Source organism: Coregonus clupeaformis, chromosome 23, assembly GCF_020615455.1.
Source record: "Coregonus clupeaformis isolate EN_2021a chromosome 23, ASM2061545v1, whole genome shotgun sequence".
Classification (NCBI taxonomy): domain Eukaryota; kingdom Metazoa; phylum Chordata; class Actinopteri; order Salmoniformes; family Salmonidae; genus Coregonus; species Coregonus clupeaformis.
The window spans coordinates 25,726,663-25,798,751 of record NC_059214.1 but is presented as its reverse complement, the minus strand read 5'-3'; the positions used below and the strand labels follow the sequence as shown (position 1 = coordinate 25,798,751).

Sequence of the window (72,089 nt, the reverse complement as noted above, 5' to 3'; positions counted from 1 at the left end):
AGCAATTAGGGTTAAGTGCCTTGCTCAAGGGCACATTTACGTCATTTAGCAGACGCTCTTATCCAGAGCGACTCACCAATTGGTGCGTTCACCCTATAGCCAGTGGGATAACCACTTTACAATTTTTTTTTTTTGGGGGTAGAAGGATTACTTTATCCTATCCCAGGTATTCCTTAAAGAGGTGGGGTTTCAAATGCCTCCGGAAGGTGGTGAGTGACTCCGCTGTCCTGGCGTCGTGAGGGAGCTTGTTCCACCATTGGGGTGCCAGAGCAGCGAACAGTTTTGACTGGGCTGAGCGGGAACTATGCTTCCGCAGAGGAAGGGAGCCAGCAGGCCAGAGGTGGATGAACGCAATGCCCTCGTTTGGGTGTAGGGACTGATCAGAGCCCGAAGGTACAGAGGTGCCGTTCCCCTCACTGCTCCATAGGCAAGCACCATGGTCTTGTAGCGGATGCGAGCTTCAACTGGAAGCCAGTGGAGTGTGCGGAGGAGGGGGGTGACGTGAGAGAACTTGGGAAGGTTGAACACCAGACGGGCTGCGGCATTCTGGATGAGTTGTAGGGGTTTAATGGCACAGGCAGGGAGGCCAGCCAACAGCGAGTTGCAGTAGTCCAGACGGGAGATGACAAGTGCCTGGATTAGGACCTGTGCCGCTTCCTGTGTAAGGCAGGGTCGTACTCTCCGAATGTTGTAGAGCATGAACCTGCAGGAGCGGGTCACCGCCTTGATGTTGGCGGAGAACGACAGGGTGTTGTCCAGGGTCACGCCTAGGCTCTTCGCACTCTGGGAGGAGGACACAGCGGAGTTGTCAACCGTGATGGCGAGGTCATGGAACGGGCAGTCCTTCCCCGGGAGGAAGAGCAGCTCCGTCTTGCCAGGGTTCAGCTTGAGGTGGTGATCCGTCATCCATACTGATATGTCTGCCAGACATGCAGAGATGCGATTCGCCACCTGGTTATCAGAAGGGGGGAAAGGAGAAGATTAGTTGTGTATCGTCAGCGTAGCAATGATAGGAGAGGCCATGTGAGGATATGACAGAGCCAAGTGACTTGGTGTATAGGGAGAAAAGGAGAGGGCCTAGGACTGAGCCCTGGGGGACACCAGTGGTGAGAGCACGTGGTGCGGAGACAGCTTCTCGCCACGCCACTTGGTAGGAGCGACCGGTCAGGTAGGACGCAATCCAGGAGTGAGCCGCGCCGGAGATGCCCAGCTCGGAGAGGGTGGAGAGGGAGGATCTGATGGTTCACAGTATCAAAGGCAGCAGACAGGTCTAGAAGGACAAGAGCAGAGGAGAGAGAGTTAGCTTTAGCAGTGCGGAGAGCCTCCGTGACACAGAGAAGAGTAGTCTCAGTTGAATGACCAGTCCTGAAACCTGACTGGTTTGGATCAAGAAGGTCATTCTGAGAGAGATAGCAAGAGAGTTGGCTAAAGACGGCACGCTCAATAGTTTTGGAAAGAAAAGAAAGAAGGTATGGAATGTAAGCTACCATGCCATAGCTTACATTCCATATGAAGTGTGACTGGCTCACCTGTGGATGTACGGAGAAAATGCCCTATTTTTTTCCTTTTTATTTGTTGGCTTCCCCCATGTGGGGGTTCGTGCTCTCTGATTGGTTGAAAGTCACGTTGTTGGCCACTGACGAGCATTGTGATTCTACAAGTAGAATCGGTAGGTTCATCACTACCAAGTCGACACGCTTTTGTTCTAGCAAGAGAAGGAATGGCCTCCCACTGTGATAAGTACCTATCAGCAGTCTATCGGCAGTGAGATTCTTGGTGTTTTTCATGCTTTAGCTGGCGTGCCTGCTGGCAAGGTTGGTAGACTTTAGAAAAGCAAGCAATAACTAAATGTACTGAATAAGACTCACATTCCTTTCAATCTTTTACCCAGATTTTAGAAGAGATGCAAAGAAGCCTATTTAGTTTCTTTTAAAAAATAATCACCAGTCAGAAGGATACAGACAGCTCAAGAAGCATGCTTAGATATGCGGAAAAATAAACATACATTAATTTTTGTCATAGAATTAAGCATAATGAATATGGCTCTAGATTGCAGGAAAAAGCTGTTTCGGGTGTTAGAAAAATAGACCCCTCCGGACCACCCCCCAGCCATCCTCACGTACTTGCTGCCCCCTCAGATTGTGCGGTTGCATGACGCCCCTGGGGGAGATAATCAGAAAAAGTTCATAAACAAGCATTTGGGCTTCTCTCCAGAATTGTGGGATGTATCAAATCAAATACATTTTTATTTGTCACATGTGCCGAATACAACAGGTGTAGACCTTACAGTGAAATGCTTACTTACAAGCCCTTGACCAACAATGCATTTTTAAGAAAAATAAGTGTTAAGTAAAAAATAAGAAAAATAAATACAAAATAAAAAATAATTAAAGAGCAGCAGTAAAATAACAGTAGTGAGGCTATATACAGGGGGTACCGGTACAGAGTCAATGTGCGGGGGCACAGGTTAGTCGAGGTAATTGAGGTAATATGTACATGTAGGTAGAGTTAAAGTGACTATAAATAGATAATAAAAAGAGAGTGGCAGCAGCATAAAAAAGGGGGTAGCCATTTGATTAGCTGTTCAGGGTCTTATGGCTTGCAGGAAGAAGCTGTTAAGAAGCCTTTTGGACCTAGACTTGGTGCTCCGGTACCGCTTGCCGTGCGGTAGCAGAGAGAACAGTCTATGACTAGGGTAGCTGGAGTCTTTGACAATCTTTAGTACCTTCCTCTGACACCGCCTGGTTTAGAGGTCCTGGATGGCAGGAAGCTTGGTCCCAGTGATGTACTGGGCCGTACGCACTACCCTCTGTAGTGCCTTGCGGTTTGAGGCCGCGCAGTTGCCATACCAGGCGGTGATGCAACCAGTCAAGATGCTCTGGATGGTGCAGCTGTAGAACTCTATGAGGATCTGAGGACCCATGCCAAATCTTTTCAGGCACCACACGGCCAGGTCTCTGACCTCCTCCCTATAGGCTGTCTCATCGTTGTCGGTGACCAGGCCTACCACTGTTATGTCGTCTTCAAACTTAATGATGGTGTTGGAGTCGTGCCTGGCCATGCAGTCATGGGTGAACAGGGAGTACAGGAGGGGACTGAGCACACACCCCTGAGGGGCCCCCGTGTTGAGGATCAGCGTGGCAGATGTGTTGTTACCTACCCTTACCACCTGGGGGTGGCCCATCAGGAAGTCCAGGATCCAGTTGCAGAGGGAGGTGTTTAGTCTCAGGGTCCTTAGCTTAGTGATGAGCTTTGAGGGCACTATGGTGTTGAACGCTGAGCTGTAGTCAATGAATAGCATTCTCACGTCGGTGTTCCTTTTGTCCAGGTGGGAAAGGGCAGTGTGGAGTGCAATAGAGATTGCATCATCTGTGGATCTGTTGGGACGATATGCAAATTGGAGTGGGTCTAGGGTTTCTGGGATAATGGTGTTGATGTGCGCCATGACCAGCCTTTCACAGCACTTCATGGCTACAGACGTGAGTGCTACGGGTCTGTAGTCATTTAGGCAGGTTACATTAGTGTTCTTGGGCAAGGGACTATGGTGGTCTGCTTGAAACATGTTGGTATTAAAGACTCAGTCAGGGAGAGGTTGAAAATATCAGTGAAGACACTTGCAAGTTGGTCAGCGCATGCTCGGAGTACGCATGCTCGGAGTACACGTCCTGGTAATCCGTCTGGCCCTGCAGCCTTGTGAATGTTGACCTGTTTAAAGGTTTTACTCAAATCGGCTACGGAGAGCGTGATCACACAGTCGTCCGGAACAGCTGATGCTCTCTTGCATGCTTCAGTGTTGCTTGCCTCGAAGTGAGCATAGAAGTAATTTAGCTCGTCTGGTAGGCTTGTGTCACTGGGCAGCTCGAGGCTGTGCTTCCCTTTGTAGTCTGTAATAGTTTGCAAGCCCTGCCACATCCGATGAACGTCGGAGCCGGTGTTGTGCGATTCAATCTTAGTCCTGTATTGACACTTTGCCTGATGGTTCGTCGGAGGGCATAGAGGGATTTCTTATAAGTGTCCGGGTTAGAGTCCCGCTCCTTGAAAGCACCAACTCTACCCTTTAGCGCAGTGCGGATGTTGCCTGTAATCCATGGCTTCTGGTTGGGGTATGTACGTATGGTCACTGTGGGGACGAAGTCATCGATGAAGCCAGTGACTGATGTAGTGTACTCCTCAATGCCATCGGAAGAATCCCGGAACATATTCCAGTCTGTGCTAGCAAAACAGTCCTGTAGCTTAGCATCTGCGTCATCTGACCACTTTTTTATTGACTGAGTCACTGGTGCTTCCTGCTTTAGTTTAGACTTGTAAGCAGGAATCAGGAGGATTGAATTATGCTCAGATTTGCCAAATGGAGGGCGAGGCAGAGCTTTGTTCTCGTCTCTGTGTGTGGAGTAAAGGTGGTCTAGAGTTTATTTTCCTCTGGTTGCACATTTAACATGCTGGTAGAAATGAGGTCAAACAGATTTAAGTTTCCCTGCATTAAAGTCCCCGGCCACTAGGAGCGCTGCCTCTGGATGAGCGTTTTTCTGTTTGCTTATGGCCTTATACATCTCATTGAGTGAAGTCTTAGTGCCAGCATCGGTTTGTGGTGATAAATAGACAGCTACGAAAAATATAGATGAAAACTCTCTTGGTAAATTGTGTGGTCTACAGCTTGTCATGAGATACTCTACCTCAGGCGAGCAAAACCTAGAGACTTCCTTAATATTACATTTCGTGCACCAGCTGTTGTTTACAAATATACACAGACCGCCACCCCTTGTCTTACCGGAGGCGGCTGTTCTATCTTGCCAATGCAGCGTAAACCCTGCCAGCTGTATGTTATCCATGTTGTCTTTCAGCCACGACTAGGTGAAACATAATATTTTACAGTTTTTAATGTACTGTTGGTAGGATATTCGTGATCGTAGCTTGTCTATTTTGTCATCCAATGATTGTACGTTGGCTAATAGGACTGATGGTAGAGGCAGATTACCCACTCGGCGTCGGATCCTTACAAGGCACCCCGACCTACGTCCCCGATATCTCTGTCTCTTTCTCCTGCGAATGATGGGTCCTCTGTAGCTCAGCTGGTAGAGCACGGCGCTTGTAACGCCAAGGTAGTGGGTTCAATCCCCCGGGACCACCCATACACACAAAAAAAAAAAATGTATGCACGCATGACTGTAAGTCGCTTTGGATAAAAGCGTCTGCTAAATGGCATATTATTATTATTATTATGGGGATGTGGGCCTTGTCGGGTGTCTGAAGTAAATCCTTCGCGTCCGACTCGTTAAAGAAAAAATCTTTGTCCAGTACAAGGTGAGTAATCGCTGTCCTGATATCCAGAAGCTCTTTTAGGTCATAAGAGACAGTGGCAGAAACATTATGTACAAAATAAGTTACAAATAACGCGAAGAAACACACACAATATCACAATTGGTTAGGAGCCCGTAAAACAGCAGCCATCTCCTCCGGTGCCATTATGTCCCAATATCAAGTCATTATACATTCTGGCAAATATCAAATATATTATTGGCACCCTTGCAATCTTCACAATTTCTTCCAAAATAAGTTGAATTCGATTTTTTTTAATATGGTGTTCACACGTGTATTTGTTTGATTTACAACTGCACAGGACCAAAACAATATAAATGAAAATTGTGATTTTTCACTTCAAAGTCAAGAAATGGTTGGAGGCAAGTAATTCTAATTTATTGTGTAATGTATCTCACCTGTGGTAATTTGCAGGTGCTTACAGAGTAAAAATAGCCATTTAACCAGTTTTGAAAAGAGAAAACAGAACATTCTGCTCCATTGCACTCCATTGTAAAGTGAAAGGGTGCCAATATATTTGACCGCAACAGTACGTATCAACTGTCTTTGTATAACGAGGTTGGTATGAGCCTTCAAACAATTATTTCTTTCCTAAATGGAAACAAATCTATATCCTTTAAGGATGCACTATGAAGCCTGTTACGCCAATTATCTCAGAGGGCTGTTTTTCTTTTGTCAGATTGGAATTGTTTCTCTCCACATCTTCAAGGTATATTCTGAGAGGTGCTTGTTACCATGGGGAGAACTCAATTGAAAATGCCTTCAGGGAAGGTTATTGTTCTAGAAGCCACAATAATTATTTGATGCATCATATTTCAAAGGAACAGCTATAGTGGCTTGCGAAAGTATTCACCCCCCTTGGCGTTGTTCCTATTTTGTTGCCTTACAACCAGGAATTAAAATTAATTTTGGGGGGGGGTTTGTATCATTTGATTTACACAACATGCCTACTACTTTGAAGATGCAAAATATTTTTTATTGTGCAACAAACAAGAAATAAGACAGAAAAACAGAAAACTTGAGCGTGCATAACTATTCACCCCCCACAAAGCCAATACTTTGTAGAGCCACCTTTTGCAGCAGTTACTGCTGCAAGTCTCTTGGGGTATGTCTCTACAAGTTTGGCACATCTAGCCACTGGGATTTTTTGCTTTTTGTCCATTCGTCAAGGCAAAACTGCTCCAGCTCCTTCAAGTTGGATGGGTTCCGCTGGTGTACAGCAATCTTTAAGTCACACCACATATTTTCAATTAGATTGAGGTCTGGGCTTTGACTAGGCCATTCCAAGACATTTAAATGTTTCCCCTTAAACCACTCAAGTATTGCTTTAGCAGTATGCTTAGGGTCATTGTCCTGCTGGAAGATGAACCTCTGTCCCAGTCTCAAATCTCTGGAAGACTGAAACAGGTTTCCCTCAAGAATTTCCCTGTATTTAGCGCCATCCATCATTCCTTCAATTCTGACCAGTTTCACAGTCACTGTAGGGATGGTGTTCTCGGGGTGATGAGAGGTGTTGGGTTTGCGCCAGACATAGCATTTTCCTTGATGGCCAAAAAGTCTCATCTGACCAGAGTACCTTCTTGCATATGTTTGGGGAGTCTCCCACATGCCTTTTGGTGAACACCAAACGTGTTTGCTTATTTTGTTCTTTAAGTAATGGCTTTTTTATGGCAACTCTTCCGTAAAGCCCAGCTCTGTAAAGTGTACAGCTTAAAATTGTCCTATGGGCAGATACTCCAATCTCCGCTGTGGAGCTTTGCAGCTCCTTCAGGGTTATCGTTGGTCTCTTTGTTAACTCTCTGATTAATGCCCTCCTTGCCTGGTCCGTGAGTTTTGTTGGGCGGCCCTCTCTAGGCAGGTTTGTTGTGGTGCCATATTCTTTCAATTTTTTAATAATGGATTTAATGGTGCTCCGTGGGATGTTTAAAGTTTCAGATATTTTTTTATAACCCAACCCTGATCTGTACTTCTCCACAACTTTGTCCCTGACCTGTTTGGAGAGCTCCTTGGTCTTCATGGTGCCGCTTGCTTGGTGGTGCCCCTTTCTTAGTGGTGTTGCAGACTCTGGGGCCTTTCAGAACAGGTGTATATATACTGAGATCATGTCACAAATCATGTGACACTTAGATTGCACACAGGTGGACTTTATTTAACTAATTCTGTGACTTCTGAAGGTAATTGGTTGCACCAGATCTTATTTAGGGGCTTCATAGCAAAGGTGGTGAATACATATGCACTCACGACGTTTCCGTTTTTTATGTTTTGGAATGTTTTGAAACAAGTTCTTTTTTTCATTTCACTTCACCAATTTGGACTATTTTGTGTATGTCCATTACATGAAATCCAAATAAAAATCTATTTAAATTGCAGGTTGTAATGCAACAAAATAGGAAAAACACCAAGGGGGATGAATACTTTCGTGGTCAAAAGTTTTGAGAATGACACAAGTATTGGTCTTCACAAAGTTTGCTGCTTCAGTGTTTTTAGATATTTTTGTCAGATGTTACTATGGTATACTGAAGTATAATTACAAGCATTCCATAAGTGTCAAAGGCTTTTATTGACAATTACATTAAGTTTATGCAAAGAGTCAATATTTGCAGCGTTGACCCTTCTTTTTCAAGACCTCTGCAATCCGCCCTGGCATGCTGTCAATTAACTTCTGGGCCACATCCTGACTGATGGCAGCCCATTCTTGCATAATCAATGCTTGGAGTTTGTCAGAATTTGTGGGTTTTTGTTTGTCCACCCGCCTCTTGAGGATTGACCACAAGTTCTCAATGGTGAGTGGTGCACTGCGATGCAGTGCTAGCTGTGCCACTAGAGATCCTGGTTCGAATCCAGGCTCTGTCGTAGCCGGCCGCAACCGGGAGACCCATGGGGCGGCGCACAATTGGCCCAGCGTCGTCCAGGGTAGGGGAGGGAATGGCCGGCAGGGATGTAGCTCAGTTGGTAGAGCATGGTGTTTGCAACGCCAGGGTTGTGGGTTCGATTCCCACGGGGGGGCAGTATGAAAAATAAAAAAATAATGTATGCACTCAATAATGTAAGTCGCTCTGGATAAGAGCGTCTGCTAAATGACAAAAAAATTAAAATGGATTAAGGTCTGGGGAGTTTCCTGGCCATGGACCCCACATTTTGATGTTTTTTCCCCCGAGCCACTTAGTTATCACTTTTGCCTTATGGCAAGGTGCTCCATCATGCTGGAAAAGGCATTGTTCGTCACCAAACTGTTCGATGGTTGGGAGAAGTTGCTCTCAGAGGATGTGTTGGTACCATTCTTTATTCATGGCTGTGTTCTTAGGCAAAATTGTGAGTGAGCCCACTCCCTTGGCTGAGAAGCAACCCCACACATGAATGGTCTCAGGATGCTTTACTGTTGGCATGACACAGGACTGATGGTAGGGCTCACCTTGTCTTCTCCGGACAAGCTTTTTTCCGGATGCCCCAAATAATCAGAAAGGGGATTTATCAGAGAAAATGACTTTACCCCAGTCCTCAGCAGTCCAATCCCTGTACATTTTGCAGAATATCAGTCTGTCCCTGATGTTTTTCCTGGAGAGAAGTGGCTTCCTCGCTGCCCTTCTTGACACCAGGCCATCCTCCAAATGTCTTCGCCTCACACCTGAGATGCACTCACACCTGTCTGCTGCCATTCCTGAGCAGGCTCTGCACTGGTGGTGCCCCGATCCCGCAGCTGAATCAACTTTAGGAGACGGTCCTGGCGCTTGCTGGACTTTCTTGGGCGCCCTGAAGCCTTCTTCACAATAATTGAACCTCTCTCCTTGAAGCTCTTGATGATCCGATACATGGTTGATTTAGGTGCAATCTTACTAGCAGCAATATCCTTGCCTGTGAAGCCCTTTTTGTGCAAAGCAATGATGACAGCATGTGTTTCCTTGCAGGTAACCATGGTTAACAGAGGAAGAATAATGATTTCAAGCACCACCCTCCTTTTAAAGCTTCCAGTCTGTTATTCTATCTCAATCAGCATGACAGAGTGATCTACAGTCTTGTCCTCGTCAACACTCTCACCTGTGTTAACGAGAGAATCACTGACATGATGTCAGCTGGTCCTTTTGTGGCAGGGCTGAAATGCAGTGGAAATGTTTTTTGGGGATTAAGTTCATTTTCATGGCAAAGAGGGACTGCAATTAATTGCAATTCATCTGATCACTCTTCATAACATTCTGGAGTATATGCAAATTGCCATCATAAAAACTGAGGCAGCAGACTTTGTGAAAATTAATATCTGTGTCATTCTCAAAACTTTTGACCACAACTGTACACGTTGATGGGAAAATTATCCAAACATCGGCACAGACGTCAGTTCAACGTCAATTTTTTATATACATTTGGTTGAGTTGTCAACTAATGTGATTTCAACGTGAAATCAATATAAAATGTCACAATGTCATTGGATTTACGTTAAAAGTTGGGTGAAAAAGAGACAATATTTCCTTCCGTTGATTACTTTTTGCAAATCCAATCAGTTTTCTATGTTGATTCAATGTCATCACATTGATCTTTTTGTTGTTGAAATGACATGGAAACAATGTTGATTCAACCAGTTTTTGCCCAGTGGGAATACTCTCATGGGCAAAAACAACAACATATTCCCCTGGAGGGAATTGTTTATGTCAACACACTAGCATCTATTGACATAATTGTGAAACGTGGCAAAGAAAAATTTCTCTGAATGTGCTGCTGTGGTAAATCTCATATAGGAACATGTTTGGGATAAATAACTACTCTGATAAACATGTTTTTTTTTTACACATTTTGTTTACTGGATGTACCTGTAAGATGGCTCTTGCTCTGAAGGGAGTGCCAGTTACCATTGGCAGAGGGGGGATGAGTTATGGAGAAGTTTCCACCTGAGAAGCAAAAGATAAGAGATTAGATGTTGGGCACTGGCAGTTGAGCAGTCAATGCTTATTTCTTACTGTAAATGTTACGTATTAGAGCACCCTCAACAGGCCAGAGAAAGAAGTACAGCCTGCCTATACATGGAGGTTGCCTGAAATTGAAGGTCAAGTTGGAATTCTATGGACTTCAATGTATGGAAATGACTCATAGATAATGGTGTTTCAAAATGCAATTGCAGCCATTCTGAAATAATGAACCAATTAACCTCAACAGTTTCCACATTGTGTCAAAGCAAACCAAATAATTGGATGCATGCCAGTTGAAAATAGTTTTGAATTGATTCCTATTTTGCTTGTATGATCTTTATTCATTAATCTTCTGATAATGAGTTCAATTGTCACATGGCTTGAGTATTTTGTTTAATGTGTACTCTCTGTTTTTCTCTCCTGGTATATCAAGCCTATTTCCTATCTTAATTACTTTTACCAATACTTTGGAGGTCATCAATGAAATCTAATCCAGGGCCCATCAAATCAGGAATTAAACCCAGACACAGACTATTGATTCAGTTAATCCCAACAGAATCTCCAGAGCTAATATTCTGGGTTTTATTCTTAGCTGATTGATGTGTGTTAATACTGCAATCCTATCAGCCATGGAGAGATATATTGTGTTATCTGCTAAATTGCCTGTGGCTTTTACAGCCCTCTATTTTCTAATTGCCCGGAATAGCAAACCCATTCCAGTGACTATCTGGTATATGACTAGCTGGTATATAAACCATCTTTCCATCTGAATATTATTGACTTTTGAAAAATGACCCATGACTGAAAGACATAGATCTTTAACATCTCTCCAAATACCTTTTGTATTCTCATACATTTCATGTCAACACAGTTTTACCCTGTGGGTGTTCTGACGAACTGGTGACAACCATTAATGTCACACTCCTATCCAGTATAATGGATGACACATGTTCCTCCTTCATGAATACATCCATGTGGGGTTCTTCATTCCCCAGCGCAAGCTAGACCAGTCATTTCCTCGTCATGCCTCACGGATCCCAAATGAGCCTATCAAAATAATTACAACAGGTATGGGCCTAAAGAGAGCTGTTGAGTGAAAGGTTAGATAAGACATCACTCAGTCAAAAACACATCTGCTGCTCTGAAGGGATTTTCTCCCACAGCATGTAAAAACACTGAACCGATAACTGGTTGCCTTTCAAAAGAAATGTCCAGAAGGAGAGTATTTTCCAACTTTCTGTTAGAACTAGATATGTTTTTTTTCTCCAATTTGTGTAATCTCTCTAGATGCATAGAGACAGGGGCCTACAGTTCTGTTGTACAGTATCAGACAGTCACTGAAGCATCAGAACTTTGCACTACTGAGCTTCAATTCAAACGTGTGCAAATGCAGCTGTCATTAGTAATACGAAACCAGTACCTGGTTATTTAGCATAAAGATAAAGCATGCATATAGGAGCAACAGCACTTACTATAAAAGAGCCCACCAAGTCCTCAAAGGGACATCAGAATGGTCACAGCGTTTTGGAATCTCTTTACAAGCTCTTTCTTAGTTGAATCCCTAAAAAAGAAATCATAGCAACAGCGACTGCTAGGCTACTCCATCCATCAATGTGTAAAATGTGCTGAGATGTTAGTCTTGAGCTTCAACAGCCTGCTCTGACTGCCTCCCTCATATGTGTGTTCCAGAGTGTTAAATGTCAGTCAGTGTGAGATGAGAGAGCTTACTCATTTGAAATAAAAAGTGATCAACTGGCTAAAAAGGGAATGTATTGGAATATTTAGAAGTACTTCGTGGCATGCTGTTATAGGCCCTACTACAGTATATATTTACAGTGACTTGCGAAAGTATTCACCCCCTTGGCATTTTTCCTATTTTGTTGCCTTACAACCTGGAATTAAAATTGATTTTTTGGGGGGTTGTATCATTTGATTTACACAACATGCCTACCACTTTGAAGATGCAAAATATTTTTTCTTGTGAAACAAACAAGACACAAGACAAAAAAACTGAAAACTTGAGCGTGCATAACTATTCAATACTTTGTAGAGCCACCTTTTGTAGCAATTACAGCTGCAAGTCTCTTGGGGTATGTCTCTATAAGCTTGGCACATCTAGCCACTGGGATCTTTGCCCATTCTTCAAGGTAAAACTGCTCCAGCTCCTTCAAGTTGGATGGGTTCCGCTGGTGTACAGAAATCTTTAAGTCACACCACAGATTCTCAATTGGATTGAGGTCTGGGCTTTGACTAGGCCATTCCAAGACATTTAAAATGTTTCCCCTTAAACCACTCGAGTGTTGCTTTAGCTGTATGCTTAGGGTCATTGTCCTGCTGGAAGGTGAACCTCCGTCCCAGTCTCAAATCTCTGGAAGACTGAAACAGGTTTCCCTCAAGAATTTCCCTGTATTTAGCGCCATCCATCATTCCTTCAATTCTGACCAGTTTCCCAGTCCCTGCCGATGAAAAACATCCCCACAGCATGATGCTGCCATCACCATGCTTCACTGTTGGGGATGGTGTTCTCGGGTTTGCGCCAGACATAGCGTTTTCCTTGATGGCCAAAAAGCTCATCTGACCAGAGTACCTTCTTGCATATGTTTGGGGAGTCTCCCACATGCCTTTTGGCAAACACCAAACGTGTTTGCTTATTTTTTTCTTTAAGCAATGGCTTTTTTCTGGCCACTCTTCCGTAAAGCCCAGCTCTGTGGAGTGTACGGCTTAGAGTGGTCCTATGGACAGATACTCCAATCTCCGCTGTGGAGCTTTGCAGTTTGCAGCTCCTTCAGGGTTATCTTTGGTCTCTTTGTTAACTCTCTGATTAATGCCCTCCTTGCCTGGTTCGTGAGTTTTGTTGGGCGGCCCTCTCTAGGCAGGTTTGTTGTGGTGCCATTTTCTTTTCATTTTTTAACAATGGATTTAATGGTGCTCCGTGGGATGTTTAAAGTTTCAGATATTTTTTTACAACCCAACCCTGATCTGTACTTCTCCACAACTTTGTCCCTGGCCTGTTTGGAGAGCTCCTTGGTCTTCATGGTGCCGCTTGCTTGGTGGTGCCCCTTGCTTAGTTGTGTTGCAGACTCTGGGGCCTTTCAGAACAGGTGTATATATACTGAGATCATGTCACAGATCATGTGACACTTAGATTGCACACAGGTGGACTTTATTTAACTCATTATGTGACTTCTGAAGGTACTTGGTTGCACCAGATCTTATTTAGGAGCTTCATAGCAAAGGGGGTGAATACATATGCACGCACCACTTTTCCGTGATTTATTTTTTGGAATTCTTTGAAACAAGTTATTTTTTTCATTTCACTTCACCAATTTGGACTATTTTGTGTATGTTCATTACATGAAATCCAAATCGAAATCCATTTAAATTACAGTTTGTAATGCAACAAAATAGGAAAAACGCCAAGGGGGATGAATACTTTTGCAAGGCACTGTATATATCATATATGAGCAGTCAGGAATATGTTTAATATCAAGCAATTATTCCTTTATTTTTTGGGAAGATTCTTTAACAGTAACAGATTGTAAAGCATCTGTCGGGATGCACCTAGTTTAATGACAGCCAATTTACAAACACAATATTTGTATCACTCCACTGAGCTGCATAAAGGTAAAAAAGCATCTTGCTGCTGCGATTCACGCTTTAACGGTGACATTCAGCAAAGGCCAATAAAGTGTAATTGTGTGAACAGAGAGACGTAATAAGCGGAGCATTTTCACCACCCACTCTCTTTGCAAGCAGGTTGCCTGGTGTTCAGCTGAGAAGTCTCAAATGGAAATTATACTGAGCTACAACAACAATGTAGCCTACTGTTCATATGTATTCACAGCATATATTTAAACAGTAAATATAACAACAGCATGAGTTGTTTTAAACTATATCTGTTTAATTAATTAATGTGACCAAAATAGCACAGTACATCCACGTCACTTTGTCTCTGCTCAGTCCGAGGGAGAACATGGTGAGTGAATGCAGGTGAATGGATGTAATCTCCTATCAGGTTCAGATCCTCCGTGAGTTGTCAACAGGTGGAGCAAAACTAGAGACCAGTAGATTGAATGAGTCAAAACTAAATATAACTCAAACCCATACAAACTGCACAAAACAGGCTACATTACATTATACTCACACTGCCAGTTTCCTGTGTTGGGAGGGCTCCTCATATCCACACCTAGTCTTTACCAAGACATTTGAGAACACTAAAGCCCTCATTTGTGTATTTCAATTGTATGCTGCATATTTTCAGGGCAGAGTATTCAATTATATAGTGAGGAAAGGTTGATTTTATGATCAGGGGTCTTGGGCTGTTATAAGGCACAATCAATAAAACAAAATGATCACATAACTGAAACAGAATTATGAATAATAAAACACAAGGTTAATAATGTCAGTACTTATTATTTCTTAGCTTGTCTCAGTATACAGCTAGTAAAATGTGCATCTGGTTGGTTGGCTCTTTGGTCTGGAAGCTAGCAAGATTGAAAATGACACTATGGTTCTGCCAAATATTAGGTTTACAAAGGCTAACAGATGACAGTCAATTCCCAGCTATCACATAACGTTCTGAGAACCATATGTTTCTTAGAGCTTGGTGAGAGTGTGGTTGCCCTATGGTTATTTTGCATACTACCTTCCCACAACATTCTGGGAATGGTGCAGGATACCCAGCTAGCACATAACATTCTGAAAACCATATCGTTTCGTAGGTGGGAATTACAGTACATCAGCATAATGTTTTCTGCAGGTTTCCTCATGGTTCTATTTAAAGTCATGTTCTCAGAACATTAAGAAAACTTTCCATAAAAAACACAAGAAAACATTAGTAAGGTTCAAAGAAAGTTCTAAGAATGCTATTTAAAAACATATACATTTTGTTCTCAGTGTCAACAACTCTCTCTATCCTCTATCTTGTTAAGTGTGTTCAGGAGTGTTGGTCACGCCCACTAATTGGCCACATCTGCACTTAATGAGTGCTTGTTTCCTTTGAAATGAGGTCTGTTTGAATAGACTAAAATGAACAGCTTTGTATGAGTTTTTGAAAAAACATGGCACGCTAGCTCCATCCTGGTGGTGCAGTGGACTAATTCAATGGATAGACAACAGAAGATCATAGGTTTGAATCGCACTGACACAAAATACATGTGTTTCCATGATTAAAACCTAAGAAAATGAATTTCCATCAGTGGAGGCTCCTCAGAGGAGGAAGGGGAGGACCATCCTCCTCAGTGAATTTCATAAAAATAGTGGAACATTAAAAAACGTATCCTTTTTAGATAAAACTATACTAAATATATTCACCAAATAATTGAAATAAAACACACTGCTTTGCAATGAAGGTCTACAGTAGCCTCAACAGCACTCTGTAGGGTAGCACCATGGTGTAGCCGGAAGACAGCTAGTTTCTGTCTTCCATTGACTTCAATATAAAACCTAGGAGGCTCATGAATCTAGTACTGAAAGCATAAGCTACAGCTAGCTAGCACTGCAGTGCATAGAATGTGGTGAGTAGTTGACTCAAATTAATTTCTTAAAAATGAAGGAGAAGCAAGAGAGAGCGAGCTAGCTAGCTATATTTCATAGTATTTTTTTTCACTTTCACTTAGCTAGCTACTTAGCTAGCGAATGCAGCTAGCTAGTTTAGCCTACTCAGAAACCCGGCTCAAACAGAGAAGGATGCCATGTTAGCTAGCTGGCTATGGTTATCCAACACTGGAACTTTTCCAAGTCAAGGTAAGCTTTTGGTTTTATTCAATTATTGCCACCGGGGCCCGCCAGTGTAACTGCTAAACTGTTTGCTGACTGTACACTGTACTAAATGAATGTAGTGGATTTACTAACGATTTAGTTCTTGTAGCTATGTTGACTATAACGTTAGCTAATATGGTGACAACGATGTAGACTGTGTGTAGCGGTTAGCGGTTATGATATGAAGGTTTGGCTTTGAAAGGTTTTTTAGCCTGGTCACAGACAGCTGATGTGTTGTGTACTGAAGTACACAAGCGAAGGGAAAAAGTGAGAGGAGGAGAGCACATCTACCCAGATGTAAGAAAGAATTAACGAGCAAAGTGATCATGCTGTTTGTATGTGGCTGCTATGAAAGTGAACTGTGTTTGCATGTGATCGGGGGTGTAGTCATTCCACCTAATCTGTTGAAAAACGTTTCTTAAACAGAAGCAAACAGAACGAAACTGGGATAAACATATTTGTATTTGTTTGCAACTGTTGGACTAATGATTACACCCTGGATCAGCTAAATGCAGGCAAGAGCGTGCAAGGCGTTATTGAATGTATCACTGTCTGTCACCTTGATTATTCAAATGTTTCTCTTGACCTGTGCATTTATGTTGTAAACTTAAATTCATAGGCTAGGTTGTAGCAACCTCATGATGGGTTATGGGGAATATTTAGTATCATGTAACCTAAACCTATCGATGTTACATTTAGCTGGGTGAATGGAATATGAATGAAAGTCATCCAATATGCTGTAATAGAAATAAGGCCATGCTCATAAAAAAAAGTATTGTCCTCCCTCATCTTAAACGGCATCGACCTCCACTGATTTCCATGTGTCCTATCTGTGCTTGGAGTTCAAAACAGTTAACCTAAGCTAGCTGTGTTATTAAAAGTCTTATTGAAACATGTTCTCAGAACATTATTTAATTACCTTCAAATAACCTATAATTTCCATTGTCAGAACGTTGATAAAAACCTCCCAGGCTACATTTTCACTTCCATTCTCAGAACGTGTTAAAAAACATTCTGTTTTACCAGTCAGGGAACTTATAGGGAAATCTTAAAATGTTCCTACATAATATTCATCATCCCCAGAACCACCCCAACTCAACATATGTGAAAATTGCACTTTCCAATGACATCATCAACCAATTAGTAGACATTGCCTACTCATAATTGGTAAGAAATCACACAATGATGTCATTGGAAACACTTATCTTCCTCTATCTTTTTTTACTACAAAACATAGAAAACACACAATTTTCACATATGTTGATGTTGGGGTGGTGCTGGAGATGATAAATATGAAGTTGAAATTTTTTTAAATTTCCCTTTAAGGCTTTTTTTCTAGATCCAATGGGAAGCCAAAAACGTACATTTCCCCAAAAAAAATTCTAAGGAACCAAATGTGCTAGCTGGGTTTCCTCTCACAGAAAGCTGCTGCAGACTGAATGTTAAAGTTGGATGAGCTCCTATAGGGACCTATGGACCGCTGGTCAGGAGTGGACATGACATCTCTCACAAAGAGGCTTATAGGTCCACAGTGAAGACTTATGCTCCTTAGAGTGACACCCTGTCAGGTTAATTGTCCATGAGGTTGCTCTGAGATGAGAGAGCACTGACCCCCAGCGTGACTCCTGGCTTTAATGGCAACATCTTCTGCTGTGGAGGAGGGCCAGTGTCAAGGTTATGGGCTTAATCTGGACAGGCCAGTCACAGGTTGATTATTCTCTCTCTTTCTCTCTCTCTCTCTCTCTCTCTCTCTCTCTCTCTCTCTCTCTCTCTCTCTCTCTCTCTCTCTCTCTCTCTCTCTCTCTCTTCTCTCTCTCTCTCTCTCTCTCTCTCTCTCTCTCTCTCTCCCCCCCCCCTCTCTCTCTCTCTCTCTCTCCCCCTCTTCTCTCCTCTCTCTCTCTCCTCTCTCTCTCTCTCTCTCTCTCTCTCTCTCTCTCTCTCTCTCTCTCTCTCTCATAATGACCATTACTCCATAACATCGTGACCCCTCTGACACAGAGGGAGGAGACCAGCCTTTCAATTAACTTCCAACTCTTCAGTAGCTGAAATGACAAGCAAGTTCATTTCACGGTGTGGCTGATTATGGTTGTGGGGGACAGGGTGAGGGGGTCAGCTTTGGCATCATGCAGCAGTTTTGTTTCAGTTTACTTCATATCAAACTCTTGATATCTGTTATAAGCCTTCTTCATTACTTGCACATTGTGAATAATATTGTTCTCAGATGCAAACGGCTTAATCTTCCAGGCTGAGTTAGAATGGAAAGGAAAAATATTACTGTCCTTTATATGTTTAGAAATTATATATACATTTATATATATTAGATGTACAGTATGTAACATGTTTGAACCAAATGTTCTAGGCCCATTCAAAGCAACAAACATTTTGGAATTGGTGAACCTTAAATAAAAACACTGAAAACCAAATTCAACACATACCTTCTGAGTACAGTCTACCACACCCCAAACATTTGTTCTCAACAGACTGGTCCTCAGAACAGTTGCCCTCAAATAAATACGTTGAGGGAGTTTAATTAACGGCCGTGAACGGGCAAAAGTGGTGAGAGCGCGCCCCTCTCAAATCAGAACGGGGCACCCGGCTCAAGCCCAGGAGGCAGCCCGGTTCCAAAACTAATGTGATCAATGTTATCCCGGTTCATTCGGGAAGGCCCGGGGCATTAATCGAATGTCCTCATTAGCACAGCAACAACTCCACACAATCTACAGTCGTGGTCAAAAGTTTTGAGAATGACACAAGTATTGGTCTTCACAAAGTTCGCTGCTTCAGTGTTATGAGATATTTTTGTCAGATGTTAATATGGTATACTGAAGTATAATTACAAGCATTCCATAAGTGTCAAAGGCTTTTATTGACAATTACATTACGTTTATGCAAAGAGTCAATATTTGCAGTGTTGACCCTTCTTTTTCAAGACCTCTGCAATCCACCCTGGCATGCTGTCAATTAACTTCTGGGCCACATCCTGACTGATGGCAGCCCATTCTTGCATAATCAATGCTTGGAGTTTGTCAGAATTTGTGGGTTTTTGTTTGTCCACCCGCCTCTTGAGGATCGACCACAAGTTCTCAATGGAATTAAGGTCTGGGGAGTTTCCTGGCCATGGACCCCAAATTTTGATGTTTTGTTCCCTGAGCCACTTAGTTATCACTTTTGCCTTATGGCAAGGTGCTCCATCATGCTGGAAAACGCTTTGGGAGACGGTCCTGGCGCTTACTGGACTTTATTGGGCGCCCTGACGCCTTCTTCACAACAATTGAACCTCTCTCCTTGAAGTTCTTGATGATCCGATAAATGGTTGATTTAGGTACAATCTTACTAGCAGCAATATCCTTGCCTGTGAAGCCCTTTTTGTGCAAAGCAATGGTGACAGCACGTGTTTCCTTGCAGGTAACCATGGTTAACAGAGGAAGAACAATGATTTCAAGCACCACCCTCCTTTTAAAGCTTCCAGTCTGTTATTCTAACTCAATCAGCATGACAGAGTGATCTCCAGCCTTGTCCTCGTCAACACTCTCACCTGTGTTTAAGAGAGAATCACTGACATGATGGCAGCTGGTCCTTTTGTGGCAGGGCTGAAATGCAGTGGAAATGTTTTTTGGGTATTAAGTTCATTTTCATGGCAAAGAGGGACTTTGCAATTAATTGCAATTCATCTGATCACTCTTCATGACATTCTGGAGTATATGCAAATTGCCATCATCAAAACTGAGGCACTAGACTTTGTGAAAATTAGTATTTGTGTCATTCTCAAAACGTTTGACCAGGACTGTATATGCACATATGACCTTCAGGTACAAAGCTCTCATCTGAACGGGAGTTTGAGGGATGCTTTTATACATTCTACAGGTTAGCCACTAATAGGCGATATGCACAGGCGAGCATGACGTATTTCCGGTTAAATCTCAGGATGGATGTAAACTTCCGGTTAACGTAGAATGCTGTGCTACCGTATGCTAGCGTTGAATGCTTGTCGTCAAAAACATCCGAAACGGTTAATTTTTGTTGTTGTTGTTGTTTATCTTAATGTTTATGTTAATGTTTTTACTTGTAATACTTCGTCTTGACTTATAACACGATGACAGCTCTTCCAGCTCACCACTGTAGCCCTTGTAAAGTGTAGATCTGGAATAACAATATCAGGAAAAGTAAAGGGTTCACTAGGAAATACACCAGAATCTAACAGCGATTAATAACATTTATTTCGCAACACATTGTAGTCTGCCTATTTAATTGGACTCTGCATACCTAATTCCTCTTGCTGGAGTAGCATCTGGTTTGGGCTTCACTACAACCATGACATCCACAGGTCCTGGCTTCACTCCCTATTTATTTATGAGATGGTATTAGGAGAGATGCTAGTATGCATGTGACACAACTGTCTGGTATTGAAATGATACAAACCATTGTTCGTGGTTTATGCCACTTCTGCTATGTTTCACTGCACGAAAGTACAGGACAGACGACAGACATGCCACATTCAGAATAATGGGCAGTCTGATATAGTAATGCAACCAAATGATTACATATCCCACACCCAGCCACACAGGAACAGTAGCTTTTAACAAGCACAACTGGCTGTGAATCACGCAATGTTATCTGAAATACACAGAAGCATAATTTAATGGGTTTTGAAAGACGAGGGTCTACAGCAGCAGGAGCAAAACGTGTTCTTTCTACTTTTTACTGGTGTAAGCAACTTATCTACTGTCTCCTGTCACTTTTGTGCTTTCTGCATCACTTTCCTACTGTCTTGCACCACTTGGCTATACTGTCTCCCACCACTTACCTATTGTCTTGTGCCATTTACCTACCCTCAAACAGTATTGGCAGAGCAGTAGGTGAGTGGTGCAACATTGTAGCCTAGTACCAATAACAACAGTAGAGTGAAGGTTTTGCTCCTAATTCCTCTTGAAAAGTAGAAACATCAAGTACAAAAGCAAGGAAGTTGGGCCATATGTTTATAAAGAACTGAGTAAAGATCACAGGACAGTTTTGAGTCGAACATCAGCAGTTTGAAGAATAGCTGAGTGGAATATGTTACTGTCATTGCAGTCATCAAGTCAGGAAAAAGTAGTAATCTCATTATTGTTGACATTTCAAACCAAACTCCAATTTGGTTACAACAGACCCAACAACAAAGCATGGCAATTCCCACTCAGCTACCATGGTCTGTATTAGGCTGCCACTGTTCAGCTATCATGAAAACCCCTAAAGTTCTAAAGTGTTCTCTTAGCAATGGCAATCAAAGCTGTGGTAACATTAAACGAGTAAAACATGTGTTGAACGGAACCTTGAACAAGTTCAACAGAACTTTGAACGTGTCACTTAATCTAGTCCTACTCTCAGCTGGTGTGGTGGCTTTAGTTTCTTCATTGAGCGGTAGCAGTGGGCTCTCACAGAGATCTCATTTGTAGCCCTGTTTTTACCTGATACTTTCATAAAAGTACAAACACATGAAGTGAGAGGTATTTACACATGATTCAACTTTATTTAAAGCATGATTAACCTGAAGCAGGACGGAGTCATGACTTAAAACACCAAAGCAAGGCTTCTAGCTCAGGCTAGCTAGCGTTAGCATATTACCTTCAAATTTGCAAAGAAAAGAAGAAACGTAAAATGTGAAGCCTTTATCCAGTTTGCTACGTGGTGTCCTACTGGATGTCTGGACGACCCTCCATATATCATTAACAGATACTTTAGGCAACTCCAGCAAACACCTTGTAAACTTCATCTCTGACATCATAACGGTCTACTGTCACTGTCTAATGTTTTTTTCCGGTAACCGGAAATGTCCAAGCATCCTTACGCCAATGCGGAAGTGATGCGTGCATAGAGCCTATTACAGTGCCACAGGAAACACTGACGAAAACCTTGGTCCTCCCCATGCACATGTATTTTTGTCTGAACTATCCTTAGAATTGCCATTGCTGGCGTCAATCTGTAGATACATGCTACCACTCATGGATTGGGCTATAACGACATCTAGTGTGCAGAAATGATTCTGCATTTTGCTGTTATTCCTTTTTTTGCAACCGTGTTATATCAGGCCATTTTTGTCCTTCGTAGGTTCCCGTCATTAACCCCACGTAAGAGCGCATGTGCACATTGAAAGGTGAAGCGGATAGATAGCAAGCGAGCTAACGTTAGGTCAAGGATAAACACAGATAATAACTATTGATATTTTCAACGTATTTGATTGATTTATGCTTGCAAGAAGGGGATATTCTTCAACGTATTCATTTAAGGTAATATCTTACATTTATGTTGTCAGAACCTAACAACTAATATAAATCGGCTAGCTGTGTGGCAGTAAATTTGTTTTTACTTTCGATATTCGGAGTTCGCTCGTCAATAGCTCTCCGACGGAAGGTCCTAGGATGATGATAGTGATATATCGAGAATCAGATGATGGTAGGGGGCAAGGTACACCCGTTGTTGTTGTTGTTTTTTTAATCGATGGTTGAACACCTTCCTTAACAGAGCAGAAAAGGAGGCATTATGCTGATTTCTGGTGCTCATGTGGTTTAGGGACCGTCGTAAAAGTGCAATATTGGTGATTGAATGTAAACAAAGTAGACATTTTTGCATTCCCATTCAGGAGGGTTAGCCCTATATGAAAATTACACACTGCATAGGGCCTCCAGTCACTAACGGGCCCAATATTTTTATTAGTTACCTCTAACTACTAAGGGCCCAATATTTTTATTAGTTACCTCTAACTACTAAGGGTCCTATATTTGACCCATTTACAAGGATACTTTTCTAAATCTTCCTCTCCAGGTGAAATGGAGATTTAAAACCACAATGTGAAGTCACTGAACCCCTCATTCATTAGAATTCCAGTTCACCACAAAATTTCCTGATATTTTCAATAGCTCCCTGTCCCTATGAGTTACAGATGTACAGACAAGTGTGTTGGGTTCCTTGACCACTCTTATCAAAATATTCATTTATAATCAGGGAACTTTTAAAATGGGAATTCTTATTGGTGTATCATAGATTTTCGCTCTCTAGGTCATGCAAGTAGGTTATTTATTTGAGCTCGTATTTTGACATAAAATCCATTAAAAATAAACAAGTTAACATTTTAAAATGTAATTGTTGTGGGGGGGAAACTAAAAGAACGTTTTTCTGTGAACACCAGGTTTGGCTGATTGCACTTTTAAGACTGTCCCTTAGCAGCCAGCACATAATACTGTTAGCAGTTGATGTTATTCTTCAATAACACAGACCCCAAAGCAAATCAGGGGGAGAAAATATATTCATTCAAAGCGAATACATTATAGTTCTTATGCTTGAAAGTAGATGGTAGATGTTCATTCTTCCCTGTTCTCAATGTTTCTCAACAGAACAAAGAGAGGATGTAGTTTATAGCCTCAAGCCTAGCATGTGGCTGAACAATTAGAATTCCTTGCAATACAATTGGGCTACCAAACCCCCAAGTATCCTGTTTCAGGATCAATGTATAGACCATTTGGACCAATGAAAACTTGCCACATGTAGCTATGAATCAAAACAACTATTTCCATTAATTGTTAATTCCCTCTTGACCGCCAGTCCTCTTGACCACTAGTCGTCTGCGTTGTGTATATTTATCTTCGAATATTCTTACAATACCAATGTAAAGTCACTTTTTGTAAACAAAACGGAGGGGGGAAAAGGCTGTACCTTGCGCTCTATTGTCATCTGATTCTAGATATATCACCTTAATCATCCTAGAGCGCTCTGTCAGAGGTATTGACGAGCTAACTCCAAATATCAAACCAATATCGAAACTGAAAACAAATTTGCTGCAGTTTTGCGAGCAGGGGTGTATTCATTAGTCAAATTCTGTTACAAAACGTTTGGGCTGTTGGGAAATGTGACTGGAAGAAGTTGGAAGGAACCCCGTGGACTTCACTCCACTTTAGAGCATGGAAGAATTGATCATTTATAGATGTGCAGCTTGTGCCAAACACTTCAGACTATTCTGATTGGAATGGTAAGGAAATCATACTGTACTTACTGTCTTTGCCAGTAACATGAACTACAATTTCCATTTAAGAACCCAACAGCTTTTACGTCATGTTGAAGAGCGTTTGGAGTAAACGGAAAGTGGAGTAAAAAGTGAGAGCTGTGGTGTATTCATTGGTCAGAATTCGACCAATGAATACACCACAGCTCTCACTTTTTGGTTAGCTAACATTAGCTGGCTAGCTAGCTAACATTCCCTACAGTCCTGCTGTACCCTGTTATGTAGTGTTGTGGCAGCTATCTCGTCTGAAATAGTTGTCGTCAATGAGCACAATAAGTGACAGTACTACGGGGTAAGGTAGCTACAGGATATTCTGAATTGTGTGATTCAAATTATTTGAAGTTATTTGAAGTTAGTTAGCCTGTTGACAGTCAACTGCTGTTTGTTTTTAGCTATTTAGCTTGATGATAATCAGTTTATGCACCTACTTTCAGTGTTGTGTGTCTAGTTTATGCAGTTGGTTAATTTATTACTTTGTCTTTTGCAGTTTTGCAAGTGGATAACAGAAGAGAGGGAGAGGCCCAACAGGATGGCCAGTGTAAGTCCATTTGACATAGACTTCCAGATTTGATCAGAATCCAATCTCACACACACACTTAATGCTTGTGTGTGTCCAGGTGGTGATGTTCTTTCTCTGTTCCTCAGGTGCTCTGTAGCAGAGCCAGGCTGGTGACTTACCTGCCAGGGCTTCATGTACTGGTCCGGCGGATCGCTGGAACCAACCAGAGAACATTCTCTGGTGCTGGATCATCTGGCTCTGATGAGCCTCGTGTTGCCATCACACCCCCTGACCTTGGTAAGTGCAGACCTCTAATCACAATGATGATACTGTACTTGCCTGAATGTGAACGTCATATACCAACTGTCTGTTATTCAGAAGGTAAGTGAATCAATCGGCTCAATAATTGGATCAACTTGTTAAATTATGTCTCATTGTCAGGACCCAGGACAGTTTGGCCAGATGATACTATGGGTCCGTTCGGGCCTCAGGACCAGCGCTTCCAGCTGCCAGGTAACTCAGGCTTCGACTGCCACCTGGAAGGAACAGCAGAACAGAAAATTAAAGGCCCAGTCCACCGGACAGTCCCCGACGTGCTCTCTGCTCCCTCCAGCAGCGAGAGGCATGAGTTCATCCTTGCTCAATTTGTCGGCGAGTTCCAAGTAAGTGTGGTTTGGTTTCACATTTGACATACGTTTATTCTGGTGATAATGAAGCATATGCATATTATGCAGCATAATATTTGGGGATGTTTTTGGTTTTCTGAGCAACGTTCCATGATTGTTTGTCTTAGGGGAACGAGGCCGATCCCCCGGAACAAAGAGTCAACAGAGCAGAACAGTACTTTGATAACTCCAATGTAGAGTGTGCAATACAGTCTTGCCCTGAGCTGCTGAAGAAAGGTACATTTATGATTGTTTTCCTTTCACCAGCAGATATAGCCCTATGTGAGCAGTCTTACTTTCTGTAAAAATGCACAACATACAGTGCATTTGGAAAGTATTCAGACCCCTTCCCCTTTTCCAAATGTTGTTAAGTTACAGCCTTCTTCTAAAATGGATTAAATACATGTTTTTCCTCATCAATCTACACACGATAACCCATAATGACAAAGCGAAAACAGGTTTTAAAAATGTATTACAAATAAAAAACAGATACCTTATTTAAATAAGTATTGAGACCCTTTGCTATGAGACTTGAAATTGAGCTCAGGTGCGTCCTGTTTCCATTGATCATCCTTGATGTTTCTACAACTTGATTGGAGTCCACCTGTGGTAAATTCAATTGATTTGACATGATTTGGAAAGGCACACTCCTGTCTATATAAGGTCCCACAGTTGACAGTGCATGTCAGAGCAAAAACCAAGCCATGAGGTCCAAGGAATTGTCCGTAGACCTCCGAGACAGGATTGTATTGAGGCACAGATCTGGGGAAGTGTACCAAAAAATATCTGTAGCATTGAAGGTCCCCATGAACACAGTGGCCTCCATAATTCTTAAATGGAAGCAGTTTAGACCCACCAAGAATCTTCCTAGAGCTGGCCGCCCGGCCAAACTGAGCAATCGGGGGAGAAGGGCCTTAGTCAGGGAGGTGACCAAGAACCCGATGGTCACTCTGACAGAGCTCCAGAGTTCCTCTGTGGAGATGGGAGAACCTTCCAAAAGGACAGCCATCTTTGCAGCACTCCACCAATCAGGCCTTTACGGTAGAGTGGCCAAACGGAAGCCACTCCTCAGTAAAAGGCACATGACAGCCCGCTAGGAGTTTGTCAAAAGGCACCTAAAGGACTCTCAGACCATGAGAAACATGGTCTGATGAAACCAAGATTGAACTCTTTGGCCTAAATGCCAAGCATCACGTCTGGAGGAAACCTGGCACCATCCCTACGGTGAAGCATGGTGGTGGCAGCATCATGCTGTGGGGATGTTTTTCAGCGGCAGGGACTGGGAGACTAGTCAGGATAAAGGGAAAGATGAACGGCGAGATCCTTGATGAAAACCTGCTCAGGACTTCAGACTGAGCCGAAGGTTCACCTTCCAACAGGACAACGACCCTAAGCACACAGCCAAGACAACGCAGGAGTGGCTTTGGGACAAGTCTCTGAATGTCCTAGAGTGGCCCAGCCAGAGCCTGGACTTGAACCCGATCGAACATCTCTGGAGAGAAGAAAATAGCTGTGTAGTGACGCTCCCCATCCAACCTGACAGAGCTTGAGAGGATCTGAAGAGAAGAATGGGAGAAACTCCCCAAATACAGGTGTGCCAAGCTTGTAGCGTCATACTCAAGAAGCCAGTACTGAGTAAAGGGTCTGACTACTTTTTTAGCAAAATTTCTAAAACCCAGTTTTTGCTTTGTCATTATGGGGTATTGTGTGTAGATTGATGAGGGGAAAATACTATTTAATCCATTTTAGAATAAGGCTGTAACGTAACAAAATGTCGAAAAAGTCAAGGGGTCTGAATACTTTCCGAAGGCACTGTTTGTAAAAGAAGACACTGATCATGCTACACACATTTTCTGTTATACTTTCAAATTTGTTGATATACTGTGTCTGTGTATATTATGTCCACATCTTAAATGGGGAATGGATAAGGGAAAAATAGGACAAAGCACTAACCTACTCACGTGTTTGTGAGATTTATATTGAGATTTTACGTGCATCCAGTAGAGGGAGCTCAAACACTAAAGGAATGTACATACTGTATGAGCATAATAACTCTATTGGTGTGATGGTCATGTTCGTTTTTGACCATGCATGTTCTCCCCATGTGTTTGCAGATTTTGAGTCAATGTTCCCTGAGGCCCCTAACAATGGCATGACTGTTGTCACGGTGACCCAGAAGACGCAGAACGACATGACAGCGTGGTGTGAGGAGGTGGACAAAGAGAGGGAGTTGATGCTAGACAAAGTGAGTTGGTGTCACAACACAGTGGGTAGTTTTACACATAGCATATGAACAACAGTAACTGTCTATCAGAACTACTGAAGATAATACTGACACTTTTACTGTCTGAAATAGTAGGGAGTTATCAGTTGCTAGTATATTGCAAACACATGTATATGCTAACCCAATCTGTGTTTTCCTCTGAGAACAACATTTTAAGGAATTTAATGGATTAAACTGTACATAGTCTTTCAGACTCAATGCCTCTAAGTATTAGCAAGTACCTATTTGTAGCAAGTACTCTTTTGTTTATGATAATGGGATTGTGCATTACATATTCCCAATCTCAGCATTACAATAGAAGACTTCTGTTAGTAGTCTGAGTGTGTGAGACGGCAGTGCGTGTTAGAGCAGGGCTTGCTTGTGACAGTGTGTGTTATTCACCGTCTGATTAACATGCCCTTGGTTGAGAATCGGTCTAATTGTGCTGCTGACCCCCTTGACTGCACTCATTTACTAGACACTGACACACACCCTCATCTCCTCTCCCGTCCCAGCAATAGGCTAGATCTCTACAACAGCACTTGTTGCCATCTTACATGGTGATATGATTACCAATAACAATCTGTTTGAACAGATGGTCTCTTGTATCTGTAAAAAATATATATATACATATAGCAAGCAGGTCATGCATGTACCGCACATGTTTGTAGTTCACAACATACAATCAGAATGTTGGGCACTATCTCGCATGTTTGTAACAGTACAAAATCGGAATGCTTGAAACTAACATAGAAATCGAATCGATTGTCGAAGGTAAATTTGTTGTTGCATTGTTCTCTTGTTGCAGTTTGTTGCCGGTGCCAAGGAAATCTGTTATGCCCTGAGGACAGAAGGCTTCTGGGCTGACTTCATAGACCCATCCTCAGGCCTGGCAGTAAGAAGTGACTAAAATGGCTGCTTAAGGATTAGCACTATGCTACATAAATAGTTGTCACATATATAATATTTTATGAACAATACATACAGTTGTAAGACAGGGGTGGCAGTTGTGTGGTCTTCTTGACGATTGAAATTGATTATATTTGTTCAACTTAAATCTTTCAAACAAAAACAAGCAGTATTCAGATCTTTTCCCATGTGTTTGTTTCTTCCAGTTCTTTGGGTCGTACACCAACAACACACTGTTTGAGACAGACGAGAGGTACCGTAACCTGGGCTTCAGCATCGAGGACCTGGGCTGCTGCAAAGTCATCCGCCACACATTGTGGGGAACACATGTTTTCGTGGGGACAGTTTTCACTAACGCACCTCCCCAAAGCCTTATCATGAAGAAGCTGCAAGGGAACTAAACCTGAATGATGGGAGAGTGTCTGGTATGTGGTTGCTATTAAACCTTGACGTGTCAAGGCTCTTTACACAGGCCTCAACTACTATTCGCTGTTTCTTTGTCGATCACATTTGTATAGAAACCCTCAATAGTAGTATGGTGCACCGATATTGTGAATACCAACCACCATGGTCCCTGACAGTTTTACCATTAGAGTATATTTATTTTCACCTCTGTCTGTACCCAGACAGTGTTTTTTCCATTAGTGTATTGTGGTTGAAGGCCTGATTGAAAAGGGTCTCTCTTGCAAAATAGATTTTATCTCAATGAGATTTATCTGTAAAAAATAAAGGTTAAATTGAATGGGAAATAGAAGGTGGAGGAAAAATCCACTCAACTTATCTTTGGGTATTATTTTCATGATTCTGTGGAAAGTGACACTTTGCTTCTTCAAAGTCCAATGTCTTGAGAACTTTACTGCTGACTTACAAAACTTTTTGGGACCGTATTAACAGTGGACTAATAAGTAAATGTGTATAGTTTGAGTGGATTTCCCCGTTAAGGGTGGATTGACTCTGCCCAGGTGAGATTTTCATTGATAAACCCCAATTTTTATCAAAAGGTAAGAATGAGCTTTTCTGATGTCATGCGGTTATTCTCAAGAGCTCTTATTTGATCCGTGTTGCCTTCAGAATAGAGACCTCATGTCTTGTTCACACGTCCTGAGATCCAGTTAACCATTGAATCCTTGAATATTGTACTTGTGACAGTAATCAATGCACTTGTCTAGAAGAAAGAGGGGCAGCACTTGTCTCTCTCCTTCACTTTAGAAGATGAACTGTTTTTAAAAGGGTCTGTGATTCTTGTGACAGCTTTTGTCCTGAGGTCCACACATTAAATGCAATAAAACACATCACCTTGTCAGTGGTCAGTTCATTCTGGGTGAAGGGAAGCAGGCATTGTTGAAGTGACCTTCATATAAATTGGTGTTGTGAGGGGAGATATGAAATAAACATTAAAAGAAAAGAAAAAGGTTTGCATTTGAAATTATTTGACCTAATGACCCACAGCTCTCATTGACTGTAACAGGCACGTGTTTGAACTTGATAAGCTAAAATGAGCACTTCTCGGTTCAGGCTATTGTATAGGAAGGCACCAGTGGTAGGAGTGAATGTCTCTGGGGTAACATTAACATGTATTATCCTCTACTGTTCAAGCTAACGCACAGCAGATGGGACATAATCATTCTCCTCTAAGACCATGCCTGGGTTATTCAGTGCATAATTTAGATGGGTCCCCTGTCACACTATTGCAAATTAATTGCAGTTCTTTTGTACCTTCTAGAAATTATGCTGATAGATTCTCTATCCTCATTCTTGGAGTGCAAATGTTGTACCAGAAAACCATACCCAAACAAAGGGGCTATTCCACAACATGCACTTGGTCATCTTTTAGGGATATTTACAAACACACAGAACACGGGTGTGACGCAGTAAGTAGGCCTAAGATGAATGATCATGACCTAAAACTGAATTCTCACAATTATGAGGTCACACTAGGTTTAGAGTTCACCAGCTTCTCTTTACACTGGGAATATAGTAACATGGATGAGACTATTCATTCCTGCTCTATGTAGCCCTGCTGCTGTACGTTTCCATGCGGTGATATATTACCTATTTACTCAGTTTGTCCTGTAGAGATGGTGTCTTGGTGAAAAGTATGGTACTGATCAGATAAAGATCCATAACAGAAGCTCTAACATGTCTAATCATTTAAATATTTCCCACTCACTTTCCTCAGCAGTGCTTTCAGATAAATGGCGGTAAAAAAGAAGTTGTAAATCTACTAAACACTGTAAGCTCTTCTCCACGATCAGCTGGCAAGCAAGATCGTATGATAAGATTATCTCAATATCAACTCAATAACTGGGAAACACAGATTTAGTGCAGTTTACACTGTCCTTAGAGAGGGGTTTAGTGGCAATACAACTAATGTAAGTAAATGTATTCATGTTAATAGGACTAGTGCACTAATAGTGCCAAGGCATGCAAGAGTTGTTGAGACTGAATAAGAGTGCACTGCTCCAACAAGTGGTCTCTGGTGTTTATCACAGCAGGGTACAAACTCTGTTGGCCAACACCCCGTGTTCTTATAAGACCGACAAGGTCAAGGGTTGCGGTGCTGTGACCTGGACATAATGTACTTGTCACATGGGTTAACACCACAGACTAGATTTCCTTTTCTTGTATAGTAAGTTTAAGATAAAAAGTAACTGGGGGTCTATGACAAAATCGCTTACTGTGTTTTATTTCACTCTTATTGTCTCCCAGATACAGTACTTTGTGATTTGACATAGTGTTTGTTGTCTGGAAAGCTCAGGGGTGTATGTTCATAGAGATTGCGTGTGCTGTGAAATAAGTTAAAACAGATGTTAATTTAAACAGGCTCTGTGAACTGTACACAATGTACAGCCATCAAACAGCAAGGAGAAGATTAATGTCTAACTAATAATGTAAGCAATAGGAAGATTCAAGACCAAACATTTAGAAAAGGCTGAGAAAATGTGTGCAATGTAGGTTAATAAATCACTTTAAAGTCCCATATTTTCTAGCCAGTTTAATCTAACCAAATCAAACCATTCACTCCAAAGACAAGCACCACAAAGGTCAAGGCATAGTCACAATGTCTACTGAACTCAGATGCTTATAAACCCCAGTATAGTGTGTTGTGTGACCTAACCAGGGTGGAGGTGATTGTGTGTGTGAGATATGAGTCCAGAACCAGGGGCTTTACTAATCAGGCTATCCAGGCTAGACATCGTGACGGGGGGCTACCTCAGCATCAAACAACGGTGCGTGTGACCATCACGAGTGGAGAGACCAGACAACAGCCTGGAAGCATTGAGTCTGTCTGGAATCTGTTTGCATGTTGGAGGGATCATTTCAGCCTCTTTACATGTTTGGTATCTTGGGTCGTGCCTCAGTGACCGCTGATTGACATGGCTCTCTATTGGCTCTAATTGGTTCTGAATGAACAAATTGTTTTTCTGTGTTACATTTGCATGGTCGCTCCAGACAGTTGTTGAAACTTCTGCAACAAAGAACCCTTTTGATTGCTTTTTCTCCTTGGAGAAAAGGGATGTCTATCCCAAATTATTGCATCTTCTTCTATGAATACAGACGATTTGTTTGCATATAAAATAGAAAAATATTGTTGACATTTCTTGGGACCCCTGCACCCTGGTTAATGCCTAAAATACAGTAAACCAATTGGCATAGAAACACACAGTCAACTGTCTCTGTAACAGGTGTTAAATGCCTGGGTGTGGACCCCAGACCCCACACAACTGTGAAAAGGATTACAGGGGAACATCCTAAAAACTGCAGAAAATGTTCTGGAACTGATTCCAGTTCTAGTTCCAGAAGTATGGAACTAATCATCACCTTATGGGCCGAGTTCTTGGGTTGGTTTATCTCAGATCAGCCAGTGAAGGGTTAACTGTTGAAGCAGGGCCCCATGCTGCTGACAGATAAGGCTGTACACAACAATTAGCTAACATCCCAGGCAGGCTGCAAGACAAAGATGTGGAGATGGCAGGTGAGTGTCAGACAGCAAACAAGTTAATCTAGTTGTACAATTCACATCACTCAACTCTAATAAAAAGTATGTTGCTTTTGGAAGGTCTCAAACCATCGCCTCAGAGGTTTTTCTCTCACATTCTCATCACTTTGTAGGCCTACCCACTGTGGTTGACTGTGTCTGTCAGTCTAAAAGATCAGTCTTGGTTCAAATACATGTTTTTTTCCACCTTCTGCTTTCAGCTCCAATGCTAGCCAAGGTTTTGCATGTGTCAACTTTTTTTCTCTCCATTTTTTGTGGTTTTGAGGATTGCTGCTATTGTCTTGAAGGACTATTGCTGATGAAGTCTTTGATGTATAATGAGTCAGTCATTGTGTATTTACAATGGGGGGGAAAAGTATTTAGTCAGCCACCAATTGTGCAAGTTCTCCCACTTAAAAAGATGAGAGAGGCCTGTAATTTTCATCATAGGTACACGTCAACTATGACAGACAAATTGAGAAAAAAAATCCAGAAAATCACATTGTAGGATTTTTAATGAATTTATTTGCAAATTATGGTGGAAAATAAGTATTTGGTCACCTACAAACAAGCAAGATTTCTGGCTCTCACAGACCTGTAACTTCTTCTTTAAGAGGCTCCTCTGTCCTCCACTCGTTACCTGTATTAATGGCACCTGTTTGAACTTGTTATCAGTATAAAAGACACCTGTCCACAACCTCAAACAGTCACACTCCAAACTCCACTATGGCCAAGACCAAATAGCTGTCAAAGGACACCAGAAACAAAATTGTAGACCTGCACCAGGCTGGGAAGACTGAATCTGCAATAGGTAAGCAGCTTGGTTTGAAGAAATCAACTGTGGGAGCAATTATTAGGAAATGGAAGACATACAAGACCACTGATAATCTCCCTCGATCTGGGGCTCCACGCAAGATCTCACCCCGTGGGGTCAAAATGATCACAAGAACGGTGAGCAAAAATCCCAGAACCACACGGGGGGACCTAGTGAATGACCTGCAGAGAGCTGGGACCAAAGTAACAAAGCCTACCATCAGTAACACACTACGCCGCCAGGGACTCAAATCCTGCAGTGCCAGGCGTGTCCCCCTGCTTAAGCCAGTACATGTCCAGGCCCGTCTGAAGTTTGCTAGAGTGCATTTGGATGATCCAGAATGTCATATGGTCAGATGAAACCAAAATAGAACTTTTTGGTAAAAACTCAACTCGTCGTGTTTGGAGGACAAAGAATGCTGAGTTGCATCCAAAGAACACCATACCTACTGTGAAGCATGGGGGTGGAAACATCATGCTTTGGGGCTGTTTTTCTGCAAAGGGACCAGGACGACTGATCCGTGTAAAGGAAAGAATGAATGGGGCCATGTATTGTGAGATTTTGAGTGAAAACCTCCTTCCATCAGCAAGGGCATTGAAGATGAAACGTGGCTGGGTCTTTCAGCATGACAATGATCCCAAACACACCGCCCGGGCAACGAAGGAGTGGCTTCGTAAGAAGCATTTCAAGGTCCTGGAGTGGCCTAGCCAGTCTAGATAGAATAGAATAGAATAGAACTGTTTGGCCATAATGACCATCGTTATGTTTGGAGGAAAAAGGGGATAGCTTGCAATCCGAAGAACACCATCCCAACTGTGAAGCACGGGGGTGGCAGCATCATGCCTAGGGGGTGCTTTGCTGCAGGAGGGACTGGTGCACTTCACAAAATAGATGGCATCATGACGAAGGAAAATGATGTGGATATATTGAAGCAACATCTCAAGACATCAGTCAGGAAGTTAAAGCTTGGTCGTAAATGGGTCTTCCAAATGAACAATGACCCCAAGCATACTTCCAAAGTTGTGGCAAAATGGCTTAAGGACAACAAAGTCAAGGTATTGGAGTGGCCATCACAAAGCCCTGACCTCAATCCTATAGAAAATGTGTGGGCAGAACTGAAAAAGCGTGTGCGAGCAAGGAGGCCTACAAACCTGACTCGGTTACACCAGCTCTGTCAAGAGGAATGGGCCAAAATTCACCCAACCTTTTGTGGGAAGCTTGTGGAAGGCTACCCGAAACGTTTGACCCAAGTTAAACAATTTAAAGGCAATGCTACCAAATACCAATTGAGTGTATGTAAACTTCTGACCCACTGGGAATGTGATGAAAGAAATAAAAGCTGAAATAAATCATTCTCTCTACGATCATTCTGACATTTCACATTCTTAAAATAAAGTGGTAATCCTAACTGACCTAAAACAGGGAATTTTACTAGGATTAAATGTCAGGAATTGTGAAAAACTGAGTGCATACATTTTCATACTGGCCCCCCGTGGGAAACGAACCCACAACCCTGGCATTGCAAGCGCCATGCTCTACCAACTGTGCTACAGGGGACAACTGTATGTGGGAGTTTAAGCACATGCTGGCAGAATTTATCATAATCATTAATATTGTAAGGGGGAAATCAGCAGCATTCATATTTAATTGAGGTTGACATTTACATTTTAGTCATTTAGCAGACGCTCTTATCCAGAGCGACTTACAGTTAGATATCTAGGTCAGACTGGTTGCTTGTTAGTTTGCATAAAGAATGAATAATTAACATCAAACCTCTCCAAAAGAAATTGTCCTTTCTTCAAGGAATTTCATTAATTTAATTACTACATTCAATTGAAATAATCAAAACAATATTTAGCCTATTTAGGAGACACCATTAATCAACTCTATCACACAAACTAAATTTCAACACATAAATTATGTACACACTCAGGTTCTACAACTGATCTAAAACGCATTTGACACAACGGTTGTGATACAAAATATTTTTTCTGCACAAAAATAACTACACAAACGTTGTGGAGATAACATAGGTTGTGTAACCATTTTTGTGTGGACAAATTCTCTGTTCTATCAAAAAAAAAATCAGTTGTATCCAGGGATTTGCACTGGTTCAGGGAACAGAACCGAAAACCAGAAAAGAAGACATTTTTAGAGGAACAGAACCAGGAACGAAAGTGATCTACACTGTTCTGGAACAGAACCGTTATTTAAAAAGCATGGGAACTGGTTAATAACATTGTTTTACGTTCCAGGCATTTTTTTGGGTCCCACAAAAAACACAACAAAGCGCCTATGCTAAGCCCTCACTCTGTCACTCAGAAACGTGTGTGTGTGTAGGCTACCTGCCCCTCCCCCTCCGAAGCATAGTTTACTGTAGCCTACTGACACTACAAGCGTGATTCAGACCCAGACCCAAGGGGTTCAGACCCCTCTGGACAAGAGGAATACCTAAGTCAGAATGCTGTTCATTGACTATAGCTTAGCCTTCAACACCATAGTACCCTCCAAGCTCATCATTAAGCTTGGGGCCCTGGGTCTGAACCCCGCCCTGTGCAACTGGGTCCTGGGCTTCCTGACGGGCTGCCCCCAGGTGGTGAAGGCAGGAAACAACACCTCCACTTCGCTGATCCTCAACACAGGGGCCCCACAAGGGTGCGTGCTCAGCCCCCTCCTGTACTCCCTGTTCACCCATGACTGCGTGGCCACGCACACCTCCAACTCAATCATCAAGTTTGCAGATGACACAACAGTAGTAGGCCTGATTACCATCAATGACAAGACATCCTACAGGGAGGAGGTGAGGGCCCTGGCGGAGTGGTGCCAGGAAAATAACCTCTCCCTCAACGTCAACAAAACGAAGGAGCTGATCGTGGACTTCAGGAAACAGCAGAGGGAGCACGCCCCTATCCACATCGATGGGACCGCAGTGGAGAAGGTGGAAAGCTTCAAGCTCCTCGGCGTACACATCACTGACAATCTGAAATGGTCCACCCAAACAGACAGTGTGGTGAAGAAGGCACAACAGCGCCTCTTCAACCTCAGGAGGCTGAAGAAATTTGGCTTGGCCCCTAAGACCCTCAGAAACTTTTACAGATGCACAATTGAGAGCATCATGTCGGGCTGTATCACCGCCTGGTAAAGCAACTGCACCGCCCGCAACCGCAGGGCTCTCCAGAGGGTGGTACGGTCTGCCCAACGCATCACCGGGGGCACACTGCCTGCCCTCCAGGACCTACAGCACCCGATGAAACAGGAAGGTCAAAAAGATCATCAAGGACATCAACCACCCGAGCCACGGCCAGTTCACCCCGCTAACATCCAGAAGGCGAGGTCAGTACAGGTGCATCAAAGCTGGGACCGAGACACTGAAAAACAGCTTCTATCTCAAGGCCATCAGACTGCCATCACTTGCCGGCTACCACCCGGCTACTCAACCCTGCACCTTAGAGGCTGCTGCCCTATATACATAGACATGGAATCACTATTCACTTTAATAATGTTTACATACTGCTTTACTCATCTCATGTGTATATACTGTATTCTATTCTACTGTATTTTAGTCAATGCCACTCCGACATTGCTTGTCCTAATACAGTGGGGAAAAAAAGTATTTAGTCAGCCACCAATTGTGCAAGTTCTCCCACTTAAAAATATGAGAGAGGCCTGTAATTTTCATCATAGGTACACGTCAACTATGACAGACAAATTGAGAAAAAAAAATCCAGAAAATCACATTGTAGGATTTTTAATGAATTTATTTGCAAATTATGGTGGAAAATAAGTATTTGGTCACCTACAAACAAGCAAGATTTATGGCTCTCACAGACCTGTAACTTCTTCTTTAAGAGGCTCCTCTGTCCTCCACTCGTTACCTGTATTAATGGCACCTGTTTGAACTTGTTATCCGTATAAATGACACCTGTCCACAACCTCAAACAGTCACACTCCAAACTCCACTATGGCCAAGACCAAAGAGCTGTCAAAGGACACCAGAAACAAAATTGTAGACCTGCACCAGGCTGGGAAGACTGAATCTGCAATAGGTAAGCAGCTTGGTTTGAAGAAATCAACTGTGGGAGCAATTATTAGGAAATGGAAGACATACAAGACCGCTGATAATCTCCCTCGATCTGGGGCTCCACGCAAGAGCTCACCCCGTGGGGTCAAAATGATCACAAGAACGGTGAGCAAAAATCCCAGAACCACACGGGGGGACCTAGTGAATGACCTGCAGAGAGCTGGGACCAAAGTAACAAAGCCTACCATCAGTAACACACTACGCCGCCAGGGACTCAAATCCTGCAGTCCCCCTGCTTAAGCCAGTACATGTCCAGGCCCGTCTGAAGTTTGCTAGAGTGCCTTTGGATGATCCAGAAAAGGATTGGGAGAATGTCATATGGTCAGATGAAACCAAAATAGAACTTTTTGGTAAAAACTCAACTCGTCGTGTTTGGAGGACAAAGAATGCTGAGTTGCATCCAAAGAACACCATACCTACTGTGAAGCATGGGGGTGGAAACATCATGCTTTGGGGCTGTTTTTCTGCAAATGGACCAGGACGACTGATCCGTGTAAAGGAAAGAATGAATGGGGCCATGTATCATGAGATTTTGAGTGAAAACCTCCTTCCATCAGCAAGGGCATTGAAGATGAAACGTGGCTGGGTCTTTCAGCATGACAATGATCCCAAACACACCGCCCGGGCAACGAAGGAGTGGCTTCGTAAGAAGCATTTCAAGGTCCTGGAGTGGCCTAGCCAGTCTCCAGATCTCAACCCCATAGAAAATCTTTGGAGGGGAGTTGAAAGTCTGTGTTGCCCAGCGACAGCCCCAAAACATCACTGCTCTAGAGGAGATCTGCATGGAGGAATGGGCCAAAATACCAGCAACAGTGTGTGAAAACCTTGTGAAGACTTACAGAAAACGTTTGACCTGTGTCATTGCCAACAAAGGGTATATAACAAAGTATTGAGAAACTTTTGTTATTGACCAAATACTTATTTTCCACCATAATTTGCTAATAAATTCATTAAAAATCCTACAATGTGATTTTCTGTATTTTTTTTCCTCATTTTGTCTGTCATAGTTGACGTGTACCTATGATAAAAATTTCAGGCCTCTCTCATCTTTTTAAGTGGGAGAACTTGCACAATTGGTGGCTGACTAAATACTTTTTTTCCCCACTGTATTTATATATTTCTTAATTCCATTCTTTTACTTTTAGATTGTTGTGAATCGTTAGATACTACTGCAATGTTGGCGCTAGGAACACAAGCATTTCGCTACACCCGCAATAACATCTGCTAAATATGTGTGTGACCAATAAAATTTGATTTGTTTTGAATCCATTTTAAAATCTATACCGGTACCTCATCTGCATTATTTTAATGTACGGTAGCAGATCTTTCATTCACATCCCCAGAACCAGTAATCCTGTTCCAGGTTCCAAAACCCCACGACACGCCCACAGACGTTAGTTTCTTCTTTGTAATGAATCTGGATCTGAGTACATCCCCAACCCTTCACCAAATGTGAACACGTTCGGGGACGTCTGATTGGTCCAGAAACCAATGGTTGGGCCAGAGCCAGAACACACGTGGGTAAAGCTGCAGTTTGAAAATGTGTAATTGGCTTTGATACTCTAATTGGTTAGAGACAATCCAATCGCTGATGACTTTGTTTTGTACAACACCCCTCGTGCCCCTCGTCACCACTAACGACTTCAATGATGGCAGTCTCAGACTAAAGTATGTAGCGAACGACAAAGCAGTGGAATAATTGTGTGTGAGTCGTCAGGCTACCTAACCCTAGCTTCATGTCCACATCATGACTCTACCCCAACCCTAGCCTCAACCTAACCCTAACCCCAGACAAAGTTCCAGATAGAGACCTACTAGTGGCCCCAGTCAGACAAAGTGTAGACAGTGATTGAAACCGGCTATTACCCTCAGTCAGCCACATTGTAGCCGGAGTAATCCCAGAGCTGACCAGGGCCAGGACAGGTGCTCTGTCTTTTCATTCACATCCCCACAACCACTTAATCATGTTAGTGCTTCACGCCAGGATTTTCATTAAACGAATACACAGATTAGCACATTGATTTGTAATGAACATGACTTTGTCTTCGGCAGACAAAAGCAAACGCAGCTTACACAACATACAGAGAGGGTGCTTCTAGGAATGCTGCAGTGCGGGAGTCATGGGTATGGACTAGAGTGCTTTGCTCCATGGGACATAGTTGGATCAGTAGAGCAAAGGTGTGTGTTGCCAAATGGGAGGATAGGCATTAAAAGTACATCTATTTTAGTGATTCCCTTCCCTTCCATACCAACCAATCTTCTATTTTTCTTGTCTGAGAATCAGGTGTTGAAAGTTAGCTCTGTCCTTTCCCTTTACTGTAAAGGGGCCAGGGAACACCATCCATCTTTCAGGCTAGCTCTTTAACAACTTGTCATGTCTCAGAATCCCCATAACGCATCTAAAACAGTTACACTTCCTGGATCACTTCCAAACCAGAAACAACTTCCATAAATATATTGGGGTTTCGCACAACATGCTTCCTTATTGTCAGTGTCTTCCTCTGGAGAAGAGCTCACACTTACATCAATATCCACTGATTGTTTCCGCGGTTATGTTTATAGAAATTCTTATCTTCAAAAGTGTACATCCTATGACATCTTATATCTTACACTGGTAGCCTACACTACACTAATGCTTCCTATATGGGGACAAATCCGGGTGTTATATATTTAGGGCCTGGACTGTTCACTGATAATTCTAACAAGCACCACATTCTTTCATTGATTTAAACATTTGATTAGCCAGACTCTTGTGAAACAGGTCAATGTTTTCATTGATCTTTTTATATGTTCCTTTTATCAGTGGTCTGATCTGAAACAGTAACACATTGAAGTGTTTCAAAAATGATTAAGATGTCAGATTGAGATGGTAATGACACCATTTATATAAATATGGGAAGGAGTTGGAGGAAAACCTGTGGTGACCGAGGAGCATGTCAGTCACTGCTGGTGGTGTTTGCTGTAAATAATGTTTCCTGCAATGCAATGCGGTCCTCCAATGCTTTATGAGTAGACCACAGAACACATACACTCTTAGAAAAAAAGGTTCTAAAAGGGTTCTTCAGCTGTCCCCATAGTAGAACCATTTTGGGTTCCATGTAGAACCCTGTGTGTAAAGGGTTCTACATGGAACTCAAAGGGTTCTACCTGGAACCAAAAGGGTTCTACCTGGAACCAAAAGGGTTCTACCTGCAACCAAAAAGGGTTCTTCAAAGTGTTCTCCAATGGGGACAGCCAAATAACCCTTTTAGGTTCTAGATAGCACTTTTTTTCTAAGTATATAAAACAAAGTCTGCAGAAAAGCTAACACACGCATAGAGATAGGATCAAATTAACATTCATACAATTTAGTATCCTTAAACTCTGTCAATTTTCAGAATCACAAGCACTGTGCCTAGCTCCACTATCACCCTCTTACCAGGTTATGCCATGTGTAGGCTACTTTATCAGTGACCATTGTTGCCAGTACAAGAACACCATTACTAATGGCAACCACTTGTTTCAATGGACAGGAATCCACAGAGAGCCATGTTATGGCTCATCTGCAAAGTTAGCTTTGCTGGTGATGACAGGTTACTTTTTCTGGTGATGGTTTTATATCTTTGAGCTATGGTTTGAGCTATGGTTTGAGGATTGACATGTTCTAGGTTTTTGCTGTTGTTGCACAACAAGCATCTTCAATCTAAGAGTCCAACCTCTCTGTGAAAGACACTTAAATCCAAGTAACTAAGTGCTGGAGAAAAAAAGTCAAATAGAGAAACGCCTTTCCCACACTCTCTCACGCTTCTGTATAGTTGTGGTTTCTTATTGACCCCTCTTAACTCATGTTTCTGACTCTATCTTATCCTATAGTCAGAGGCTGAGAGCAGAGCTCTGGGCAGCACAATCTCAACCACAGGTCACCTTTAAATTACCACCCCACAGATCCTGAGGTAAAAGAGAGAGGCTAATCCCTTTGGAAAAGAAGGATTGGAAATTACACTGTAGGGTCTAAAGCCTGAGAACGCTATTGCTGTTTTGGCTGTCCTGAAAGAGGAGAAGACAAAAAGGCAAACAAGAACAATACATTTTTCTCCCACTGACCGCCATGTATTAGGTTGTTTCAAGATTTTACCTATGAACCCAGCTACCACAGACACCACTTCTGAGTGAAACCGAAAGCCTCTGACACAGAGCGGACAAATGGCCCAGGATATTAACCTCTGACCCTCCTAGAGTTCTATCCAGCTGGGGTCATGTTCCCAAATTATGTCCCACAATGCGAGCGGTCTGAGGCCACTGAACCAGACCATAAATTACCATGAAGGACATCACCCAGAACAAACAGACTTTACTGTTGTTTTGTATTTGGTCACTTGTTTAGACTGTTAGCTCAAGTGATCTGAATTTGAACAGAGCACCATGAACTTAATTTTTTATAGCTAGACTGTGATTTGTCATTTGTTTTAGCATAGGGCGTTACAATGCTTCAAAGAACGCCTTCTCGTGAATTATGCGCTTTTACATAGCCAACTGTCCGATCCTATTCCTTCTCAGTGCAATACATCAGACACTTGCTGCCAGTGGCTGTAACCCACCAGTATCTTGGCCTGAGGATCAACGTAACAGCCATTCCTCAAGCAGGGGGCATAAACGCTGTCCAGACTGAAGGGTCGTTTGTTTTCTTTTCCACCCTCAAGTATTAGAACAGGGCATCAGGGGCCCCTACAACAACTCTCCAAGGATGGCTTATCAGGAACCACTGCTGATTCTACTGATGACACAGGTCTGCTTGGTTCAGATGAGTCATCCTCAGACGTCACCGCCGCTGAAAGGTCGACTGGTAGAAAAACACAGCAGATTTATAGGCGTCACGCTAGGGCTTGGGCTGCAGTTGCTGGAAACTCTGCAATCTGTGGAAAAAGGACGACTGGAAAACAGGGGAATAACGGTAAAATGTTTTTGTGGGACCTAAATAGCAATGGCATGCAGTGGCATTGTAAAAATGGAACATCTATCAAATGATCCTGACAAAGGAATCACCCACTGATTCCTACTGTGGTGAGAGCGAAGCGTTTAACTGTTTTACTTCAGTGAAATAGCTTGCTGATTGTCTTGTCTGATAGTATAACCAAAAATGGGTATTCAGGCCTAGTTTGGTCAGACCAATGGTTGAATTTGGCATCCAGCATTACAGTAGTCTTTTTGAGTCACTCAAATAACACTTATGTCATACACCATTGGTTAAGGGGTCATGTCTTCATCTTTAATATGAAGTTACAAAGTCATTCACATTTATATATACAATTATTTACAAAGACATTGCATATAAAAACAGAGATTATATTTACATAACATCAATTGGCACAACATGACTTGATAAGATCATGCACAAGCACTTCTTCCACGAATTGTACAGCATTTCTTTAGAATGAGTTAAGGCAACATCTGGCAAGATATGCTGGCTTAAGGTCACAATTCAAAAGTCCAGTAAAATATTTTAAAGGGAAAATCTAGTATTTGCCTGATTGGTTTAAAGGGACACAACATGTTCTAGCCCTTATGTTACCCTATAAAAAACAAAATGTCATTTATAAAATGTTAACAGAGCCAACTACAGTAGGTAAAAATGTTTGCTTTCTGTAAATCATGCTTCACTGTTTTCCTCTTGCCGTTTGGCTGGAGTCCTAATGAACAGACAGTGTGGTAGAGAGGGAGGAGGGCAGATCTGGGTTCAAATACTATTTGAAATCTTTTAAATACTTTGATCGTTTGCTTTAGTCTGCCTGAAGTGCCATATGTGCATGGTTTGCCATTTTGGGACTATTCTATTGGTCCATTAAGCCAAGAAAACTTAATCAAGCACAGGTAAAGTATTTAAAATGATTTAAAATAGTAAATGAACCCAGGTCTGGAGGGGGGAAGTGACCAGTCTCCTTTATGTCTCGGGCGATCAGCCTAAACAAATCATAAATCCTGGAGAACAATAACACTGTATTTGCTAACTCTGCATTTTTCTTGCCTGGCCAGGCGACCACAATGCCAACAGAGAGTGATGGATGAGAAACATGTCACAGAACAGAACACAGTACAAACATCAGAGGGACGTGTCACGAGAACGGAAAACATTAAAACAGTGGTGAGAAAAAGTATCCTGAAGAGCACATAGTGTCAGTAACTAATTGTGTGCACACAAAGTAAGTCATTTATTGTTGCCTCTCACTAAAACTGCAATGATAAGACATATAAACATGCTATTTGTCCTACAGTTACAGTACAACTCCCAAAGCCTAGGCCAAACAAAGTGCTGTGCTTAGGTATGTGGGTAGCTGTATCATGTGGAAAGTCTGATTTATTTTTCATCATCGGTACATTTTGAAGCTAAAATAGACCTGCAATTAACTTTAATCCTTTTTTAGGTTTTGAGGAAATAGTTTTCCCACATCAGAAACACCACTTCATGCAAAGGGTTAAGCGTTTGTTTGATAGGCGCCAGGCTCTCTTTCCATGTTGGTAAAAATACTTTCTGTAAAAGGATGAGCAGCACCTATGTCGTTTGTTCCAGCTGGAAAATAAAATACGTAGTCCACACTTTACTTACATGCTATTATAGAAACCTACAGGCGTAACATGTTACACATACATATTCACCTTCTAACAACAATGTTCGATAAAAAAATAAATACTATGCATATGTACATATGTGTCAAACATACAACATGGGGTACTGACTCACAAATGTGAAAATGTAAAAAACATAAAACGTTAAACCAGACAAATCCTCATAGAAGCTGAAGCTGCTCTTCAATTCTTCCTCATCACTGGAAAATGTTGAAACTCTTACAGTATATAGCCTACTGACGAGTCCAAACATGCCACAACACATTTCTAGGTTTACAGTTTCCCTTCCTTCTGTCCCTGTGCAAAAGAGTAGTAGGGGGAGAATGATGTAATATCATACTGTGATGTTTATTATGTTTTATCCTTCAAGATTGACAGCCATATTGCCTGTGTTTTAGAAGCAGTATCAGTGTCCAGTTCTAAGTGCACATTTTATTGAAGCTGAACATAATGATGAAAGGGAATCAAAACTGGATTCCTTTTAATTAAAAGGAAAATAAACTGTCAAAATAGTGAGTACTATTTCCATAGGGTGTAGATTGAATCCATTAACAGTTGGATCGGAATACATTAACAGTTGAATCAGGCCTTCAACTGGTAAAGAAAATTGTATATGTCAGTATCTCTCTCCACTTCTCAAACATAGCTGGAGATGAGGAAGGTGAGGAAAAGGAGGCAGGATATTAGTGTGTAGCTCTGTGAGAGCCCTGTGGTGACGCTGAGAGGTGAGGTGGTGGCGAACACAGCCTCCGTCTCATTCCAGGGGAGAGGAAGGTTACAGATATTGCCCTCACAGCACGCTGTACAGACCTAAAGGAGAGAAGTTGAAACATTAGATACAACACTTGCTTGTGTCTTCTCTCTCTCGTCTCTCTCTCTCTCTCTCTCTCTCTCTCTCTCTCTCTCTCTCTCTCTCTCTCTCTCTCTCTCTCCTCTCTCTCTCTCTCTCTCTCTCTCTCTCTCTCTCTCTCCCCCCCCCCCCCCCCCCCCCCCCCCCCCCCCTCTCTCTCTCTCTCTCTCTCTCTCTCTCTCTCTCTCTCTCTCTCTCTCTCTCTCTCTCTCTCTCTCTCTCTCTCAGTGGGGAATAATGCAGACTTCCGAGGTAGTGAAGACATACACCTTTCACCGGGGATTAGAATGACAGCCTACTGAGAGAGAGCAGTTTCCACTCTCCTCTTTATCTTATCTGGAGCGAGCACTTTGGAGGATCTCCGGATTAACTCAAAAGCACAGTTAAGTGGTGGTGACTGGGACAGGGCCGTAATATAAAGCGCCACGTTCACATTGTCTGACCCCGGCTCTGACCCCACTCCAGATTTGACCGCAACCATAGCCTGAGATCCAACCATAAACTTTACCCTGTTGGCGGCATTTTGGCAACAACACCATCTACCTCTGTCTATGTCATTACAAAAAAATTCCAAGTCAGAAAAATGCCATGCCCAAAATCAACTAGAATAATTACTAGCCTGTTCAACCTCTCTTTCGTAACGTCTGAGATCCCCAGAGATTGGAAAGCTGCCGCGGTCATCCGCCTCTTCAAAGGGGGTGACACTCTAGATCCAAACTGTTACAGACCCATATCCATCCTGCCCTGCCTTTCAAAAGTTTTTGAAAGCCAAGTTAACAAACAGATCACCGACCATTTCGAATCCCACCGTACCTTCTCCGCTATGCAATCCGGTTTCCGAGCTGGTCATGGGTGCACTTCAGCCACGCTCAAGGTCCTAAACGATATTATAACCGCGATCGATAATAGACAGTACTGTGCAGCCGTTTTCATTGACCTGGCCAAGGCTTTCGACTCTGTCAACCACCGCATTCTTATTGGCAGACTAAATAGCCTTGGTTTCTCAAATGACTGCCTCGCCTGGTTCACCAACTACTTCTCTGATAGAGTTCAATGTGTCAAATCGGAGGGCCTGTTGTCTGGACCTATGGCAGTCTCTATGGGGGTGCCACAGGGTTAAATTTTTGGGCCGACTCTTTTCTCTGTGTATATCAATGACGTCGCTCTTGCTGCTGGTGACTCTCAGATCCACCTCTACGCAGACGACACCATTTTGTATACATCTGGCCCTTCATTGGACACTGTGTTAACAAACCTCCAAACGAGCTTCAATGCCATACAACACTCCTTCAGTAGCCTCCAACTGCTCTTAAACACTAGTAAAACTAAATGCATGCTCTTCAACCGAACGCTGCTTGCACCCGCCCACCCGACTAGAATCACTACTCTCGACGGGTCTGACCTAGAGTATGTGGACAACTACAAATACCTAGGTGTCTGGTTAGACTGTAAACTCTCCTTCCAGACTCACATTAAGAAACTCCAATCCAAAGTTAAATCTAGAATCGGTTTCCTATTTCGCAACAAAGCCTCCTTCACTCATGCTGCCAAACATGCCCTCGTAAAACTGACTATCCTACCGATCCTTGACTTCGGCGATGTCATTTACAAAATAGCCTCCAACACTCTACTCAGCAAATTGGATGTAGTCTATCACAGTGCCATCCGTTTTGTCTCCAAAGCCCCATATACTACCCACCACTGTGACCTGTACGCTCTTGTTGGCTGGTCCTCACTACATATTCGTCGCCAAACCCACTGGCTCCAGGCCATCTATAAATCACTGCTAGGCAAATCCCCGCCTTATCTTAGCTCATTGGTCACCATAGCAACACCCACCCGTAGTATGCGCTCCAGCAGGTATATCTCACTGGTCATCCCCAAAGCCAACACCTCCTTTGGCCGCCATTCCTTCCAGTTCTCTGCTGCCAATGACTGGAACAAATTGCAAAAATCTCTGAAGCTGGAGACACTTATCTCCCTCACTAACTTTAAGCATCAGTTGTCAGAGCACCTTACCGATCACTGCACCTGTACACAGCCCATCTGAAATTAGCCCGCCCAACTACCTCATCCCTATATTGTTATTTATTTTGCTCATTTGTACCCCAGTATCTCTATTTGCACATCATCTCTTGCACATCTATCATTCCAGTGTTAATACTAATTGTAATTATTTTGCACTATAGCCTATTTATTGCCTTACCTCCATAACTTGCTACATTTGCACACACTGTATATATATTTATTTCTGTTGTATTTTTGACTTTGTTTTGTTTTACCCCATATGTAACTCTGTGTTGTTGTTTTTATCGCACTGCTTTGCTTTATCTTGGCCAGGTCGCAGTTGTAAATGAGAACTTGTTCTCAACTGGCTTACCTGGTTAAATAAAGGTGAAAAAAAAAAAATACCATTGTAACCTCCCAACACTAGGCTCAACACTATTCCCCTTGTTCCCACTCCACACCTTGTTTCCTTCATGGTTTTCTTCAGAGCATCCAGTAGAGAGGCAGTCCTCTAGAGCCACACAACGCTTTGTCACGGAAACACTGTCCCCCTCCACGTCCATATTGTGACGCGTGTAACAATATCTGGTCTCTGTTGAGAATAAAGACAGTAAATAAGACATATTGACCTCTTGCTGTAGCTACCACATTCTGGTTTGCATGGATGGATTTGAGTTAAGTTAGAATTGAGAGAAAAGCTGTACTTTTCTGTTCATAGGTTGTGGGGAAAAACACTATAGGCTACCTACATTTACATTTTAGTCATTTATCTGACCCTTTCCTGAATTGAAGCCTCTGCCATACGGTATCTAATATACTCCAAAGCTATACATGACTGTATGTCACTTTTAGTATCAAACCCAGTAAAACCTGGAGGAAAACCAATCGTATCACGTCACGGAGTGCATTCCAGGGAGTCAAGTAGTGCATCTCTCTATCCAACGATCTATGAGGCTATTATTTATACAAAGAATGTGTATTTTAAGGGCTAGGCCAAGAGTAACTTATTAGTCATTAAGAGTGTGCTGTAAATCTGTCCGATAGTGGTCGAGCCAAGCTAACTCACTAGCTATTTATGAGCTAAACATGTTAACAGCAGGGTGACATATACTTAATAATACACTGAGGCCTCCATTGAAGGAACAGAGCAGTAATTTACAACTTTTTGGCAGCACTCAGAGAAGGAAAGAATGCCTAATCTAAATACAAAGTAAGGTAGGCCTATCTGAGAGCAGAGGGAGTAAAGAATTAACATCTTATTATTACTTCATGGGTAGGGCTTGAAGTCAGACTGTTGTTATCAACGGTGCTGAAAATAACATTGGTTTGTCCTAGTGTTTTGACTCACCTTGTGGGCAATATAGGTCTGGCGCCCAGCGATTACACTCATAGTTGTCAGGTGCCTCCTCACAGGTGAAGCACTTGAACCCACCTGGGAATGGAGTGGCTGTAGAAACATACGCACACACTTATTCCACACACTGATTAAGAGTCATGCACAGGGCACTGGGACAAGCATAGCCAGTCACACAGCCATAGCCAACATACACTTAGCCTAAGTGAACAGAAGTCCTGAAACATTGAATAAGATTAGCACGCTCATACTAAAAGCTGGGCTAATAATAATATTAGCTTATGAAATCTGGACAGAAAAATATTGAACTTTTGGATTAATAAAATGGATGAAAAAGTTTGGAATGCATGGAACGCGTTATTTTGGATTAGTAAAACAAAAATCACTCTTATAACATGGACTTTAGGGACAGGGAGACCATTTATAGGGGGAACTCAGTCCTTGCACCAACATACAGTATACTGTACATAGCTTATGACCAGTAGTAATCTATCTCTCACACACACAATTGTTCTGATAAAGACTTATAGTGCCAAGTGCAGTTTACCCCATGCACTCTGTTAATTCAGTGAAACACTAAGACTAAGACCACACAGCCCAGTTGCTGCCTCCCTTCTCAATGCATTGTCCCCAGAGGATGGAAAATGTCCATGGTGGGCCATCTGTTGTGATCATTCGGACGAAGAAGCTGTTAGTCTTTCCAGTTTCACACCATTACATTAATCTGATTGGTCACTCCTCCACACCCTTCCCCAATGATAGCTGCAGGTCTGCAAGTCAGGCAAACTTCATTCAGAATACAAAGCCTGTTGCCAATCACCATGGCTACGTCTCAAATGGCACCCTGTTCTCTATATAGTGCACTATGTAGCCCAGAGGACTCTGGTCAAAAGTAGTGCAGTATATCGGGAATAGGGTGCCATTTGGGATGCAGACCATGATCCCGCCTTGCCTCGCCACTGCTAGCTAGACCATGACCCCTCCCAGGATGTCTGGTTAGTTACCGTTCCCTAGTAGCCCTCCCACACCCAAACACAAAGACAGACACACAACTACGCAAACACCCTGTCACATGCTCACATATGTACATAGACACAGACACACACGCACACACACACATATACACACACACACAATCTACCAAATCCCCACTGGGACTAGAGGGGTGACCTCGAGCTGACACGGATATCTCCCGCAGTATCCCAGAAAGCCGGCGCGGTGTTAACCTGATCCCAGGAGTTCTGCCTCTCTGTGATGAAAGAGCCACAGATCTTAAGAGATATTATTTCTGGCTACACAGAGACCTGTTTCTGAGACGTGGGAGGGCTTACCTCTAACATGCCTGCTTCCTGGGGAAAGTTGGGGTTGTTTCAGACCCTAATCTAGCATATGCCCATCTACAGAGGCCTATAGTGATCCAGTCTGTTGTTGTACACTGACTGGGGTAAGGGGACTGCAGGGGGTCTGAAAAAAGGGAAAAGACTGTTGCACAGAGGCCAGGACTAAAGCTTGTCGAGGCAGCTTAGCTTATCCACTGAGCTAACAAACTAGGAAAAAGGCCTTTAAGAGGACTTGAGGTGCGCAGCAGCAATTTACCAGCTGTAACATGACTTACATGACTTGTAGTTAGTTACCATTGGCCCTATACTGGCACTGGCACACATTCAGTTAAGACAGGGAGGGAAGGAGGGAAGGAGGGAGAGAGAGAAGGGGGGAGGAGAGAGAGAACAAGTTGAGAGTACTATGTTATGGAAAGCAGCCATTCCTGTGGCTCGGGAACATGATCTAATTGACACTGAGAACCAATTAGTGAGTGTCCACATTCTGGCCATGCCGGAACATTCTGGCCTGAGTCACAGGGACAGCCAAAGGACAACAATCAATCAGTTACCCTCAGCTGAGTCTTGTTGGTCGTCACTGTCCCGACTTGGTTCAGACCACTAGAATTCAAATTAAGATAACAGTCACTCTCTGTAAGAATTTCCTTTGATTTATTGATAATGTGTTTCATTGTTTCAATCTGAGCTGATTCAGGAAATATTGAATAGACGTGAATAAGATATCAATGCCATTTGCAGTGGATCTTACAGTTACGGTATAGTGTAGTTTCTCTATTGGGGGGCTGAGTGGAAATATTGCTGGGCTAATGTGTGGATGAGACAAAAGAGGGCAGAGGGCAGAAGGCAGTGACAACATGGCTGACTGTGGGCCGTCTGACTGTGCCGGGTAGCTATGCATGGAGTCACATGACCCTATGCCTCAGATCAAAGAGCCGGGCCTGGTGGTGGAGAGGGGAGGGAGCAGACAGTTGCTGTGCCAGCTGTGGATCTGTCTGGTTTGGCTGGGGATCACAAGCTCACTGGATACACACCCCTAACAGCTATTCCTGAGTGGCATAGCCTCTGACCGACTTTTTCATAACTCTTAAGGGTCAGTCAAAATTGGAATAGAGCAGTCTATTAAGGTTTGTGATAAGCAGCGGTTATGGGGATGTAATAAGCAAAGGGGGCTCATCTAATGAAGACACAGTAAAGAGTGTGTGTGTGTGTGTGAGAGAGAGAAAGAGAGAGAGAGAGAGAGAGAGAGAGAGAGAGAGAGAGAGAGAGAGAGAGAGAGAGAGAGAGAGAGAGAGAGAGAGAGAGAGAGAGAGAGAGAGAGAGAGAGAGAGAGAGAGAGAGAGAGAGAGAGAGAGAGAGAGACAGAGGGGCCTCTCCTCCATTAGAGATGGCCTGTAATAACAGACTCAGTCTAATGACAGGTTTTACAGGGGACTGAGGGGCTGAAGGACTCCCGCTAGCCGTAGTTTAGAGAAAGGGCTGGGCTACATGAATACATGGACGTGGCTTGGCCAGTGGATTAACAGTTAAGCCCGACAGCGGTGGCGTGACTGACTGACCGTCTCAATTTTATCACACCCAATCACTGGGATAATAGCGGTCCGGTCACATCATTGATGATGTTAGCAGAAGTGGGATCTCTGAGTGCAATAACAGGTGCTGACTGATCTACAAGTCATACATTTCGCATCAGATTAAACCCTGGGCATTTTCAAAACTTGTCGAAATAATTTTATACATTTAGTACCAACACAAACAGATGATTTTGAGGTGCCAATTCCATGCAAGTCAGCTGCATTTGGGACACTGTGAATTAGATCACAACTAATTTACAGTACTTTCATGCAATTAGTCTGGGAAACTGGGACACCATCACTCTATTGAATACTCTTGGTCATGTAATAATAAAGTCTGATTCTTACTTGAGGGATGGAGGTAGATGATGTCCTGTTCTGTAAAGTCCTTTGATTGGGCTGTTTTCAGCCAATCAGCAATGACCGTCAGCAGTAGGACCCAAGCCACTGCAGGCCAGGGTTCCATTGCTGGCCGCGGCTTCACACATGCAGGTCTCTGATTGGGCAATCACACGAGGACACCTGCAGAGGAAAGAGAGCACACATTTAACCCAATTCTTAGTTACATTACCTTTTTTTTTGACTATACAATAGCATGTTTCATTTTGCACAATTTACTTTGTTTCATTTCAATGACAAAAAGCATATTGTAAAAAAGACAATTGCTTTGGATTTCTGATCAAAGCATCCTGACTGCCTATCCTAACTACATGGTACAGTGACCATGGGTGTCACCAGCCCTTTTGGAAAAGACAGAGGAAAGCCCTGAAGCCCTAGACATCCTCCAATCAGCCACCAGACCAGAAACAACAGAGCAGTGTTCATCATTAGGGCTGCATCCAAAATGGCACCCTATTTCCTATTTCCTATGTGCACTACTTTTGAACTGGTCAGGCAATGTCCACATTTGGAACACAGCTTGCATCTATTATCCCCCAGTCAAACATGTCCTCATTAGATCAATGACATCAGTCAGTCTGCCAGGGACCAGACTCTCATGCATCATCAGCCCTCATTCTGTCTTAATTCTGGTCCAGCTCAGTCTTTATGCAGTGAGAAACAAGTAACAGAGTTAGTCATGAACAAACAGTTGGGATAGTAATAAACACTTCCTTCTATGTGAAGCATCAAAATCAATATAATAATTACATCCAATTGTATATGCTGGTGGTCTGCCCAATGTCTTACCTGCTCACAAAATTATTCTCGAAGGGCTCTCAGCTCTAACTCTAATCATACTCTATCCTGGTTGTGTAGATTTAAAAAAAGACTGTTCAAGGGGACAATGTCATATTGGACAAACCCTCCCCTAACCCTATGGGACTCCCGGTCACAGCCGGTTGTGACACAGCCTGGGATGGAACCCGGGTCTGTAGTGACGCCTCAAGCACTGTGATGCAGTGCCTTAGACCGCTGCACCACTCGGGAGGCCCCAGGACTTTCTTAATTCATGCGGAGAAAGACCCCTTTGGCATAGACTACTATTTCTACAGTATACAGTGTATTCTTAATTGATGGGCTGTGGTCTGCTGTGGATGGTCTGTGCTGTGAACACTGTGAAATTGAAGACCAGGAGAAGAGACCAGGCTCCTCAGAAGACCAGGAGAAGAGACCAGGCTCCTCAGACGACCAGGAGGGTAGCAGGCCAGCCTCCTGGACAACAGAACAGCAGAGTCGAGGAGGAGAGTGATGGCATGTCGGGTGAGGAATGAATCAAAACTCAAACATGTAATACCTGTCAAATGTTATGTTTCTAACTACATAATCGATATTAGAGCACATTTTCTTTCAATCATTTACATTTTCCTTTTTCTATATTAGTCATTTCGTGTGGGAATATATATTTCGTGGGTGGAAACTGGAAAGGTGTGGTATTTTTGTTGTTTTATAATTGTGTCTTGTTGTTTGCTGTTTATGATATAAAAATGAAGAACATTAAAATTATTATTATTTACTTATTGATTAGTCTCTAGGGCTCTGTAAGTGAAAAACATATTTTGTAAATGATAAGAGGTATTTTCTGTTTCCTCTGCTTTTAACACAAATAAAGAAACAACAGTCTTCACTGAAATATTATTGGTTTGTTATTTGTTTCTAAACTAAATCCTTATACATTTGTCACCACAAGACATGAGAGGGAAATATGATTTAATCAAAAGTTATTCAGGATGACTTATAGAATCACTGTGGCTGTCTCTGTCTTCAAAGCCTGAGGGATAGTGACGTTGGGTGACTGCCATTGGATTGATGTGTCACCATCACTATCACAACAAAGGGAATTAAGCTTAACCTACAGTTTCAGACTTAACAGTGACAAAACATAGGATTCCCTGGCAACATTAGAGGGGGAAGGGTGAAATTATTACATTAACATGTATTGTATATTGTACTCATACAGTGGGGGGGAAAAGTATTTAGTCAGCCACCAATTGTGCAAGTTCTCCCACTTAAAAAGATGAGAGGCCTGTAATTTTCATCATAGGTACACGTCAACTATGACAGACAAAATGAGAAAAAATAATCCAGAAAATCACATTGTAGGATTTTTCATTAATTTATTTGCAAATTATGGTGGAAAATAAGTATTTGGTCAATAACAAAAGTTTCTCAATACTTTGTTATATACCCTTTGTTGGCAATGACACAGGTCAAACGTTTTCTGTAAGTCTTCACAAGGTTTTCACACACTGTTGCTGGTATTTTGGCCCATTCCTCCATGAAGATCTCCTCTAGAGCAGTGATGTTTTGGGGCTGTCGCTGGGCAACACGGACTTTCAACTCCCTCCAAAGATTTTCTATGGGGTTGAGATCTGGAGACTGGCTAGGCCACTCCAGGACCTTGAAATGCTTCTTACGAAGCCACTACTTTGTTGCCCGGCGGTGTGTTTGGGATCATTGTCATGCTGAAAGACCCAGCGACGTTTCATCTTCAATGCCCTTGCTGATGGAAGGAGGTTTTCACTCAAAATCTCACGATACATGGCCCCATTCATTCTTTCCTTTACACGGATCAGTCGTCCTGGTCCCTTTGCAGAAAAACAGCCCCAAAGTATGATGTTTCCACCCCCATGCTTCACAGTAGCTATGGTGTTCTTTGGATGCAACTCAGCATTCTTTGTCCTCCAAACACGACGAGTTGAGTTTTTACCAAAAAGTTCTATTTTGGTTTCATCTGACCATATGACATTCTCCCAATCCTCTTCTGGATCATCCAAATGCACTTTAGCAAACTTCAGACGGGCCTGGACATGTACTGGCTTAAGCAGGGGGACACGTCTGGCACTGCAGGATTTGAGTCCCTGGCGGCGTAGTGTGTTACTGATGGTAGGCTTTGTTACTTTGGTCCCAGCTCTCTGCAGGTCATTCACTAGGTCCCCCGTGTGGTTCTGGGATTTTTGCTCACCGTTCTTGTGATCATTTTGACCCCACGGGGTGAGATCTTGCGTGGAGCCCCAGATCGAGGGAGATTATCAGTGGTCTTGTATGTCTTCCATTTCCTAATAATTGCTCCCACAGTTGATTTCTTCAAACCAAGCTGCTTACCTATTGCAGATTCAGTCTTCCCAGCCTGGTGCAGGTCTACAATTTTGTTTCTGGTGTCCTTTGACAGCTATTTGGTCTTGGCCATAGTGGAGTTTGGAGTGTGACTGTTTGAGGTTGTGGACAGGGGTCTTTTATACTGATAACAAGTTCAAACAGGTGCCATTAATACAGGTAACGAGTGGAGGACAGAGGAGCCTCTTAAAGAAGAAGTTACAGGTCTGTGAGAGCCAGAAATCTTGCTTGTTTGTAGGTGACCAAATACTTATTTTCCACCATAATTTGCAAATAAATTCATTAAAAATCCTACAATGTGATTTTCGGGAAAAAATATTCTCAATTTGTCTGTCATAGTTGACGTGTACCTATGATGAAAATTATAGGCCTCTCTCATCTTTTTAAGTGGGAGAACTTGCACAATTGGTGGCTGACTAAATACTTTTTTTCCCCACTGTATGCCTTTAATGGTATGCCTGTGTCCTTGAGTGTCTGTGTGAGCAAGGTTAAGACATGTTGTTTTACCATTACATGAGGATCTCCCTTGACTTTCCCAGACAAGATTTCTTAAGGGTCTGACCAATTCTCTCTGAAGAAATATCCAGTTACCCACAACATGCCCAATACAGACAAACCAGCCTTACCCAGACACAATATTGTGACATTCATTAGGTTCAGGAATTCATCAGCAGAAGGAGACGGTGGTCTAGTCTAGTCTCACTACCAAGGCCCATGTTGTTGTCCCACTTAGGGATTCTGGGTAGATGTTGGCTTCACTGAAAGTCTGAATAACCACAGTCACGTTGGAGGAGAGTTCCAATACTCTTGTTTCCACCACAGAATGGTGAAATGGCCCTGACCTTCCAGAGAATGGTAGAATGGCCTGACTTCCATTCAGTGTCCTTTTCCTAGTCTCCCAGACAGGTCCAGGGTAGCCAGGGTAGATGGGGCCTCTGTCCCTTGGGAAAATCCCAGAGTCCAGAGCCTAGAGCACAGGACACAGCCTGAGAGCTGGGAGACAAGGCTCGTCCATCAACCCTGGGGGAAATGTATGGGTTGGCTATAGTGTAATTGTGTTCTCCTCACCCTGAGAAAGACCATGGCCCATTCTGTCAGAGAGAGCTGACAGGGATACAGAGTGCCTGGCCAGGGGACAAGGGATAGCCCTGTAGTTGGTTGTTTTTATTATTTAAAGAAAAATTAGAGCCATTTACACATTTGTCACATACACTTGACTCAAGCAATTTGTATGGCACAACAAGACACAGAGAAGGGTACAAAGCTAACTGATTAAGGAATTGTATTTGAGTAAGACATGTATTACTCCTAAGATCAATGCAAGCAAAAAACAACAACACATTTCTCCAAAGTTCACACTTAGTTCAATTTCATCTGGTAAAATCTGACACCCCCAGTCAAACTGATACTTATTGGCATTAGAGGATTTACCTCTGAGCCTCACTGAGTAATTTTAGGATTAGCTCTCAAAGTCAGCTGACTCAGACTGAGCAGTGTGAATGTACTCACAGTGCTCAAACAAACCAAATCAAATATTGCTCACAAATAGCAGCATCTCCTTGAGACTTTAAACTTTAAAGTGTCCTGTAAGCCATCTTTTTTACAGCCCATCAGCCGGTGATGTCATTAAAGGTCCAATGCAGCCATTTTTATCTCAATATCAAATCATTTCTGGGTAACAATTAAGTACCTTAGTGTGATTGTTTTAAATTAAAATGGTCAAAAATAAACAAAAATTACTTCTTAGCAAAGAGCAAGCAATAATTTTGCTAGGACTGTCTGGGAGTGGTCTGAGTGGGGAGGGAGAAACTGAAAACTAGCTGTTATTGGCAGAGAGGTTTAGAACTCTCTTTCTTATTGGTCTACCTACTAATTTACCGTCTGGTGATTTCACCAGACAGGCCACAACTCCATCCCACCATAACAGGCTGGTCTGTTCAAACAACTCCTACACTAAAAGGGCATTATCATAATTTTCACAATTTCACAGTATTATTCCAACTTCATAGCATGGAAATATATATAAAGCACAGGAAAATCACGTTTTTTGACTGCACTGGGCCTTTAAAGACAGGTGTACAAGGCAATTAGAGTTCTGTCACCCTGGGCGACCAGGCTGCTGTGGTTGAGGAGTGATAAAGCACTTTAATGTATTTAACCAACTAGCACCATCTAAGAACACAGCCACACCACAACCTTTTACTCTGAATTTCTACACCTTAATTATCAAACAAAGCTGCTCAGCCAAGTTTAGTGTGGATTAGGATTTGTGTTGTTTATGAACCTTGAGGCAGGTAGCTAAAAGGTATTGTAACACGGGCCAAAGAAATCTAAAAGTTATCTATATTTTTCAGGGTGTGGCTACACTGACACACTGTTGGATTTTCAGCGCACCAAAACAAAACATCTTTCATTTTCTGGGCTCTGGCTCATACAGTACTGTGTGCATGCTTTCTCTTCTTTACTGCACACTGCTGTTGAAGAGATAAGAGAAGTGTGTTTATCTTACCATGTTAAGTCAGCTTATTTTGTTGACTAATGGCCCTGAGCAAATATTTTCAGTCACTTTAGTCTGAGCTATTAGCAGGGTACCTGATTTATAAAAACAATATCATTGTTTGGTGTGGGGATTGCTCTGTGATAGAATCGATAGGACAATGTTGTGATTGTGATTTAGCTTGGCATGTGAAATTAAGTAAACCTTTGGGGCATGATGAAACAATCTTAATACTCAATGTAAGTCTGCAATTATTGATTTGATTTGAATAGATTAAGCAATCACAAAGAGCACAACTCATTGCAACAGAGCCATCATGACGAGAACAACTGATATAGGCCTAGACAAAGTACAGCTATTTTCTTTACTTTTCCTGTTGATAAACGATATTCCACAAGTATAGATACAGTAAAGTACACTAATAGAGCAGAATATGTTTTTTAAGACACAAATGTGAAATTCAAGGGTTTGGCAATTCAAAGAGTTGTCTGATGGTTCACTCTGATATCATCTGCCTCCCCCTCCCTGTACAATAAAGGAGCAAAAGAGGACAAAAGAGTAAAGCCCCCCCTGGACCGCCTAATTGAGATGTACCTTTTGGTGATAAATGAGGTGCTAGGGAGCTGGAGTGGGTCTTTAATACTATAAGACAACACTAACATAGGTTGTCAAAGCTATCAGGAAAAAAAGGGAATTCAAAAAATTTGCTCAATTTGCTGAACTGTGGAAATCGAGCCTGAACTTCACTCCTGACCTAATCTCTACAATCAAATCCTCTAATCTCTTTTATTTTTATTTTTATTTTTTACATTCAACACCGGAATCAGTGCCTCTCAACTTCTTTCAAGTACACTTGTTCATTACGGCTCTCTTGTATACACATAATACATGCAATTTCAACTTTCAATGTGATGCCAGGAAAACCACACCCACTAACACAAAACACAACATATGCCCAGAAGCTGTGCAGAGTCATGGCCCCTTGTAATGCTCTACCTTCTGACCCCCTGGACAAGGCGTTGTGGCACTCTGTAGCCATGGTGGACTGCATTGAGTTTCCTCCCAGAGATTGTTATCATGGCTAAAGGTCCACAGTGTATTCAGGGAGAGACCAAAAGAGAGAGGTGTACATATCAACCAGCAGGAACCCTGACCCATTTCCTGTTTCCCTTTCCTGCCTCCAGTCTACACAGTAGTCTTTAGGCGCTACTGTAACAGGTAGAGAGACAAATACATGAAACAGACAAATACATGAAGATTATTCTTGGATGGACCAAGAATGATCATCTGCAATGCTAGGATAACTTTGACAGGCCTGTTGTGTAAAATACTGCACTAATACAACAGGTCAGACGGGCATCCTTTATACAAATATTTTTTGACCATTTATTTAGAAAGATTCCAGCATTCTAGGACTCACCAGTTTTGGAGTGTTCAGTAATTTACTAATTCCATTATTTTCACAGATGGAACCACTTTCTCAGTAGCACATTAAGTCCTTAAGAGGACTGTTGAACTGCTAAAACCAGCCGCAAAAACCATTGACTGATCACAGGGTTGATGAGGCAGATCAGATTAGTGTTTCTGATATTCACCAGACTAACCTCTGCCTCAACCTTTACTCTGGGGAATACAAAATAATAGCTCTTATAGGAATGGGGAGAAAGCTAAAGGACACAAACAGACAGGTATCCCATTGACATTGGGAGTGGGGACAAAGGTCTTGTTTCAACTCTACAGGTGTCCACACAGAAGCCTAAGGATGTCTTATGTACCTTAATCTCTCTATGAGGATTCTAACTTAACATGCTAAGGTACCACTATCTCTCTGTGAGGAGTCTAGTATTACATGTTACATGCTAAGCCATATGTGTCAGCAGGTGCCTCACCTGATAAAGACTTTCCCACTAGAACTTTGGAGGAAACAAATGGACAAGACTCTGACAGAAATGGAGAATGATCGAGAAAGAGAGGGCGACTGCAACTCCAAAATAGTTTATCTACATACGTCAAACGGATAATCGAATTTCAAAGGAATTTCCTACAAAATCAGGGCCAAATTTAACACTAGCTAAAAACTTCCCACAACATGTGCCATGATTCATGAAAATAGATTTCACATGGCATTTTTCCCCATGTGATGTCTGTCTTTGTCTGTGTTGGAATAAGCGCTGGGAATGTCTTCACAGTGACAGCTATCTCTTTGATTCATTCATTAATAATGTGCTATCTGACATAAGCATCAAGAGAGCATAAAAAAACAATGTTTCTCATATCTTTTTTCATAAGACATAATAATTAATGGGTGGTTCAGAAGGGCAACCTTCCAGTGCATGCCAACCTTTCAGTCAGGAAATGCTTGGAGTGGAAGAACTTCAATCTCACCAGCCTCTCTAAACCTCTGCCAGTACGTCTGCCATAAGTTACACCTGTCATCAAAGCCCTAATGCCTGCTGGCACGCAGTGCAAATAGAAGATGTGGTCTCTTGTTTATATTTAGAATCTTCTCTTTTGTTTAACAGGTCTGAAGGGAGGGATGAGAGACTGTTGTTTGGCAGTTGGCACAGCCACATAGGTAATCACTGTTGAAGGAGAAGTGGAGGAACCTAGACAGAATCCATCTTTTCTCTTTTTCTAACACCACGTGACTGTCTCATTCTTTTGTTTGTCTCTCCTTATTTATTTGTCTGTATAATATTTTTCACTCTCTTCCTTTCAATTCCACAAGATGGGGGAATCTCACTCTGAGGTGACAGGTTAAATGGAAAAGCATCACTCCAGCCTTTAATGAATTTGAGAGTGGTCCCATTTTCCAAACCCCTCCCTTTCAGGTTTACAATATAGCAGGTCGTGGAAACCGACCACTGACTCAGGATTGTGGCTTTAAACGCAAATGCAAAGGTAAGGGTGTGTGTCTGGGAGTGTTTAAGTTTAATTAGCCAGGAAGTGTTTGTGTGTGTGTGCCTGCTGTGAGAGAGGTCAATGGGGTAGTAATGAAGCAAAGCAGCATTTAGTACTCGTAAGATCCCTCTCAGTGCCCCACATGGCCCCAGGTGAGTAATGAATAGCTCCACATGGTTGTGGATATTGGAGGAGGGAAAAATTATGACCATTCATAAACCCTATCCATCATACTGTACAACTGCACTGCTTCAACTGGATATCGGAGGAGGGAAAACAAACCCCATTCATCACACAACAACACTGCTTCAAACCTGGTTTGACCTCTCTACGTGTGACTCTCAATGAATCAAAGAACTACCGGTTCTTACAACTAGCATGTTTATCATCCTTTACCAACTTCTATAAACTTAGTGACATATTATCCAGTCTATAGAAAGGTTTGTGGTCATACGCACATCCTTAAAAACATAGGTGCTGGGCTAATAAAGAAGACTAGAAACAACAATATTATCCAGTCTTACCAATGTTTCATTTCGTTACAGATGCACATAACAAATGAAGAACATAATTAAATCTGTCTTGCCTCTCTACAACTGGCTGCATAGTATACCTTGTTGTCTTGAGGGAGGATGACAAAAAGTCATCCCATCCCAATCTTCTTTCAGGTCAGTGCCAAAGTCAGACCTAATGTTCATATTACTCTAGATATAAAAATCTAAAGTCCAACCCAAAATGCTTGTGGGTGAGAGCAGCAGGAGTCCCTCTCTGAGAGGCTGCCAGCAGGGTAAGGCAATCTGTGGCCCGCAACACAATCTCCTGTGCTGAGCAATGACCTGTGAATAGTGGTTCCTCCCTTCTGAGACGGAGAGAAATGCAAATCACCAGCAGTCTTGTGACTGAGAACTGGTCTGACCAGATTCAGAACAGGAGGGAGGGAGAATGGGTTGGAGAGGGAGGGAGAGAGATAGGTAGGGGAGAGTGGTGAACAGGGTTGGGTAAGTTACTTTCTAAATGTAACCCTTTACAGTTACTAGTTACCTGTCCAAAATTGTAATCAGTAACGTAATTTTGGGATTACCCAAACTCAGTAATGTAATCTGATTACTTTCAGTTACTTTTGGATTACATTCCCCTTAAGAGGCATTAGAAGAAGACACAAATGATTCATCAAACATATTTGGTGTGTCATCATAGTGGTCTCTGATTGGTGGTCATCATTTGGTGTGTCATCATAGTGGTCTCTGATTGGTGGTCATAATTTGGTGTGTCATCATAGTGGTCACTGACTTGTGGTCAGACTCGCTCAGGTGGAACAAATTTACACTTGCACCTTTTTTTCAATGCTAAATTGACATTGAGAAAACCGAAATATGTATTTTTTCGAAAACTTCCTTTAAGTAATCATTTAGTTCTTCAAAAGTACCTGTAATCTGATTACAATTTTTTTTGCTGGGAATGTAACAGATGTAACTACAGTTTTTATTTTTTTATATATAATCATATTGAGGTTCTTGCTGCAAGCTTTTCTTTCTGTGCTGCGGGCCTTTAACAGTTGTGCACATTTCAACAGCATTGTACCTGGGCAGCAGAGTGGTATAAAATATAATACTAGTTAATATAACATAGTAAGCTACAGTATGCTACAGTAGGAGAGGTTTGTCGGAACTTGCCTGCACTACTGAAAAAAAGCTTGACAAATCTATACAGTATGCAGACCTTTTGTCCCTTAACAAATCCAATTATGCCATTCTTTCAGGATGATTCAGAGAAACAAAGTAAAGCTGATTAAATGCAGGGCTGACAACTGCAGTCCAGACAAAGCCCAAGCCTCCCATTGATCCAAAAGTGCCAAAACAAAACGAGACAATGCTTCATCATCATGGACCGTCCGCTCTTGTCATTTGCCATATGGCAGCAGCCAATGATGCCCCTCCCTCTGGTAGCCTATCCCACAAAGCCTGGGGTTACATCCCAAATGGCACCCTTTTCCCTATATAGTGCACTATCTTTGACCAGGGCCCATAGGGTACCCTATGTGGAAAATAGGGTAATATTTGGGACTCACTCTGGGACTGGGGAGTCAGAGTTAGGTCGGATCAGAATTACTGGCTGGCTAATTGAAATCCTACATGCGACCAGCACAACCCTAATCCAGCAGTTTTCTTTTGAAGTGCTCCAAGTCAGCTGTATAATTTTTTAATCCCCAATCTCGACGGTTTGGCGCATACGAAGATCCAGAGGATTAACCATGTAGCTGGTACTCACGGAGGGAACAGACTGCTGGCTAGAGCCAGAAAATGCCATGGTCAGGAAAAAAGGGTGTCCACTGTACAATAATAAAGCAGTGGAATGTTGCCTGTGCAGATAACAAATATAAAATAAATTGTATTTACCATGACATGGGATTTGGCTATTAGTGTTGAGCGATTAGTCCGTTTTGAGGTTGGTTCGGTTTCGGTTCGATTATTACAAAATAATCACGGTTTCCAATTTCGGTTTTGATTATTTGGGTTGAATGCCGTAGCAACACAGAATAAAACAATTAATAAAAGTCCCATGATGATAGTGACTACCCATTACTGCTTATCACTTATTAACCATCATTTATTCACATTACTTTATTTTAATAAAATATTTCAGTTGTGTCTATTACATTTGTTTTATTTGATGATTTTATTATTTAATTCCAAGTCATCATCTCATCTCTATAGAGCTGCTGCCTATGCTGTCTGACAAAATCACTCTTTAGTAGTTCTTCAAAGTAAATAAAGCATACTTTTATGACTGCTGAATATCAACTATCAATCACTTAGATCATTTATTTTCAGGTAGAGATTCAGCTGCTCTCTATAACCCACTATCACACATTCTTCTGTCTTTTCAGTAGCTGGCGTGAAAGAAACGCAGACCGGACAAGTCGATGCTCATTGGATTATATTCATTGTAGTTAATTACCACGTTTTATGCACTAAACTATGTAGAATATTGGCCTGTTAGAAACTACAACTCCCTACTACATCGCACAGCTCAGGCTGGATCTGATTTATCTTTAGAGAAACTGTGCAATGTGCGCATTGAGCTCACAGAAAAAGCCATATGAAATGGAATTCAAATAATTGAACAGACATCAGTCAATTCATTTTTAAAAACTGAAAAATAACCGACATTTCGGTTAATCGCTCATCACTATTGGCTATACTACCTCAGACTGCAGTCACACTGATGATAGACATCAACTATGGGATAGTGCAGATTTGCACAGTAGTTTGAAATAGTCTGGGACTGTAATAATAGAACAGCAGGAAAGAGAGGCTGGATCAAATGAAGACTCAATGGATTGTATGGCTCAACAGTTTGGGCATATAGTCATTATAGTCTATGTTTATTTGTGTGGCTGTATGTGCCACTATGTGCCATTCAATTGCTAGTGAGTAGGCTAGTTATTTACTTTAGATGATAGGACACCACTCCATTTAAAGGAGCAGGGAACATTCAAATGTGTCCCAGAGTTATAGTCTTACTGCAAGGGAAGTGCAATGTGATTAAAGCTTAATTTACTTTAAACTTTATCCCATTAAAATGAATGCATTAAAGTATTTAGGCATACATAAATCACATTAACTAAAACTCTGTCATGACATCATATAACAAATACCAAGCGTGCGATCGTCATAATTACAGGGTAATTTTCCACATTTCAGAATAATTACCTTTATCCCAACATTCTGTGGTTTCTGGCCTGTAGCTTTTTTTCTAATAAAGCTTGTAAATGTGCTTTACTTAGGGCAAAAGTTGAGTCCAACTAAAAAGAAACGTGGGTGTGCTTTAGTATTGAATCATGTCTATGACATACACATAACCTATAAATATGAATACAATAAATAAAAGATTATAAAGTGATCACTACAAAAGCCTTTCATTTCAAAGCAAATATGAGCAGAATTAAACAAAGGTTTATAGGAATGTCAACATTGAGTCAGAAGCCGTCATAATACCTCACGTGGTACATGTTGTTTGTGTACTGTAAACCACACATCGTAGGGTGGCTACCAAGTAAACAGGAAAAGCTCCCTGGGAGGCCAATACAACTCACAATGGAGCTCTCCATCTACTGTACACACTGAACCACTTGACTTTCACTGTACCACTTTAAGGATCACAAGGAGACCCTCCCTTTCATCTTTCCTCTCTCTCTCTTGCACTCTCTTTCTCTGTCTCTCTAACTCCCTCTCTCGTACCACTATGCTACACAGTGCTCAACTCCCTTCTCTCTTACCACAATTTACTTGTACATGGGTCTTGCTGATCGATCAGTCAGTGAGACAGGCATCCATTCTTGTGTCCCAGTGTGATGTGATGTACAAGCGCTCCTATTCTACACATAATGCTTTAGCATGGGGCTTAGGAGAGGCGCAGTCCGCCCCCGCCCCCCTCCTCTGGGACATACCAGCTCTCCCACATTGTTTGGCTGGCCTGTGAAGGGGCTAAAGCCCCTGCATGAGAAACAGAGGGTGCAGTACACCAAATCTCTTTGAAGGGTGGCTAAGACGTGTGAAGTTTTTGATACGGGAACGGGTCCACGAGGAGAGGAGGGGTGGAGGGGTGACTGTGACTGGGGTATGATTGGGATCAGAGGGGCTGACGGGGGGATAATGTACCCCGTGACAGCTGCAGAGGGTTCAGACTCAGAGAGAGGGGCTGCAGGGGTGGATCTGATCCCCTTGAACATAAGGGTGACATGAAGCCATGGGTCTAGTTGAAAGGCAACATGGGAGCTAATTGGGATTTTGAAGGTGATTGTTTTCTTTCTTCTCCCTTTTGTCTTAATAGAGGTACTAGGGACGGCACAAACCACCCTGGCTCAAAACCTTTCACACCACATACACAGGGAGGGCATGGACTGGTGACTTTAAAGGTTTAATTAGGTACTCCTTCTTTGGTGTACCCCAGGAGAATGAAGAAATGTACAGTACTCCATTTAAGAATGAGTGAAACTATGAGAAGCTGGTTTTGATTGTCTACGTTTGAGCTTGATTGAACATTAGAGACCAACAATGGTAGGACTGGGTCTGGTAGGATGAGTGGATAGAAGACAGGACCAGCATAAACCACCAGTCAACGGCCTATAAAAGACAGGAAGGCTGAACCTTTCCAACCAGAACTCAACAAGTCTCCGGTTCTCTGATTTACTCCCTAGCAGCCTGTTGAAGTGACCCTGTCTGTAGTTACAGGAGACCTTCCATGTCTGCTCTTACATGCCTTATCTTACAGAGAACTCATTTCCCTCAGGAAATATGAGCAGTTTAGGACCACATTTTTGTCCTTTCTTCCCAACACCAAAGTCTGTCAAAAAAGCACACAATTAGACACGGTGCATAAAGCTTTAAATGCTATGCTCTGAAAAGGCCTGACTTCAAAGTCAGAATGACTGGCTGCTTCGTTTTGAAGACAATGACCATGTAACCTGAGGAAAATTGGGCTGATCGATTCACAGTCAGGAAAAACTGATTCAAGCAGTCAATTGAAGATGGGCTTAAGTTTAAGAGATTGAAATCCCCTAAAATGGGACCTATGGTTATTGGCAAATACTGAGGTCATGGAAGGGAATTATTATTTTACTCCAGAGATATATAACTGTGATTATTGAAGTATATCCAGGCTTAGGAATTTAATAAACAGAATATAATACAGACAATTGCTTTATAGAAAGGAAATGAATAATCTTATTTATTTGATTATATTGCTTGCTTGCCCTTTTTACAGTTATGTTGCAGAAGAAAATAACATTGATTTTACTACTACTACTACAAAGCATGAATTATGCATAAGACACTATCCAATCACATTCATGGACTAAAAGTGCTGAACTTCAAAGAAAGATCATCAAAATACATTATCTCAAGAGACGTCGTGAGTGTATCTCTGGTTGTAGATAGTAGAACCGTGCCCCTTTACGCTCTGATCCATTCAAAGGATTGAGCAGGGTGACAACGTTGCCTGCATACTAAAATAGAGGTTAACCAACCATAGCCCTTGCCTAGATGCCGTCTCTGTTCAGCTATTACATTCCACTCCTTGCCACTCCCCATTTACTAGAGACTGGCCTTTCGGCAATCTTCAAATACGAAGATTCTATCATTAATGAGATCGAGGAGGTCAGAGTATTTCATCCTGATTCTTTGGCAAATGACAGGAGTGGCAAGGAGTGGAATGATCGCTAAAAAGACTGGTACCCAGACTACCATAACCCCATAACATGGGAGGGAATACAGTATATGTAGCACAATGTTTGAATCAAAAAGGTGAATATGACAGTGGATTGTTTTTGCTTTCCTCAAGAAGCTCTGACTTAATTTGTAGGCTACATTAGAGTCTCAGATTTCCTTGGGGAAAACATTTCGTTCAAAGTGTTTCCCAAATTAAACATCTTGCCCTGTTCTCTTCTCTGCATGTAGAAACACTATTCTCTCTCTTTGCTTTGATCTGTATTTTTTGTCCTTGAAATCTCAGACATTAGTGCTTCTTCTTCATACTTCACTGCAATTTAAATTAACTTTTCTATCTACACTCTTTGATAAGGAAATGCACAGCATGAAATCAAAACACAGAACATTTAAATCAGTTGAAAATGTAGGATGTGTCACTCACAGTGCAGCAGATTATGGTAATCAAGCACTTAACCCCAATATAATAGGACAAAAAGAGACAGCAGGTTCACCCCAGGATGAAGCTTCTTCCAGGCACACAGCGGCGTGAGGGAGACTGGAAAGAGGCGGTGTGGACAAATCGAATAAATCTGTTCACTAAACCATTAGGAAAGATACCAAGGGGTGATTAGAATCCAAATAAATCTGAAACTGAACTGATTTCTACAAGGCCACACCCCTTCTGCAGCCATGGAAAATCATTCCAGTAGTTTCCTTTGAACTAACTCAACAGTGTAAGGTCTCCCTCAAAAAATAAATAGGTTATAGGCCTATTTTATAGGTTAAGGGTTATTCCTTGAAAACCAGAGTACAAATCCCTCTTTAATTACTGGACCCAAGACATGAGTACACATTGAAAAAGTCATCCATGTGTTTAAGCTTCCACAAACTTTGCTGAATAATTCACAGACAGCAGCATTAGCAGTATGTCAGAGACGGGGATATACGGTAGCAAGAGGGAACCACATAACCTACCGTAACCCTTGTTACAAGTACTGTCCTTGAAAAGACAATACTCAAATGTTATGTACTTGAAATTAACATTACAGTTTGCATATTTGGGAATTGGCACAATAAGAAAAAAGCCCCTATGAACCCGATTAGACACATTTGTGAATTATCTCGCTATGACGGATGCCCTGGAGGAAAACTAACCAGGGCCTGGCCTAGCTATGGAGCAAACCATCTCATCTCTGACCCTGTCCCTGATCCTATTGACAGCTTCTCCTCAGTGACACCCTGACTAGAGAGTGGAGAGAGTACCCCACTACAGGCCCAGTCTCTGAGGTACTGGAGACAGAAAGACACCAGGATTCTCTCTCTCTCTCTGCCGTGCATGGGCTGGCTGAAGGGTTAATACTGGTTTGAACTGGTTTAAACATCACTATCATAGCTCAGAACTCAGAGCTTGGAGCTCGTCTACCACTGACCTCTGCTATGCTGTGACCCACTTGAACATAATGGCGATGACAAGTGCGTGACAGTGATTTGCGAGGCCTGTACGAGGGCAGCTGAGAAGTTCCTGAGTCTCCTTGTAAAAATGTGGAGTATTTCCGTTTAATGCCTTTAACAGTCCTAAGAGCCAGACATACAGAGAGAGAGAGAGAGAGAGAGAGAGAGAGAGAGAGAGAGAGAGAGAGAGAAACTGAGAGTAGTCTAAAACAGGAAGAGATAGAACTTGACCCTTATATAAAAGATGGACATTAACCCTATAAAGGATGTGTGAAGAAGGAGTTTTCTCTTCATGAAGTGAAAGACAAATATCATAGGCCACATGTCTGTCAGTAAAAATCACAGGAAATGTTTTCTCACAAAAAGCTCTTTCTTTATCTACCAGACATGCTCTGGTCTGGCATCCAGGTCTACACCAGGAAACAGGGGTGGCATGTTCCACAATGACTCTCTCTGTGTGTGTGTGTGTGTGTGTGTGTGTGTGTGTGTGTGTGTGTGTGTGTGTGTGTGTGTGTGTGTGTGTGTGTGTGTGTGTGTGTGTGTATGCAAGAGAGAGAGATGCAGCACTATCAACATTCTTCTCCTGTTTCTTTTCAACTGCATTTTGCCACTGAGGGTAAATTACTGCAGGTAACTCAGATACTGTAAATTTACCACTGAGAAAACAGCCAACACAGCATTCTGGCAAGAACAACACAGAGTTGAGCGCACCTTAACAGGCCTCATTTGTCATGTGTTTGCATGCAAAAAGGGACGGACCAAGGACCAACAGGCACGTTACACAAGCCATCCATCAACCTGGTGGGGAGGCTCAGCAGTGGGGCTGGCTGTGCCAGTACATGACTGATTGAGGGTTCCTATAGCAGCCCATTAACATTCACCTCCACAATACCTGTATTATCCAGGTAACAAACCCATCCCCCATACTCTGTCTGCACCCACTGAGGATAATGACCCATATACCTGCATCCTCCGTCTCCACATCCTTGTCATTACCCACGTCTCAAATTATACCTGTGTCTCTCCCCATAACCCCATCTCCATCCCCAGGCGTCACACACCGCTATGGCCCATGCAGGTGTCCCTACCTACATATGTCTTTGCCCATTCGTAGAGCCACGTCACCGGTACCTGTGATGTCGCTCAGGGTCATTGGACCAGCGGCAGTCACAGATACCGGGAGCACTTTCAATCAGAACACCACATAATGGAATGTGTCCAAGCTAATAAGGAGGAATAGAGCGTTCCCCGCCTCACATAAGTGACAGTACATTTCTCAACCTAGTCAGGGGATACCTCACTAATCCATCACACAGCAGGGTGGGTCGGGCTGTAGATCTATCCATCAATGATACAGAGGTAGTGCAATGTTAATATACATTTGTATCATGGTGCATACATAAGCTGTAGGAGAGAGTGCTTTAAACTGACACAAACTTGATATGTTCTGTGTGATAAATGGACTGTTAAACAAATAAATCTAAAACATTTTGATCCTATAAGTCTTGCTAAATGTATTGATCCAATCATCTAATGTACAGTAAGTAGTATGCTATTACACTGAATCTCATCATTTATTTGACAATTGCATTCCTGAAAAGTACACAAAAACAATGTATCAAGTTATTACGCTCTTTCAATACATTTGTGTTTCTCAGTCTTGATTTAAAAATTAATATTAATCTCAATCCTGGGAGTGTTCGCAGCTCCAGCAGCCTGTGATTTCAGTTGAGAGCAAGACGGGCAGCCCATACATACAATCCCCCTGAAATGGGGCCCAGGGGACCCCATGCCTGTTCTTGCCACGCGTGGGCATCAGCCTAGTGCTGCAGAGCAGAGCACAGCCCACAGAAACACACAGTTTACTGGAGGACTCAATCCTTTCATCTCAAAAACTAATTTCTCATGCTCTTTTGTTATGCTGATGGGTCCCAACTAAAGCATGCAGCTCCCCAACTCACACGCCACACGATTATCAATATGAGCCAGAATACAGATGGGGCTTCACACCAAATTTGACCCACTCTTCCCTTATTCAGATCAAATATCAGTTCCCTCCTTTATTCTGATCACATACAGCATACGCATCTGTTCATAAGAATGGTCATCAGTGATGATGTGCTAGGGATTTCAACTAGTGGCACAGATTGGTAAGGATAGCTTTTACAGTTTGTCCTTCTATTGGTGTCCTTAGCTAATATACTGAACAGAAATATAAACACAACATGTAAAGTGTTGGTCCCATTTTTAATGCGCTGAAATAAAATGCACAAGAAGCTTATTTCTCTCAAATGTTGGGCACAAATTTGTTTACATCCCTGTTAGACAGCATTTCTCCTTTGCCAAGATAATCCATCCACCTGAAAGGTGTGGCATATCAAGAAGCTGATTAAACAGCATGATCATTACACAGGTGCACCTTGTGCTGGGGACAATAAAAAGGCCACTCTAAAACTTGCAGTTTTGTCACACAACACAATTCAAAAGGCACTCACACATCTGAGCTATCTTTGCAGGTGCATGGTAACAGTTGAATATGATGAAAAAAAATAAGAAACCTGCACACTGCTCTTGCTAGCAAGAGTATTTCTGTCTGTAATAAAGCCCTTTTGTGGGGAAAAACTCATTCTGATTGGCTGGGCCTGGCTCCCAGTGGGTGGACCTAGCTCAAGTGGGTGGGCCTACTTCCATAGATTAGGGCCTAATTTATTTATTTCAACTGACTGATGTCCTTCTATGAACTGTAACACAGTAAAATCTTTGAAATTGTTGCATGTTGCGTTTATATTTTTGTTCAGTATAGTTGACACACAGATTAAGGAAATAGAGGTGGCAGAAAACACTGTGAATGCCTTATTGCATAAGGATCAAAACAGGGTGATAACAATGTCTATGTAACAGTAGAGAGGAACCTCTGGTCATCACCAGTTCTTTTCTCTGACCACCAGATTTTAGTGGCACCCATACATGGAATATGAAGGGGTAGAGCACAGCAAGGTGATCTAAGCCAAACTGACAACTACCACAGCACGAGCACACAGAGGGGAGCAACCTAGCAGGAGGAAGCAGAGCAGGAGACTAGGGCAAGTCTTTGCCCCCCAGCAACATCTGCTCTACAGAATATGGAGCAACGAGAGAGACCACTCCCAAACAGATGCACTAAAATCCACATAGCAACAGCAGCAAGCCCCCCCATGAACAAAGCCCCCTCCGCTCCACTACTGAGGCTGTTACAGCCAACCCCAAACACAAAACCTCTGGCTTCCATAGATGCATCTGTCCGTGGGTAGGGAAAACACTGTACATGGACAGGATAAGGGTATGGGAGCCTCCATAGTCTACATTCATATCCATTGCAATACTGAGTTCCTTTTCCACAGTGGATCAGGACCCTGGTCTGTAATACTGTCCAAATGTGTGAAATTAAACCTGCATGGCATGGCATTTAGTACAATCTGACAGAGGTGTGTTCTGGTCCAGATGGAGCTCATAGTTTCTACTCCTTGAATACCCCAACCTCTTGATTTAGGAACATAAAAATGTGCAAAACGTTATTGGTTTCAATAGAAACTAGGTAATAATTGTGTAATAATAACGTAACTAATCTGTAGCCTAATAACTATATTGTGGACAATCAGACAGTCCTTTGTTGTTCTGGGAGTACAATCTATTCATGTCAAACAAACAAAAACAGCTTTTCAAATATATTTCACGTTAGTCACTCAAATGACAGTATACATTTTCTCCATCCATAAAATAAGTATTATTGAGGAATGGATAATATTTGTCTATATTCTGGTCATCATGTTCTAGTCCTGACACAGGAGGATGGGGGTCAAAGTGGGTCAACAAGAAGAGCTTAAACACAACACAAAAACAGTGCGTACTAGATACACTTTCATAGTCTATTGCACTTGGCTTTTCTATTATTTTCTATTTTTGTTGTACGTATTTTTTTTCTCAAATAATAAATAATGTATCCAATTCTTTCTTGGGGGGCTCTGTTTCCCGTATGTCACCGCACAGCCACTCTATTGTAACTTATTGATCCCATGGAGTATTTGTGGTTACTAAATAAACTTTACTTACTAGGAATTCCTCCTGCAGCAGTCAAACTTCACCCCAGGTCCCAGCTTTTGAATAGTCCACGGCTCTAAAACAAATTTACACTCCTCGGTGTGTTGCCTTTGCTGATTATTGTACGTCGGTAGGTCGGTGTATTGGCTCTGTGACTCTTTGACGTCTTGGAAATGGAATACATTAGTTGACAACGGGTCGCGGGAGGCGTGTTCAATACTGACTGGGACCGTCCTAATAGGCTGCGCACCTCGATAGTTGGTGCACATTCAAATTAGGAACACAGAGAGACACCACACTTTCACTTAGCCTATCCTTTATTCCTCAATTTGACAAGAAAGGATATTGCAGTTGTCCTTTGAATGCTAAAATATTTATCCTTAAAACTAGAGACGGATAATCAATATTACATATTTTTCTAAAGTTCGTAGGCAGCGAAATAGCTGGAGTCTATTCTGAAATG

At 42.3% G+C, this 72,089-nt stretch overlaps 2 protein-coding genes across 2 annotated transcripts; one reads left to right on the top strand and one right to left on the bottom strand.

Moving 5' to 3' along the window:
* The first annotated feature begins 22,065 nt into the window (after positions 1–22,065).
* LOC121536705 (cobalamin trafficking protein CblD) lies at positions 22,066–29,631 on the top strand. Its single transcript, XM_041844150.2, has 8 exons — positions 22,066–22,234; positions 24,491–24,541; positions 24,649–24,799; positions 24,944–25,164; positions 25,296–25,404; positions 27,282–27,412; positions 28,239–28,325; positions 28,546–29,631. Exons 1-8 carry the CDS (start codon positions 22,193–22,195, stop codon positions 28,738–28,740), a joined length of 987 nt encoding a protein of 328 aa, XP_041700084.1. The 5' UTR covers positions 22,066–22,192; the 3' UTR covers positions 28,741–29,631.
* Positions 29,632–42,436: 12,805 nt separating this feature from the next.
* Positions 42,437–71,783, bottom strand: LOC121536706 (ly6/PLAUR domain-containing protein 6-like). Its single transcript, XM_041844151.2, has 5 exons — positions 71,639–71,783; positions 51,284–51,457; positions 48,019–48,117; positions 47,132–47,262; positions 42,437–44,623 (listed from the first exon to the last, which is right to left on the bottom strand). The coding sequence occupies exons 2-5, from the start codon at positions 51,399–51,401 to the stop codon at positions 44,450–44,452; spliced, it is 522 nt and encodes a 173-aa protein (XP_041700085.1). The 5' UTR covers positions 51,402–51,457; positions 71,639–71,783; the 3' UTR covers positions 42,437–44,449.
* Positions 71,784–72,089: the final 306 nt, after the last annotated feature.

What these genes read in the sequence shown, in the direction of transcription:
- LOC121536705 (XM_041844150.2), top strand. Translation starts at nt 22,193, where the DNA reads ATGCTTGCAAGAAGGGGATATTCTTCAACGTATTCATTTAAG. An exon ending in CCCTGAGCTGCTGAAGAAAG is followed by an intron (nt 25,405 to 27,281) that starts GTACATTTATGA and finishes ATGTGTTTGCAG; the next exon opens with ATTTTGAGTCAATGTTCCCT. An exon ending in ACCCATCCTCAGGCCTGGCA is followed by an intron (nt 28,326 to 28,545) that starts GTAAGAAGTGAC and finishes TGTTTCTTCCAG; the next exon opens with TTCTTTGGGTCGTACACCAA.
- LOC121536706 (XM_041844151.2), bottom strand. Translation starts at nt 51,401, where the DNA reads ATGGAACCCTGGCCTGCAGTGGCTTGGGTCCTACTGCTGACGGTCATT. An exon ending in CATCTACCTCCATCCCTCAA is followed by an intron (nt 48,118 to 51,283) that starts GTAAGAATCAGA and finishes ATGTTTCTACAG; the next exon opens with CCACTCCATTCCCAGGTGGG. An exon ending in AGACCTATATTGCCCACAAG is followed by an intron (nt 47,263 to 48,018) that starts GTGAGTCAAAAC and finishes TATTCTCAACAG; the next exon opens with AGACCAGATATTGTTACACG.